At 36.7% G+C, this 72,089-nt stretch overlaps 3 protein-coding genes across 4 annotated transcripts; 1 reads left to right on the forward strand and 2 right to left on the reverse strand.

Moving 5' to 3' along the window:
* Window positions 1-11,486: 11,486 nt before the first annotated feature.
* On the reverse strand, window positions 11,487-18,829 carry LOC103420084 (protein DWD HYPERSENSITIVE TO UV-B 1-like). Of its 2 annotated transcripts, none has more exons than XR_011581326.1 (10): window positions 18,664-18,829; window positions 18,397-18,463; window positions 17,600-17,853; window positions 16,370-16,976; window positions 14,949-15,584; window positions 13,971-14,411; window positions 13,301-13,495; window positions 12,817-12,887; window positions 12,125-12,187; window positions 11,487-12,038 (listed from the first exon to the last, which is right to left on the reverse strand). XR_011581326.1 is itself a non-coding variant. In XM_070822339.1 (10 exons), exons 1-10 carry the CDS (start codon window positions 18,693-18,695, stop codon window positions 11,955-11,957), a joined length of 2,439 nt encoding a protein of 812 aa, XP_070678440.1. In that variant the 5' UTR covers window positions 18,696-18,829; the 3' UTR covers window positions 11,487-11,954. The 2 variants fall into 2 exon arrangements, 1 of the variants encoding a protein (XP_070678440.1); XM_070822339.1 differs by having other exon boundaries at window positions 12,817-12,876.
* A 9,162-nt stretch (window positions 18,830-27,991) lies between these two features.
* On the reverse strand, window positions 27,992-28,582 carry LOC139196113 (uncharacterized). The gene is made up of 2 exons (XM_070821775.1): window positions 28,483-28,582; window positions 27,992-28,332 (listed from the first exon to the last, which is right to left on the reverse strand). Exons 1-2 carry the CDS (start codon window positions 28,580-28,582, stop codon window positions 27,992-27,994), a joined length of 441 nt encoding a protein of 146 aa, XP_070677876.1.
* Window positions 28,583-53,470: 24,888 nt separating this feature from the next.
* LOC139196114 (uncharacterized) lies at window positions 53,471-53,956 on the forward strand. Its single transcript, XM_070821776.1, has one exon. The coding sequence runs from the start codon at window positions 53,471-53,473 to the stop codon at window positions 53,954-53,956; it is 486 nt and encodes a 161-aa protein (XP_070677877.1).
* Window positions 53,957-72,089: the final 18,133 nt, after the last annotated feature.

Raw genomic sequence — 72,089 nt, forward strand, 5'->3', positions numbered from 1 at the left:
CTATCAACACTATATCGTCTGCGAAAAGCATACACCAAGGAATATCATCTTGAATATGTCCTGTTAACTCATCCATTACCAACGCAAAAAGGTAAGGACTTAAGGATGAGCCTTGATGTAATCCTACAGTTATGGGAAAGCTTTCGGTTTGTCCTTCATGAGTTCTTACGGCAGTCTTTGCTCCTTCATACATATCCTTTATAGCTTGGATATATGCTACTCGTACTCCTTTCTTCTCTAAAATCCTCCAAAGAATGTCTCTTGGGACCCTATCATACGCTTTTTCCAAATCTATAAAGACCATGTGTAAATCCTTTTTCCCATCTCTATATCTTTCCATCAATCTTCGTAAGAGATAGATTGCCTCCATGGTTGAGCGCCCTGGCATGAACCCGAATTGGTTGTCCGAAACCCGTGTCTCTTGCCTCAATCTATGCTCAATGACTCTCTCCCAGAGCTTCATTGTATGACTCATTAGCTTAATACCCCTATAGTTCATGCAATTTTGTACGTCGCCCTTATTCTTGTAGATAGGCACCAAAGTGCTCGTTCGCCACTCATTTGGCATCTTCTTCGTTTTCAAAATCCTATTGAAAAGGTCAGTGAGCCATGTTATACCTGTCTCTCCCAAAACTTTCCACACTTCGATTGGTATATCGTCTAGGCCTATTGCTTTTCTATGCTTCATCTTCTTCAAAGCTACAACCACTTCTTCCTTCCGGATTCGACGATAAAATGAGTAGTTTCTACACTCTTCTGAGTTACTCAACTCCCCTAAAGAAGCACTCCTTTCATGTCCTTCATTGAAAAGATTATGAAAATAACCTCTCCATCTGTCTTTAACCGCGTTCTCTGTAGCAAGAACCTTTCCATCCTCATCCTTGATGCACCTCACTTGGTTTAGGTCCCTTGTCTTCTTTTCCCTTGCTCTAGCTAGTTTATAGATATCCAACTCTCCTTCTTTGGTATCTAGTCGTTTATACATATCGTCGTAAGCCGCTAACTTAGCTTCTCTGACAGCTTTCTTCGCCTCTTGCTTCGCTTTTCTATACCTTTCACCATTTTCATCGGTCCTCTCCTTGTATAAGGCTTTACAACATTCCTTCTTAGCCTTCACCTTTGTTTGTACCTCCTCATTCCACCACCAAGATTCCTTTTGGTGTGGGGCAAAGCCCTTGGACTCTCCTAATACCTCTTGTGCTACTTTTCGGATACAACTAGCCATGGAATCCCACATTTGGCTAGCTTCCCCCTCTCTATCCCACACACATTGGGTGATTACCTTCTCTTTGAAAATGGCTTGTTTTTCTTCTTTTAGATTCCACCATCTAGTTCTTGGGCACTTCCAAGTCTTGTTCTTTTGTCTTACTCTTTTGATATGTACATCCATCACCAACAAGCGATGTTGATTAGCCACGCTCTCTCCTGGTATAACTTTGCAATCCTTACAAGTTATACGATCCCCTTTCCTCATTAGAAGAAAATCTATTTGTGTTTTTGACGACCCACTCTTGTAGGTGATCACATGTTCTTCTCTCTTCTTAAAGAAGGTGTTGGCTAAGAAGAGATCATATGCCATTGCAAAATCCAAGATAGCTTCCCCATCCTCGTTTCTCTCCCCAAAACCATGGCCACCATGAAAACCTCCATAGTTGCCTGTCTCCCTGCCCACGTGTCCATTTAAATCTCCTCCTATAAATAACTTCTCCGTCTGAGCAATTCCTTGCACCAAGTCTCCAATAAAATTAATAAACTAAAAAACTCTTTTTTGGTCAAAAAATAAATTAAAATTTGTGTATTAATATATTTAAATATTTAATGGGAGACATTAAATAAAATGCACATTAATTATTTTGAATTAAGGACACAGTAAGGACTAAAATCAATATTTAATCTAACACCAGGTTTTTTTTTTAAATTTTAACTTCTTGAAGGATTAAAGTTCAAAAACCCCTTTTTGTTATACACAAGGTATAAAATATCTTGATATCGGAAATATCGGTAGTCCAAAAACGCAGAAATTTCGATGGAAATATCGGAATATTATCGATATCGATAAAAATTGAATAAAAACCATGGAAATTATAAGAAAAACTTGGAAATTTTTATTGAAACTTTGCAGGATGTTTATTTAGTGAATTATCTATTAGTTTATCACAAAAAATTGAAAGGAAATGCATTGCATGATAGATATAACTGATTTAAGTTGATTATATAGCGAGCTGGCAAACATTGTGAGTGTAAAAAATATGTAGTAATTAATGAAAAAAGTTTAAACACACCATAATCATTTATATATAATGAATTAGTACAATATTTTACACTTTACACATTGCATGGTAAGATACATGAGTGACTTAGTAAGGTCTAAAATATCGATGATATCAGATATATCGGTAGTCCAAAAACACGGAAACTTCGATGGAAATATCGGGATATTATGGATATTTTAGACCATGGTTATACAATATATTTCGATGTACTTTATCTTCTTCATTTAGTTATATTAAATTCATTATAATACATTTCGGTGCATACATTTAAGTACATACATTTCGGTACATGTATTTCGACACAAACATTTAGGTTCATTAATTCAATATAATACATTTTCAGTACTAACATTTCGGTGCATACATTTCGGTACACACATTTAGGTACATTAATTTAATATTAATACATTTCGGTGCATATATTTAGGTACATACATTTCGGTACTAACATTTAGGTACATTAATTGAGTCTTTCAAATTTGAAGAATCTTAAATAAAATTAATAGATTAAAACTCTTTTTTGGTCAAAAATAAATTAAAATTTGTGTATTAATAAATTTAAATATTTAATGGGAGACATTAAATAAAATGCACATTAATTATTTTGAATTAAGGACACATTAGGGACTAAAATCAATATTTAATCTAACACCAGGTTTTTATTTTAAATTTTAATCTTCTTGAAGGATTAAAGTTCAAAAACCCCTTTTTGTTAACTTATACAATATATTTCGATGTACTTTATCTTCTTCATTTAGTTATATTAAATTCATTATAATACATTTCGGTGCATACATTTAGGTACATATATTTCGGTACATACATTTCGACACAAACATTTAGGTACATTAATTCAATATAATACATTTTCGGTACTAACATTTCGGTGCATACATTTCGGTACACACATTTCGGTACACACATTTAGGTACATTAATTTAATATTAATACATTTCGGTGCATATATTTAGGTACATACATTTCGGTACTAACATTTAGGTACATTAATTGAGTCTTTCAAATATGAAGAATGTTAAATAAAATTAATAGATTAAAAAACTCTTTTTTGGTCAAAAAATAAATTAAAATTTGTGTATTAATAAATTTAAATATTTAATGGGAGACATTAAATAAAATGCACATTAATTATTTTGAATTAAGGACACATTAGGGACTAAAATCAATATTTAATCTAACACCAGGTTTTTTTTTTTTTAAATTTTAATCTTCTTGAATGATTAAAGTTCAAAAACCCCTTAATTATATATTAAAGGATGAGTTTGTTGTCCTCAAATCCTATAACATCCCAAAGTCCAAATCCAACGTTCAAGCCCAATTTGCTCCCAATGGTCAATCTTTCCAATTACTTTATATGTGAAATTTCCCAACTTGGCCAATGTGGGACAAATAAGATAGAAAAAAAATTTCACTCAAAAGCTCCAACACCTTCCTCCAACCACTCAATGAATTTCCAATTCTAAACTTCTTTGTGTCTACATACGTTGTGTGCTTTTGTTTCTCCAGCTCCCAACCTCCCTTCCCTCCCCCTTAGGCCTGGCCCATACGATGGGGCAAGTGTTAAAACACAATACCCAATTCCACCAACATTCTCAAATCACAAACCCAATTCCACCCTAACCAAACTTCGACCACTCCACTCTGTTGGCAAACTTTTTTTTGAAGATTTTAAGAAATTTTTGTGATTTTTACACGTAATTGACATATCAAAGATTTTTATTTTTTATTTTTTCTAAATTCGCTACTTATAATATTTTATCTTTAATTTTTGAAGTATGTCGTAAATCCAAATTTCATGAGTGAAATACGAAATTGTCAAAGTAAAAACTAAAAACAAACATTGCATGACAACTCTACCAATTCGAAATCGATCGCAATCCTTGACAATGTAAATTATGTAATTCACATTGTGACCTGCGAACTTTTGTTATCTCACCCGCTATATTTATTTCTTTTACTTGGTGCATACAAATATGATTCCTAAATAATCTTCAAGTTCAACTTCTTCAACATCATTTTGGTCTTTCACTTCTACACTTGTAGACTTGTAGTGGCTTCAACATCAACGGAAATAGGATTTGAAGTACTAGAGGCAACTTTCTCAAACCAAATGGGAGTTTTACAAAGTATTTGGCAATCTCATAACCTATAACCCCAATACACCTAGTAGCCCTCACACATTTTATGACGAGAGTGTAGTTGCGTCTTGCATGGAAGAACAACTTATATGACATATGTTTACCGTTACGTTAGCGTCACGATAATAAGTTACAACATAAGACTACGTGATAGAAAACTAATACATGTTATTGTATTATTAGAACAGAATTCCACGTGATATTAAATTTGTGTCATATAAATCTTTCTCTTTGTGTGAATGGTCCAATTAATTAATTTCCAACATCCAAAGGCTCATGTGATCTTTAACAGCATTGATTTTTCATTCTATTTTATTAAATTTGGTCAATAAACAACGTTAATTTAGTTTTAAGGTTTTTGAATTGCAACTTGCATATACGACGATTCCCAAAGCCAAAAGATTCTCCCTCCCACCGCCCAGTCAGTATAGCATTCACGTCCCCTGTCCAGATCTCACTAATACTAGTTGCTATGCACATGTTCTTGTCTCGTGTTTTCCTTCTCTCTTCGCTCCGTGTTTGTATTAATGTCAAAAATGTTAAAACAGTACTGAAAGTTAATGAACGAGAGTTTGAAATCGGAATGCAATTGGTTAAAAGAAAAATTAAATGAATTAATGATTTCGTGGTGATTTGAAAGTTAAAAGATAGTTTTAGTATAGTTTTAGTGGTAAAAAAAATAAAATATAAACCTCTGTGATAAAATCTGTTAAGATTTACACTTAAAATTAAAAATTTCGTCAATTCTCTGTTAATTATTAACACATAAGCTCACATGTGAGGCTAAAAGGATAAAGTTAGTCTCACATATGAGTCTTACAAGCTAACAATTGATGGAGAATACCGTTTTAGCCTCATATGTGTGGCTCACGTGCTAATAATTAACGGAGAGTTGATGAAATTTTCGATTTTGAGCATAAATACTAACAGAGTTCACCACATGAGCTTAAATCCTAATCTTTTTTACTACATGAGCTATCTTCTAGTTATTCTATCACCATGGAGACTAATAATCCAATTTTATCGGTAATGAAAATACCGTAATCATGAAAATAAAAACTGAAAAATTGAAATGATTATGAAAAAAATAAAAAAGAAGACAAATAATTTATTTATTTTATGAAAATCCAACTGCCATTGGACATAAACAACCAAGATCAAGATCACAACATAAAACTATATAACTGGACTCATACCAAACATAAAAGGGATCAACTACTAATTCTTGCTATTATTACTAAAGCAGACCAACTTTAACCCTAATTAACATTCTCCATAAAGATTAAACTAGACACAGAAAATTTGAGTAATTAAATTAGGGGCACTTGGGCTTGCCCTTGTCGTTCTTCTTGTCCCTGTAGCAAGGGCACTCGTGCTTGTTCCCATAAGTCCCAGACGGCACACACTTGCACGCTTCACAGCATATCCCACAATACTTCATGCATCGATCCTGAACTCCTGCTACTGCACACCTCGTCGAGCACTTGTCGCTGCAATATGCTGCAAGATTAATAAACCCACTTAACATCTTAACATACGGTGATCAAACTAATTAAACTTTTCAAAGCAGATGACATGCATGGTTCGACGAGTAAGTTCTGTTGTCGAACTTATATCATCAAAATGCCGATCTAAACTATATGGTTTATCACAAGTTTAGATAATTAATGATCGAGATTCACAGTTTAACAACCAGATAATATGGCAAAAGAGAACATCTCCATTTACTTGGGCAAAATCTAAACACTTACGTGAAGTAGCGAGGGCCATGGCTGGATCCATGAAAGAGGAGGTAAGAAGAAGGAAACAGAGGAGTGGAAAGTAGAGCTTCATCTTGCCTGGTGAACTCAAAGGACGAGTCGTAGTTGAGAAGTGTACTTGGGGCAGTATGGAGGATTGTGAGAGCTCAAGCTGGTATTTAATAGCGAGTGAGAGAGAACTTGAGTTGGCAACTTTGGATACCCTCCAAAAAAACCAAGTCAATATTATTTTTTTATTTATTAAACAAGTTATAGAATAGTGTAAATGATCTTAGATTTTTTAGTTGACATTAATAAAAAGAGGAGTATATAATGTTTATTTAAAATTCAATTTTTTTGGGTTATATTTTCTGAATTAACTTATCTATAATTTCATTAATTTGTAAACATGGAAACCAACTAGTACTATGTAGTGGTATTTCTCTGGTTCACGGTTTAAGTTTAATTATCATAAATGACAAGTTTATTGTTAAATTATTATGTTACATCTATTGTGTGGTTTAGTTCTAATTTCTTACCCTAGTGTGAATATATTTTAAGGATAATGTTAGAGAGACTAAATGTGTAGGCTAAATTTTGTAAATTAAATGGCATGAAAGTGATTAGATTATTACTTAAGCGTTGATTAATATGATTATTTCTTATTAGTGATATATCATTTAGTTTGCAAATTTGATCTATAAAACATTACTTATATTTTAATATTAGTAGTACAAATTACCCTATACTTCTGCACAGAAATTCTAAATTCAATTCTCATCTCACATCACCTGTTAAAAATGGAATAACTATGTGCAAATTATCTTTACAATGATTTTTTTTCTTACCCAAAGAAATTTATTTTTACTTGTTCTAATTTTATTTCAGTTTGGAAAATAATTTTTTTAGTAAAATTGAAATATATAGGACAAAAATAGTACGTGTGCAGTTGGGATGATGAACTAAGAATAAATGAGGACTGGGTCTCACTGCACAGCTGTAAGGGTGCAACTTTTGTAACATATTTATTGAGTCCGTGAGGTAAGAGTGCGATACAGAGAGGCGGTCCACGCGGTATTTTTGCACTGTGAACTAGATTCCTCGTTTTTAACCCTATGTTCAGATGCAACGAAATGAGTTTAACAATTCTGTACAAGTAATTGTTAGTCGTAAACCTGGCATTCGTGTCGTGTTTTTCGTGTTCGTGTCATTTTCATGTCATACTTGATATCTTAATAGGTCGTGTCGTGTAACACCCGTTAAAATACACGGGTAAAATGACCCGACCTGAAATCGACCTGATAATATTAACAGGTAATATGACCCGACTCATTACCCATTAAGGAAAATATATTTTAAACCAATAAATAATCAAATGAAAAACATAATACTAAATAATTATATACATACCATATTGTCACATCTAAAACATAAAAACGCATTTTTCTTTTAAGTATATTTCCACTTACCTAAAGTCTTTAATAGTTTTGTAATTAATGTAGAAGTTTAAAAAAATATATAGAAAAAATATATAAACGCTCGTAATGACAAGCTTTACAACTTTCATGAAGAGCTTAACTTCGAAATACGTCACTATAGTCATATAAATCATAGATCAAAATTTAACCGTTGATTGTTGTTTACATTTACGCTTCATTGTTCTAATCAAATTTTGTTTTTTCAGATTTTCTCTTTTGAAAACTTGATCGATTAAAGGATGCAAGAAGATGAAGGGTTTGGATCGTTAATATTATATTCAAAGTTTTACAGTTAGTCAAAATATTGCTTGATGTTTATAAAGTTTCTACAAATTATATGACATCAACTCATATTTCAGTTAACCGTAAATATCGAAACATGATATCAAATATCTGAACCGTTCATCTTCTTACATCTGCCAGATGATCATGTTTTCAAAAAAGAAAATTTTAAAAATGAAATTCAGTAAGAAGAATAAAGCGTAAATGGCAATTGACAGTTAAATATAAATTTAAGGTTTATGAATTATAGTGTTGGATTTCGAAGCTGACCCTTTCATGAAAGTTGTAAAGTTTGTCACTATGAGTGATTGTATATTATTATTTTTTTTACATTTTTTACACTTCTACATAATTATTATTAATTTTATTAATTTTACCCTCAAATAAAAAACATTATTCAAGAAGGTTTGGAGGATTTTAAAAATTTAAACGATAATGCAACGTGGAGGAATAATGATGAATCACGAGTGTTTATATATTCTTTCACATTTTTCATATGTGTATGTATGTCTTCTTAGTTCTTGCCTATACAAATACTGTATTGTTTATTTTAATTTTGGACAACAACATGTTAAGTAAAATTTATCCTAGTAATGATAATAAGAAACTCTCATAATAAAAATAAATAATGACAAAAACTTTTTTTTTAAAACTTATATAGAATAATAATACAAAACTATATATTTAATATAGAATATATTGTATATATTAATATGGCTATTGTATTTTATAATAAATCTTTTAGTAATTAAACTTTAAAATTATCAAAATAATTTTTTTCTCAACGGGTCGAAACGGGCTACCCACGTGTTACCCGCGTGTATACCCATTATTAACCGGTCACCCGATAATGACCTAATAAGTTATCGTGTTGACCCGAAAGCCGTTATTTTCATGTCGTTTTCGTGTTGTGTCAGAAACTGCCGGGTCTAGTTAGTCGTTGATTGTAAAGAGTTTTTATAAGATTTTTTTTATTAGCATCCTACAAAATGTTGAATACATTTCATATTAAAATTTAATATTAAATGATTTATCCGTATTATGTAATGACAATTTCGACCTTATTAGGTTTTTTTAAAAAAAAAACAAGAAATTTCTAAAAAACACCCTAAATCACTTTTAATGTATTAGTTACCTTCTTCAACTATCAAAACCCCTTACTCTCCATTGTTGAACAAAACCCTAACCAAGCTATGAGCATTGTTTAAGCTATCTGCGTTATTTTATTCCCTGATTTTGATTTCAAAGGAGATTAGTCCCAAATATATGCTTGTGATTTCCCAGAAACTATACTACCCAAGCCCTATAATAATAGGGCTTCTCTAATATTACGCCTAATATTTATTTTCAATTCCTAGAAAGCCATATTACCTAAATGCTTCCCTCTTAGGTCTCTTAGGAACTTCTCTAATAATATGCATTTTTTTCTTTTCTTGGTACCTCATTGTTTTCAATGGTGAATTACTGCAATATAACTCTGTTTGGGCCGAGCTTGGGATTATTCTCGGCCCATTGACATTGATCTAGAATTTTCTTGTGGACCGTCCAGTTAAGGCTAGCTGAATCCTATTGCAAAGGGAATTGGTTTAGATAAGAGTGAAGTAGTCGAAACCTAGTGCAACTTGGAGTCGTAAGGTTAAGGATACTGGGAATTAGGTGATGAATCTGGTTTGTTTAAAAGTTTGGTCTAGAGTCCTATTAGAGTCAGGATTGGCCGAGACCTAATTAGATTACATTGAGGAGTTCTAATCCGAATATGATTCTAGCTCAGCCATGAGGGGGTTGGCTACTATAAATAGAGAAGGGAGTGCATTATCTAAGCCCTCCAATTTAACACACAAATTGCCCTACGCAAAGCTTCTCAACAACCTTTGAGATTTTATCTTTCTCCCCTTTCTCCTGCCAACACATCTTCAATTTGGATAAACAACACTGTGAAGGCAACAAACAACTTCTTTAGTTTGGATAAACAACATTGGAGTCGTAGAATCAGCCGATCAAGGAGCACCTTCAGTTTGGATAAATAGCACTGCTTCGAGACCGACTGGTTATTTATCCAAGTCTCGGTCGACAAGGATTTTCGAGTTCTTGTTGGTAGAGGTCATCTTATTAGCCTTCTTAGTGAAGTGTGGTGTTACAGGTTACTAGGCTTGGCACGTTAAACGCCGAGTTGTTTTATGATTGGATATTCACAAGTATCTTTTAGAGTTTGGCATTCTGACGGTCAAACCACATTCACCATCAAGACATGCATCTCTTTTGAGTATTTGTGTCCATATAGTCTGGTATCAGTTTGGCATGCTTATATCCTCACGAATATAATCACCGTGACTGAACCCGGCGCCAACAATCCATGAACTTCACAAGACTAGCAGCCTTGTCTTCAAGCTCTAGAACCCAAAGGCTGAGATGTGTTCCTTCATTGGCCGCGATCGCAAGATTAAGAAGTCAGCAACGCGCTCATTACAACATCAACATTTTACTCCTTGGTCGAGCTTGGCTGTCGAGTTGTCACGCCTCGCACATAACCGAAGAACATAGTTAGCTCATTAGTTACTCGGCCTGCGCGCCACATATGCTTGGTAGTTTTTAAGGTCAACAAACTCATTCAATTTAAGGGTGAATTATTGCAATTACCCATTCCATTCAATTGGCACCTTTCAAGTGTCTGTTTTCTTCTCTCCACATACAGCACGCAAGATGTTAGGGTTTTTTCCTTCAAAAAAAGATTTGAAGAATGTGGGGTGTATAGAAAATGTACAGTGTATGTAGAAAATATAAGGTGTATGTTGAAAAGGTGGGATGTGAGGGTATTATGGAGAAGTATGAGGTTTATTAAGATAATTTTTAATTAAAAAAGCAAATGTGAGGTGTATTAAGTATGTGGAGTTTATTCAACAATGGGTGGTGTGTTAATATAATAAGCCTTTTTATAATTAATAAACGGTTAAACACCACTTATCGCGTGGACAGTTGTTCTTAGTATGAACACGCGGTTTAAGGCCACTTGCATTTGTGTCTATCAGAAGAGGTCCTTGTAAGACTCAAATTCAAGAAAAGAAATTTACCTACCACGTTTGTTTGTTTTGGCTTTGTGATTAATTCACTTCCCTATAATGTGGTGTCACATAGGGTATACCTACCACCATATTATAAAAGAAATTTACATAGTGCCATCGGATTAATTGCCACATATATTGTATTATAAATTTGTGGTAGGAGTCGTATGACTAACATATCATTCATGCGGACGAAGAGTTAGACTGCATAGGATATAACAACCACTATGTTATACTAGAAAATTATTGCACCCCTTCAATTCCCTCTTAATTGTGGCCCTTTATTCTCCTTTTATTTGTTCGATTCAACATTTGGAAAGAAAGAAGAGGAGCTGTTAAGGAGGTAAACGAGCGCGTGCAAAAATCATTTTCCTTAGGTTAGTAGTGGGAACAAATAAAGCCAGGGTAAAAAGAATGTCCACCTTTGAGTTTTGGGGGATCTTGCCGTCTAACTCAAGCTGTGGAAGCTCAAGTCAGGCATTTTGTGTGAAATTGTAAATTATAACCGAAACTCCGCCAGAGACCGATGCTCTCCGTAAAATTCTTATTCATACCAGCACTAACAAGTTTATTTTACAACCAGAAGCACCTATGACAGACACTCCGTAAGAGACTACTAACCACCTTCTAACCCATATAGCCAGCCGAGGCTGGCACTCATTACACGGCATATCACATGTACCTCTACAATAGCAAAACAAATGAACTGTATCTTTTACTCAAGTAAAGAATCAGCTCTACCAGCCACTGGATCTCATCCAACAGTTGCGACGCATGCAGGTTCAATTAGTACGTCCACAGTCCCGCACAGGAGAGCAAACGAAGATGGGATGGGCAAAATGTGATGTACCGGTAGACCAAACTGATGGTAGAGATGTTCGCGTTTTTGCACCTTTGCAGATGCTTTCCTAGGACATAAGAGTTGTTCACATGCATGCGTAGCTTACAAATAAGGTACATACATACATCAACCTCCCATATTATTGGTTGGGCAAGGCTGCTGACCATCAAGGTGTTCCTTGGCATAGTCACTGGATGCTAGCATGTTGACCTGCAATGTTGCATGCAGAAAACCTTAGTGTCTCACGTGATGACGTTTTTCAATAACATAAATATACAGAAGCATAAGTCCTATACCTTGACAATTTCGGACCTCGAGCTTGGACGCATATATGTTCCCAAGATGCTCATGTTGAATTCCTGGGTGCAAGATATTTTTGGGAAAAAAATATTTAGGTTAATAATGGAGGAACATTAATCCTTGGCATCACTTGGATATTTGAAAAAAAACTACGTTAAACATAATGTAGCCTGCACACTGCTAGAGGATTCTTTTGAGGTGAGCAAGACATAACAGTGTTGTTCTTTACAAGTTTACGACTTTATCATTGTGGCATGATTTGAAAAGGCAACCGAGACTACAGCACAAATTAAGCTGACCCGTATATAGAACTGTTGAAGTCTTCGATAATTTATTGCTAATCAGAATATTCGTTTCCGTCCAAAAAATAAAAAGGAAGATAGTTACAGCATGAGAATTCTGTAACCTGTTAAAGTGTAAAAGGGAAACGCTAAAATTCATGAAATCTCTATATGTTTACAAGAAAAATAAAGTTGTATGAAAAAAAATAACTATAAGTCTAAGTACTCTAGTAATCACTTATGAAGAGTGTCTCCTATTTCTTAACCTTTTCCCCCCTTTTAGGGGTTAAGTGGGAGGGGTTATTTTAAGAAATTAACCCACTATCTCATCTAACAATAGTATGAATGTTTACAACTCTACTCGATTGACCAAAAAAGTGGATACCAGTAGTAAGAATGAAACTCACTCTGAAAGGATCTCCCCTTAACGATTGCACAAACATAGAACTTCCAGATCCTCCTCGTCCCTGCATAAAAACTGAAATTTGTATCATTGTTTTCTTCAAAGTAACTAGTGTCTAGTGGAATTCACCATTAGTAGATGAAAATACTTCTTCAAATCCTTTTCCCCTACCCCTTTTGAATTTTATTCCCTTTTTCCTCCTTTCGATACTCTCAAGTTCAAGGCATTACCTTTCACTGTATTTTTGGTTTCTTTCATCTCCTATTTTCATATTCCTTATTATTGAGAACGAATCGTAACGCTTATTTTTGCCAATGATAATGATAACTTGCAACTTCAATCAAATACAAGGTGAAGCACTGCCAACAACAGTAGAGTTTGGCATCATACGTAGAAAGAACATTATCCTATTTCACTAGATGGTATTTGAACATGCATATCTGACAAAGAAACATTGTTTCCTGGTACTTTAAATTAGAAATCAGTACCTCCAAAGATATATCCCTCAGCCGCCTCCCAGTTTGAGCACAACATATGCGGACTACATGCTCATCACAACTCCCGCTGATGATATAATCCCTTCCATTCATGTAATAGGATCGGGTGTAATTCTGAGAGCTTCCTGTAGAGGCTATCTCAAAATTCAAGTGAAGTCTCCCATCAACTGCCAGAAGTTGTCGAACCTGAGATCATCAACAAGGTAATCAGTATGCTAATATGTCTGGAAGAACAAGTGAACCATAACAAAATAACAATGAACAAAATATACCAAAAAAGGAAAAATAGCTTAAGCTTTCAACAGTAACGCCTCCTACATATCCCACAATCTACAACTAACCTGACTGAGTGCACCAACTTGATGGTAACATCAATTTCCTAATAAGAGACCTTACTACAAAATTCGAGTGAAATAATAACAAAATAGAAAGAAAAAAATACATCTAAAAACTTTATAGGAAAAGAAAAAAAACATGCCATTTTAACAATTGAACATTTTACTTTCCACCATTTTTACCCTGGAAGCATCAAATCTTACCAATCGAACCAAGTTTGATTCTTAATCAGGTATCCAACATCACTTCTAGATCAACGCCAATGGTCAAAGAAAACACATTGACAGCCCAAATTTATATAGTAATGAACAAATCAAAAAGTTACCTTATTGTCAACAGCTGACACTAGAAGATAATGATCATCTGGAGAAAAGCAAACCATCACATTACCCCTAGGGCTTGAAGAAGTATAGCAAGGATGTATTGGCTTCTGTCTTAGATCCCACATCTTGACATCCTTATCAAATGAAGAAGTCGCAAAAAGAGATGGGGAATGGTTTGCAAACTTCAGTACATTAATATGCTCCCGATGCATATCAGTAAACACCTGTAAGCGTCTTCCACTACTTATGTCATACAAAGAAACATCTCTTGAGTATCCACTAGCAAGAAATAGTTCGTCCGTGGAGTTAACATGAACAGAAGTCAACTGGTCAAACTCGTCAAAAGTCACAGAACCAGCACTATGGTAGACGCCCCTTACCATTGATCGTGTATGATGGATATCATATAATTTCAATGAACCGTTATCTGACCCAGCTATTAGCTGACATTCAACGAGGAAAAATGTAAGGCAGAATTATTATTTGCCAAATCAGGAGATAGATAGACGTCTAATCTTTACAACATGATGCAGTAATTTTAAATTCAAATTAACAATCTAAAAGGACATAAAATTGAATGTAGACATAAAAATCAGGCTCACTATCAACTTTGGAGCAATCTTGTACCCATACTGTGGTTATATGCATGTCCGATTGTCCATCAAATACCATATCTTATATTTCTACCTACACCTACAACCTGGCCAAGTTCTTAAGTTAAAGAAATTCCTTTAGAACGTAGACCTATTATATGACAAATCAAATCCCACATACTCCATTCAGTTGTCATGAATGCTGTTACCAGCCATTGTGTTTTGAACACTTTTCAGGCCAATTAAACCGCATACAATGAGAAAAACAAAACAATCAAAGAATGATGCAGCATTCTGGGATTGATAGGTGCAACAATCTCCAAAGAAGGAAAAAGAACTTCAACTGTTAATTATATATTAAGAATAATAAATCATGACTTTGCACACCTTAGAGGGATACTTCTTGAGCCAACAGAGTCCCAGGACACTATTCATTGCTCCTGATGATGGGATATAACTGACAATTTTTTCATTCTCATGGTTGACTACAACTACTTCACCATCTAATGTTCCAAAGACCATTAGACTAGAGTCAGATGGATGATACTCAAACTGCCTAGGGCGAAAGCTCCTACTTTCACCTCCCAAGTTACTGCCTGAAACCGATAGCGGGTGCAAGAAAGGCCAGGCAGAAGATCCCATTTTAGCGGCACAAAGAGACCTTGTATAGAAGTGTTGAGATTTTCCATAGAGATTTGATGATTTCTGACCAGGACTTTGCACATGAGTTTGGCTTGCTCTTATTTCACGCTTCTGTAACATGTGGACAATATTCTCTTTATGCTTCCTCTGATAAGGTAGATTCTCAAAACACTCTGAAAATTTAATCCTCGCCCTTTCCTGATCAATCTTTCCAATAGGCAAGTTATCCAAACTTCTCAAATGAGGTAATGAGGCTATTATGTACTCTCTATAATGTTTCTCAAAACATATTGGTGAAGCATGATAAGAAATATATTTCAATTCAATGTCTCCAATATGCCTTGTGAAGGTACCTTGCAAGGACTCCTCTTCATTTTGGTTCTGTGAGTCATCAAAAGAAGCATGTCAAACAAAGTAGAAATTTGATTATCATGAATACAGAAGAAAGGGTTGGATGACAAAGATGACTACAAAATTACAACATTTTATAGTAGAACAATCATGCTTAGTAATTATCTTTATATGAAAGACAGCAATTGGACCTCAAAAGCTTAATTTGTTAGGCAACAGGCCAACAACGGATATCAAGCTAACTTGCACCCTCATGTGCAACCCCGTGTTGCAACTTAAAAAGGTCGTACCCAGTGCACAAGGCTCCCGCTTTACGCAGGGTCTGGGAGAGGTGAATGTCGGCTAGCCTTACCCCCATTTATGGAGAGGCTGCTCCCAAGTCTCGAACCCGAGACCTACCGCTCATGGGCGAAGGCACTTGCCATCGTGTTGCAACTTAGCATGAAGAAAAATAAATACATAAAGGTGCAGTTCCCCCATGCACCTTGAAAATTAATAAATAGAAGGGGAATGGGACTTGGAGGTTTCAAACACATGGAGATCTGATAATCTGATTCCACGTGAGGCAACCATTGACCCCAAAAGCTGAGGCTGTTAGAGAATGGGAATACAAAGCATATCAAGCTTACTATTACGGAGAATTGTAATAATACTATAATAATATACTAGGACGACAATTTCAATAGGATTTGGAAAGGTAGTTGCCTGCTCCATTATACTGTTGTTGTTGCTTGCTCCATAGTAAGATAATCTACTTAAAAATTCCCACTTAGAACACTCAACACATAATCAAATGCAAAGACCAATGTTATTACCTCATTTTGCGGATCGGCCTGTCTATTCCACCCTGAGAAAACATTTGATAATAGCCCTGCAGAACCATGTTCTTGCAGGGGATTCGGTGAGTCCAGTTCACTATCATCTGATGAATCTTCAACCATGTTTTGTTCATCATCATTTACACCCATATTACCCACTACAAACAAATTCCGTAGCACCTCTTCAATGCTTGAATTGTAATCGGTTGGTTCCCCAACACACATGGACGGTCGCCCACCATAATGAACACTATTTGGCAGATTGGAATCAGTTTTGTCATCAGGCTTCCCACTAGATGATGCAGAAAAAGGGCCAACATTATTGCAGCCCAACCAATTCTGAAATCGAAGTTCAACCAAAGAAGGGAGTTTAGAAAGTACGGCGATGGTTGTCCAGAGATTTGAAATTCTTGTCTCACACAGAGAAAGACACTTTAGGTTGGGCATGCAAGTAAAACAATCCTCCTGAAAACTAGTGAGCTTAGTACTAAAATCAAGGTTAAGGGTGTGTATCCGCATGAACTCCCCCATCATGTTGAGCTTCCGAAAATGCGACGACCTCAAGTTTAAAACTTGGCATGTTAGACCTCTCTGAGAAAGATCCCTAAGAATTAAACTTGAATTAGTGATAGCAAACAATTTACGTAGGAAAATCAATTTGATTTACAGATATACATTTCTCTATAAAATATATTTCTCTCAGAAAATAAATAATAAACATGACTCTACACTACTCAATACACATAAAGAAGGCAATGTGCCTACAATAACCTAAAATTCATTATAAAGGAATACTGAACAACTTAATAGAAAAAACCAGGTCTGAAACATATATTTTGACATTCCAAATTTAAGCAGATTCTTTATTGTAAAACTTTGATAATATAACTCAGTTTTGTCAATAAAATTCAATTCGCAAATTTCTGTGAAATTCCTAACCATTCCAATATTAGGATGCATAATGGCTACAAGATGGTATAGATAGCTAACAATCACCTACTAATTTGCCAATACGTTTGGTTGTGATCCACTCAGTATTATAGTCGTATGGAAACAAAGACACAATACACATGTACAACAAGTATCCCTCCTCATCATTGCCTCTCGCATAATAGTCCTCTTATTAAGCTACTACTATGACAGTGAGTGTTGTACCAGATAAGATGTCGGATAATTTAGAATAAAACAATCAACACAAAACCAATTAAAACCAGTTCCACTCTATACCTCGAGAAATTCTTTCCAAATGACAAATCATAGAGATCCACAACTCGAAGCTTTTGATTAATAGCGCGCATCAACAACAGAGCATATTTTCCATCCAGAACATACAATGATTTATTGCATATGTCAACTGCTTCAACCTCTGAATCATCAAGCTCCATGCATAAATCAAGAAGTGGCGGGAAATCAGTATCCTTAAGGTGGTCTAATGAAATCTCCAAGCTACATACTTCCTGGCAATATTTTTTAACCTTAGCCTGAATAGTAAACAGATCAGATTAAGAATAGTACTATAACTATTTCAGACCACCACTATTAACGATTTTGGTGTAAATAATATGCATTATAAATTTTAAATGCAAGTAATGTTGATCATTACTATTCAATTGAACAGCCCAATATAACGGATTAAGCTACAAAGGAGCAAGCTACGTGGATTTGAACTCAATATCTATTACTTTATACTCTTAAGAAATATCCCACTCCGCAAATTCGTGCTTGTTGTTTCCCTTTCGTGCCCATGGCATGGTTTACGGTCCTATTTTTTGACAAGCATAAGGCATGTCATGTCGTTTTTTGGTCATCTTAAACACGAATGCTGATGTCGCTTTGCCCATCTAAACTCTAACAAATACAATGAACACATTCATTTTAATGAATAAGAGAAATTCCTAGTTCTACAAAGCCACAACTACTTTCAACCAGAATTTCATTAACAAATGGATCAAGAGAATTAAACCTTAAAACTAATTAATAAATTCATCATTAAAATAAAAATTGGGAGACCATTCATCGCTGACCTTGAAGAGAATGGACAGAATTGCAGGATTTGGTAGGACACAGTGCCTCCTGCAAGAATTAATATACCTAAAGCACCAAAAAAAAAAATCAAATCAAATATTATCTAATTAAAATATTAACATTAAAAATAAAAATTACAGCAGAAACAAGTCCAGACATTGTAATTCATACAAGTTGAACTACTAAACCGCAAATAATCATCCAAAATTTCACACTATTTTGACAAAGAAAAAGTAGGAAGAAGAATCGATTGAAAGGAAGATGACCTTTCTTTCAAAACTTGGACGTCGATTGCCATGGCGACTGAGCTTTGCAATTACCGACTAACCATGGAGGGATTTTCTGATCGTTTCCTGCGCAGGTGAGGTGCGTTTCAGACACTGATGACGCGGGTGTTGGGAAGTTGGATAGCTTACGGGCTTTCTTTAGCTTTCGATGGATAAGGCCCATCTCCTTTGTAAAATATACCATGGGCCATGGGCCGTAAGTTTTGAAGCCCATTTAGGCCTAGTTGGATGATTTCAATTTGTTATTTAATGCAGCCTTGTCCGACTAAAACGTCGTCACCATTTTTGGTACTAGTAGTTTTTAAACAAGGATGTCATTGCTGAGGCTTACTGAATCAAAACTAGTACAGAATAACGTTTCAACTTGTACTTTTTGATACCAACTATATATTTGCATTCAACATTCTGTTTGTCCAGCCGAGACATTTTTATCTTTTTTTTATAAGCGATATCTAAAGGTTTGTTTAAAAAAAAAAAAAGTTACACTAAGGGGAGGATGGAAGAATGTTTAAACTCAAAATGCAGTGTAAAAAGAAAAACCGTAGCTATTTACTATGGCAATTCATCACCAATTTGTATGAGAAACACCTCCACAAATAATCACTTGATTTGATTCAAAGGAGCCTCTCATGAATGATAATTAATGTAATTGGCGAAATACTTTGCTATATTTCTGCATGCTACCATTTTTTGCAGCAAAGTTTATAAAAAAGATTAGTCTTGCCAAGCTTCGTGTTCGTTAAGCTATGTTTATTAAACAAGGAAGATTCAAACTTTAAGTTGAGTTTATAACTTGTTGGGTTCATGATGGCTTCAGTTATTTCGATCAAATGCAGACACATATTTATATGCCATGTCCTTTGAAAAAAATAATGTGAACCCAAGACACTTTTAGTAGTTCACTATTACGAAAAGAAGTACCACTAAACTAGAAACTAGTTAATTCTTAGAGTAAAGCAAGTCTTGCAATTAGTGGCATGTGTCCATGTTTTCAGCTTGGAAATGGGATACGTTGTGAGTTGGAGTTACATAAATAATCAATCTAGTGAGTACATTTGAATATATATATATATCCATCTTTGCTATTGTTATAAATTATGGATCAAATGCAATTGATTATCTTGTATCATATAAGCGACGACCATAATGATTTACGCACACTTTTATTTCTTATACACAATATATTTATTCTTATCTTTGATTTTTCTTTGATTTATTCAATCTAATAAGCATAAATAAATAAAGTATGCATGCGTAAAAATTTGTCCCTTGAATACAAATTAAACGGATTGTGATTGTCCTCTCATGTTTTCCCTTCATCCCACGTCTAATGTCAGATAAACTCATAAGCCGTCGATACTTTGTTATTGATGATTTCAAAAAAAAAAAAAAAATTATAGTGCAAATAATTTCTGTACCTTTCTGACCTAATCAATTCCTACTAGTGGACAGTGACATGCAATATATAGTCCCATATGCAAAAGAAAAGAAAAAAGTGTCAAAGAAAACGGCCTAAGCCCTCATATGTACACGCTGCCCACAATTGGCTAATTTTCTGAAACAAGAAAAAGAAAGAAAGCATATTTGACAGACCCAACTCAACAAAAAGATGCCCCTCCCCATATCTCTTGCATCTCAATTCCCACTACTTTTCAAGTGCATGTTGGCTGCTCTCCATCTTCTTCAAAGGAAAAAAAAGCATAAAAGTTGAGCTTGCCATCACAAACAATGACCATGCAATCACTATTTAAAACCGTCGCGGTGGCCTCATGTTCCAATCAAATAATGTCATACATAAATTTCTAGCTAAATGACATTGTATTAATAAATCGAAAAGACACATAATAACGAATTATTTTATAAGAGTTGATCTCTTCTTTCGTACACAACACACATTTCTTTTTTTGCTTAAATTAGGACTGCACGTGCCTTTGAAACGTAAGGAGGAAGGCTGTTGCCTGTTAGTGACATAAGAAGAAAAAGGAATCATGGTTTGGGACCCGAAGACGAAAGAAGAAGACCAGCATGCCTTTTAATCTTGTTATTTTCAATTTTTAACTATCATATGCTACTGCTAGGCTGATTAGTAACTAACACATGCAAAAGAACGTGGCTTCCTGTGCAGGTCTAAACGATGAAACAAGTGAAAACTTCATAAATCTAATCATAAACAATAAAAATAGCCATTATCATGAATGAACTAGAGAAGCTTATGAGTTTATTATAGTGGTTGAACGCAACTAATATGTGAGTAGCATTCAAATGCTAACCATTTAGTAGATTGAAACGGCCCTAACAACTCGATTAGACACACTTGTTTTGTTGGGATTATATATATTTCATCATTTAACCTAAAAAAATAAGCAATTTGAATCATGAGATAATCAGTGGCAAAACCATTAATCATACCTCAAAGTGTCCTATAGTATATAAGTTAAAATAATTTTTTTAGATGAAAGAAATGCTCGCGACGCGTACAACTTTTTTGAGTCCAGTCGATTTATGTTGAGTTTTTTCAATGAGATATTTCATTGAGCACTTGTTGACTTGTTGACACTATCAAATCATACTGTCATGGCATGTTGAGCTTCACCTACAAAGAATGTATCTAATCGAATACTTGGTGGGCACTAATGGGTCTTGTACCATAATGCAATAATACTTTCGGGAGACCTTCCAATCCATTTTTCCGTTTCCCGTAGGGTCCCAGAACCCAACTAGTCCCTGAATGAATCCGCCCACCGAGATAACACTATAAAGGGGACCTAAACAAGTGATTATCATTGTATTAATCTACTATATAGTTATATCCTATGTTGTATATTAATTAAGCAAACGTAGATTATGTTAGAATATTTTGTTTACATACTATATTTTGAAGCTGCAACTTTGGACGATAAGATCATATGTCGAATCGGGTATGGTGTGCATTAGAAATATATAAACCGGAAAAATGACTAAGAATAAAGTAGAGAATGATGAGAAAACTCTGTTCATTGCATTATTATTATATTCATGTGCAAAGAAGATGGCTGTGTTTACAAGGAACAACAATTTTGTCTGCTGCATGCAAATTGCAGCTCCCTTTTTACCACAAATAAATAGAATAAGCCCCAACTGAACCCATGATCTTTCAGTTCTCATTCCAATGGCCCGCAGTTTACTTGCATTAATTTCTTTATATATATATATATATATATATATATATATATATATATATTTTAGGGTTTGAGATATTTTTGTGGGATGGATGGATCATCAATCATGGGACTGGAACAGAGAAAAAGATTATTAGAGCAATTAGAGTCCAAAAGTATAAAATCTGAGGTATAAAATCAGCATCACACATGAGATGCCACCATATACCCAAACACAATCCGATAATGCAGATCTAGTGAGTGCTGAGTCTGTCTTGTCATTCTCGTCCATCTTTTCTCCATATCTTCAACAATTTTAGTCTCTCTAGCTATATCTATCCAAATCAAGCAAAAACATGATTGCTAAAACAATGTATGGATGGCAAATTCATGCATGTCACGTGGATTAACAAATGCCTTATAATTTAGTAAATAAGAACATTTTTTAAAGAATACTCTAAAATTGAGTTTTAATATATGAGTGGACTGACTCAATTACTAGAGTGATGTGGTTTCGCATGTTTCACCACTTCTCTGTTCATTTTCAATACTAATTGTGAAACACCATGAGCAGCAGGATGTTGAGGTCCAGAATTCGAAGTGAAAATTTTTATTCGCCCGTTATGGAGGTTCTCGCCAACACCTATGTTCCCCAAGGGGCACCAGTGTAGATTGATGAAATCCTACTAGAAGTTTCTTAGCTATACCGGCCTTTAATGGACGATGCTTTTCGGACAAGAGAACTTCATCTATGGTTAATCCAAGTCGGAAGTCCTCAACAGGCAATGGTACTCACCTCATCACTAAATATATATCATACGGTGAGCGAATCAAGTCATTTTAGAACGACTCTAGTACTCAAATACAAATGATATTGTAAGAGAAGTTAGTAAACTTTTGTTGGGGGACTTTTAGGTCGAGGTGGACTTGGGCTTTGAGAACGTCCTCTTGTCTCCCTTAGTGCGGATTCGTAACAAGTCTCGGGATATCTCGAAAGAGATAGCTCGTCTTAGGAAATACCCCAGTAACATCAATAGCTCGATGATAACATAAAAGATCAAGATAATGACTTGCTCAAGTGAAGCGTGGTGTGGAAGTTAGAAGATTATCAGTTTACATGAGAGAGAAGGTTGTCATGGCTGCATGGCATTCTTAGCTGCATGTTTTGGGCTTTCCTAGGGTGATAGCAAGGCTTCTAATGGTTGAGATGTTTGATAGAAGGCTGTGGACATTGCTAAGGTTGCATGAATGGTGATGCTTGAGGCTTGGAGTAAGCTTCTGAACTAAAATGGAACTCTCTAAGCTTCTTCCTAGGTGGTTCTATCTTATTGCGTTTTCTCTATTTCTCCCTCTGTGTTCATCCTCTCTATTGGCTTATCTCCCTCTTTATGTAGGTGAATGGTTTTTCTCTAGGCTTCAAAGTATTATCTCCTTGTGGCTTGGTCTTCCTCTTCTTTCTCCCTAGCTATCATATTATTCCCTTTTTGGTGTAAACTAGTTGCACTAGTGAGACTTGCATATTGCTTCTTCCCAAGGTGGCCTTTCGTAGGTGCTAAATTTGGTAGCGCGCTTCACGACTTTTATGCGTTGGCTGTCTGTGCAGGCTGGGATGGGAAAGTCAGCATTAAATGCCTAACTTGCTGTGCTTAACATGCATTTGATGCAAGAATCTAGTTTAATCCTAACTAAGGGGGTTGGCTTGCTAGGGCAAGGGACAAACTAGGCTAGTTCTCTCTTAATGATGCCTGTGTGGAATACAAAGGGTATGGACTTGGATCTTTGGTCTCTCAAGCAGCCCAAAGTCTTCCATGACCTCGATTACACGTAGGCCCGATAACTTTCTGTAACCATCCACACCACAATCCACTTGGTAAGTCCTGAATACGTGACTTGGGCTTAGCATGATTTGTGGCTAAAGAAGCATGACGTGATGCATAGGCATGAGCATGGCGTATCATGGCATGTTTGTGAATATATTCTTCGTCGATCTCGTGCCTAGGCGTGTGTTTGGGCTTGAATGTAGGCTTTGCATGACAATTGGGCCTTGAGATTTGGTTAGGTTGGTGTGTGACATTTTTAGGCCCTAACATTAGCCCTCTTGATTATTTGGGCTATGAGATATTTTGGGTGGGCTAAATAATCAACCCAGGCCCAAAGGATTTCTTTCCTTTTTTTTTTTTAGAACATGGGCTTCCTGATGTGACTCTTCATCTTTTCGAAGGGCAACTGATCACTCCCTGCTGTTATGTTCCCTTGCTTCCCGTGCATGTCCAATCATATAGAGAAACTCTAGGTATCCCTCTGCTTCCACTTGGTAACCATTACAAACTACTCTTCTCCCTAGGACAATTATTTAATTTGTTCTTGCTTTTCATTTCCTCATTCTTCAAATTTTTCATAACTGTTTTTCTCTCCAAATTCTTCTATACTTTTTGAGCTGGGTTGTGTCCTCCCGTTCATACTACTTCAAGTTCTGTAACAAGGCTTTGTTCAGGTAAGTAAATTCTTCCCTTGACCTATTTTCAAATTTTTCTTCTCATTTTTGTCTTCTGTGTTTGCCATGGTAATGAAATTAGGCATGCATCTTTCCTCTTTGATTATGCATTTCAAAGATTTTGGGGTTTTATCATTGACGCATAAAGGGTGTGGATATTTTCTTCGAGAAATTCAACTCCACTCATTGGGTAGCCTTGCTGCTTCAAAACCATGTGTGTTTTCCTTATGTGATTTCTCTCTTGCTTTCCATGTATGTTGTGCACTTATCATTTAGCTTTGCCTTTTTGCATGTTGGTGCACGCTTGAGCAGGATTGATTGATCAATTGCATTGATCTGCTTGGCATGATTAGCTTGACTGCATATAACCTGTATTTTGCTTGGGTACACATATGACACACTTTCATTGGCTAGATCTTTTAGGACTTTGATAGCATGGCATGTGTATGAAAATATGCATGTGTTTTGCGTGAGAGCATGTAAGGAAAATAGTCTTATGTTAAAGTCATGGATTTTGCATAAAAAGCTTAGACTTTTATGAATGTACCCTTTTGCTTTCCCGAAGCGCATTTGTTTGCTTTTTCGGGGTAGATTCTTTATCGTGTTTCGCCTTGTATACTTGCACATTTCTTCCTGCATGCTGCACTGGCTTGTGATATCTATGGTTTGATGCTTGCTTTCCATAGGTGCATTATGGTTATGAAGTCACCAAAGTGCCTAACTACGATTGATGGGTTCTTCATTAGTGGGGACTGACTTCGACGAGGCAAGCTGCCGCCTTCTCTTGGTTTTCAAAGCAAGGTTTTCAAGGGGAAAGAACCCTCCTTAGATTCGGTCCCTCATATTGATGCTAGACGTATTTCTTGATGCTACATTGAGAATGGGTTGTTTCTCGCCGTGCTGATCCACTTCGAGTTCTCCTGTGGTGAGGCCACTGGCTGGGCAAATGGGGTGGATACTGAGCTTAGCTTTGCTAACCAGTGTGTGACTTTGACAAGGGCCAAAGTTTTGGACGCTGTTTTCATAACCAAGAAGTAGGTTGTTCGTCTCGAGCCCGAATTTCTTTGCCATGTGGTTAGGCGGTGGAGTACAGAGACCTATACTTTTGTTTGTGCTTGGGGATAATTTACCCCCACTTTAGAAGATGTTGCCAACATTATGCATCTGCTAACTGTGGGTAATGTGGATCCCTTCTGTTACGTCATTCCTTCTGCACACACTAATATTTTTTATGTTCTGAAGAAAGATGCTCATACCTCTCTGAGAAAGGCTTTTCACTTCAATGAATGGATCAAATATTTTTGGCAGAATAAACAAGAGTCGAACTATAGGTTCAAGGCCATGTTGTGTTTGTGGCTAGGCCACTTCATTTTCTATGATAGTAAGGATACTTTCAGTTGCCAAGTGATTTCTTGGGCCATGGCAATCGCACGTGGCCAAGTGGTTCCGCTGTTCCTCGGGCTCTTCTACCACGAATTAGACCAGCTTCACACCCTGGAGGAGCAGGTCGTAGGTAGTGCTCCGTTGAAAAGTTTTGTTTGTGCTAGCTTTCTTCAAATTTTCTTGTGGGAGCGTATCAAGGGTTTGAAGATAAATCCCTACCCCTCAGGCTTAGCAAAGAGTCGTTATGTTATTAACTCCACCTCTTATTTACTTGAGAAGCTCCCACTGGCTTGTCGTTGGTTTGGGAAGATTCCAGTGAAGAAGCAAGGACTTCCTAGAGCTTCTAGATGATGTGAACATTTTTATTTTTCGTCCATACGTGTCAGTCCCCAAAGGTTTTGCCTCCGTGATGTTCTTTATTGATGTTGCTTTTGATAATGATCCAAATGTGACGTCAATTCATCTTTCCGAGAATTTGGATTTTCCTTTGCTTACCGAAAAATCGTTGGCTTTGCTGGCTCCCTCGGTCCCTTTTAAGGGGGAAGATAGTGAGGAAATGAGTGCAGTTTACTCTCCTTTATGAGTACGATGGCTACTGGGTTTTGTTCAAGGTGTGCCAATATCTTTCCCTACCGAAGCTGAAACCTCTTTTAGCATTATGTTTTGGAGTTTTATGTATAAGCCTACGACATGTTTTCGCCCTTTCCAGTACATTACCTATCAAACTCTAATAGGTGGCATCTCTAAAAGCTATGCTGCTTACTGGTTGAAGTGTTTCTCTGCCATTGCCAAGTTTCATGATGACAAACAGCCGCGGTTATCTCCTAGTGTTGCCAGTCATCCGCGATTGGTGCTAAAGCCCTCAACGGTCGTTTTTGGTTCGAAGCGCCAGTGCCTTACCACAACTGAGCAAAATAATGTTTTCGATGATTCTTCCTAGAGCACAAAGAAGAGTAGGGTGTCTGGTTTTGACAAAGGGAAGTGTACAAGTCAAGGGAAGAGGTGGTTTCGGGTATATTTTCTTTAGCTTGACTTCCTTTGTTAACATTCCTCTTGCATGCTTTTCCTAAGTGCTTTACATGTTGTGCCTGATATGATGCAGTGAAACACTTGAGGCCTTGCATGGTAAAAGATGGCTTTCCTAGTAGTAAGCCTGATGATTCCCTTACTCCAACGAAATCGAAGAGCGAAAGTTCCTTGAGGAAGCCAAAGCTTGGTAAAGAGTCCTATTCCCTTTTTTCTTACTTTCATTGCTTTGTGGTTGTGTGCTGATTATAATTTTTTTGTTATTGCCAAAACTCATGCCAAGGAAGTAGCTTCCGCTGGCCATGCACGTAGAACCTGGAATGCCTGAACGTCTACCTCTTCCGGTACTCCCAAGCCTCCTGAGTTCCTTGATATTATTGAGGCAAGTGAAGAAAAGCTGAGCGCTGGGGAAACTAAAGGCAATGAGGTAGCTAGAGAGGGTTTGGCCGCTGAGGAAAGTAGCAATAGAAGTGCCAAGTTCGACCCTGGAAGTGGGGAACATCCTCAGGCTTCCCTAGGGAAGGATGAAAACAGCGGCATACCAAGCAGGAAAGATGGTAGCAAGGCAGTAGAGGATGTTGATCTTGATGAAGTCGACGAGTTTTTGAACGATGACGTTTTGGTGGAAGAGGAAAATATAGAGGTATGTCTCCCTATTCTTCTTTGATGCTTGCCCTCGCGTGAATTTGCTACTGTCAACCTTTTCCTTAAGTTTTTGAATTTTGCTTAGGCCTTTTATGAGCCATGCTACTTTGTATCTCTGCTTGTTGATATGTTTCCTTGACATGGCTCAGGACCAAATTTGAATCCCTTATGACTCGTACCTTCCTTGCGCCCATTTCCCTAGCTGTGGAAAGGCCTATAATGAAAGCTTCGTACTCGGCTACGTTGTTTGTGCATGGAAAGTTTAACTTGAAGGATAGGGCAGTAGCTTGGCCCTTTGGATTGATAAGTACAAAGCCAACTCCTCCTCTTGTGGTTGTAAAAGAACCATCGAAATGCATGACCCACATCTCCTCTTTCACAGCAGCGACAACTATCTTTGGCAGTGCACCAAGGAATTCCTAAGAGTTGATGGCCTCTTCTTCTTCGAGGAATAATGCTAGCATGTCTCTCATAGCTTGGCTTTTGATAGAGTTAGGCGTCACACATATAATATCAAATTCGAAAAGTTGGAGCAACTAGTGAGCTAAATTACCAGATAGTATAGATTTAGTGAGTAAGTACCTTAACGGGTCAAACTTTACCATAAGGTGCAGCTTGTGGGCTAGGAAATAGTGCGCAGCCACTGTGATCCGTAGAAAAGAGCTAAGCAAAGGCGTTCCGTTTTCTCATAGTGGGTTTTGGCTCCTCTTAACTGTCGGCTGACATAGTAAATTGGTGATTCTTCCCAGGCTGGATTGTCTTGGGCAAGCAGGGCTCCTACGACATTGCTTATTATGGCTAGGTAAAGCTTGAGCAGAATGCCTAGAACTGGTGCCTTCATGGTAGGAAGGTTGGTGACGAGCTGCTGGACCCGTTGATAGGCTTCACCGTATTCCTTGATCCACACAAATTTCTTCCCTTTCCTAAATAGTGGGGCGAAGGCTTCTGTTGCTACTGCTAATCCTGGGATGAAGCGCCGAATGTAAGACAATTTTTTCATCAAGCTTTTTAGTTCATTAGTATTTGTAGGTGGCATGAAGGCTCATATGGTCTGCACCTTGTTTGGATTTACATCAATGTCGCGCTAATGCACTAAGAAGCCCAGGAACTTGCCTGAAGAAACACCAAAGACGCATTTCTTAAGGTTCATCTTCAACCCATATGCTCGACATCTCCTCAGCACTTTCTTTAGCATTTCCCAATGCCATTCCATGGTCTTGGATTTCATGTAAAGTCATCCACATAGTCTTCCACTTCATTCCCCATCATGTCGTGCAAGACTGTTGTCATTGCTCGCTGATAGGTAGCACCGGCATTTTTGAGTCCAAAAGGCATGACCATGTAGTAAAAGTTTCCAAATGGCATGCGGAAAACCGTCTTCTCAGCATCTTTGGCAGACATCTTGATTTGGTTGTATCCATTGAAGCCATCCATGAACGACATCATGCCTTGCTCTGAGGTTGAATCGATCATGATGTCCATGTTAGGCAGTGGAAACTCGTCTTATAGGCATGCTACATTTAAATCTCGGTAATCAATATAAACCCGGATTTGAACAATGTTCTTCTTCTTTACTGGGACGATGTTGGTTAACCAAAGAGGGTGCTTGATAGGCTTGATGAATCTGGCTGAAAGAGCTTTTATACTTCAACTTTGATTTTAGCTTCTATTACTGGGTGGAAATTCCTCATTTGATGCACGATAGGCTTGATCCCAGGCTGTGTATTTAGCATGTGGCACACTAAATTCGGGTCAAGGCCTGGCATCTCTTCATAACTTGATAAGTACAAATTGTACTACTTATTCTATCCCTAAAAATGACATTTTGAACTGATATCTTTACTTTTAGTTGAGCTAGATTAATATGACAGAGAATTATATTATAAGTCATTGATTTCTATGGCTAGTCAAATAGGTTTGGGAATTGTTTCAAATATCATCGACCTATATTTGTGTATGTCATTGGGCTTCAATAGTTTACATTGGTATTATTTAACTTTTGTGAAGGGTGAAGGAAAAGGCATGTGACCGCTTCCACAACAAGGTTGCATTTATCTTTTCATTTGCATGAAAAAAAGAGAAGAAAGCTCTGATTTCTCTTTTGATATTCATACCACCCAGACAACTTGGTTCAGGAATGAGAATGGTTCAGAAAGATGGGCACCCAAATTTCCATTTAAAATTTCAGTTCGTGGGTTCTTAGTAGGAGCATGGGTTCTACTGATTTGGGGATTTAGCCATTTTCATATTTATTGGAAGTCGAGTTGGGAGATTAAAATTTCTTTTAATTTTTTATGAATTCAATAATATTTCCTGTTATGTTTCGGAACTAATTTCTTTTAGCTAGGGCTACGATGTAGCCATGACTATGAATGCTTAAATTCTGAATTGAATTATTTTCAAGTTTTCAATTTTGATTGAGTAGTTTGTTGTGCTTATATGCTTGGTTTTAGTCTTGGTGATTAGCAACCATCTTGACTTTTACTTAGTAAATTTGATGCAAGTTGTGCAGATGCCATGTTTTCAACTTGAGTGATAGCTTCTTGCAAATAGATACCATAAATTACCTAGTAGTAGATGCCATACTCTAGGATTTATGTAGTCTTTATATAAATTTCTACTGATCGTAATGAGTTGCATTATGTTAAACTAATCTAGATGCCATGGATGGTTGCATAGTGGAATATACGTAATAGTCTAGATGCCATAGATATTACATGAATTAGGGAAATTTGACTATCAATGAGATTGATTACTTGTTAATAATTCGTTGCAGGAAATAAGTAGGATTGGTTATGGTGAGTCAGACACTCTAGCATTTTACTCGATTGAATTACAACTTGTTTTCTTGGCTGTAACTTTTCGTATTGTGCTCAGAAGTTCTTGTTTTCATATGTTTTATTTTACTTTTAGTATCAACTCTCAAAACCATCATTACACACACACACACACACACACACACACACACACACACACACACACACACATATATGTTAAATTTCACTATGTTGCAATTGGATTTAAGTTAGTTGTTTAAAATTGGATTAATTTATGTGGGATGATATTAAGTGCTTGGTTTCTATACTATCGAACGATTTGTATGCTTGCGACCATAAAATTTGGAACTAAGTTGGACTAATTTTGGTTAGTTTAAATTTCGCAACATAACTTTAGGCAAAGACGTCTTTGAACTCTTTCAACATGCTGACTAGTTCTTTCTTTTCCTTAACAGTTAAGTAAACACTAATAGAAATCATTTTTTGTACAGAGGGATCATCGCTTAGGTTTACCTCTTCAAGATTTTCTGCCACTGCAATGGATCCACCTTGCATGTATTTCGACACAGGCATGATTTTCTGCAGGGATTCATCTTCAGTAGCATTTGCTTAGCGTGCAACACCTTCATACTTGGGGCTTTCCCACACAATGTGGTCAGGCCCCCCAACCCATCATAAGCGGTAGACAATGCGATCGTCGGGAAGCACGACCCTGGAACATTAAGGTGGAGTGTAGGCAAGGACATTAGCCTCTGGTTGTATGCATTTTCCTTTTTCCATAGTGGCTAAGAATTCTTGGTCACTAAGATATCGAACTTCTTCCCAAGGGGGTAAAGGTATCCCTGAGGCATGTGATATCCCACTTTCGGTACTTGAGAAATCATTATAGAACTCAGCATCAAAATAGTGAACTTCATCCAGGTTGAATGACATATGGTTTCCTAGGATGCGAAAAGGCCTCAGACCAATCATTCCCTTGACACACTGGTGGTAGGTGGAAGCCACGAGTTTGTGCTTAATTATCCATGGCCTTCTAAGCAGAGCGTGGTAAGCCACATTGATGTCTATCACATAAAACTTAGTAAAGGACCTGATAGAGCCAATCTTCAAGTCGATCTCGATATATCCTATAGTTTCCTCATTGATATTCCTACCCATTAATAGAGATTTGAGACCTTACCACCTTTGTCCTTGGGACGCCTATTAGATTTAGTACTGGCAAGGGCAGAATGTTGAGCGAGGATCCAATGTCCACCAAAGCTCGTCTGATGAAGACGTCGTTGATTTGTCCTTCCAAGTACAGTGGCCTTCGGTGTTCAGGGAAAGCCACTTCCATGTCGATCAGTGAAGATGATAACATTGTTGTTTTCAAAGAAACCTTCTGCGGTTGGGCAGCATAGCATTGAGGGCCATAATATTCGAAAACATGCATGAGAGCTTTAGCAGTAGTAGTTCTTGCTTCCGAGCTGTATTCAAGATGGTTGAACATGGATTTGAACTTCGGGTTTTCCTAGAAGACCTGTGCTATAGTGGGCCTTTGCCTTAGGGAAAGTTGACGATCAACCATGTTGGGTTCCATGTCAGGAAGGTTGTACAAAGTCATAGCCATCATTTCATGGTTAAACAACTGCTCTTCCGAGGCTCTCTCGTTGTATTCTTTAGGCATATCAATGGTAAAGACCTCGTCACCTAGGCTTGGGGCGAAATCCATAAGATTTGCATCCTCATATCCCTACCCCTCAGCTTGAGGCCATGGCGTATAATAGCTCTGCGGCTTGGAGTATTTGCACCAGTAAGCCTTTTCCATGTTCCCGGACAGTTCCCAAATGGCTTCCGGTGGCTTAGGATCATGGATTCATGGATGGTAATCATCGTAATCTCCAGAGCATGTTATGACAGCTGCCATCTCCTTCCCTCAACATTTGAACAGAGGGTCATTATGTATGGCTTACATTTTGCATGTCAACTCTAGCGTTCCTTCACAATTTTTTTGCATGGAGATTTTTTCGCAAAGTTTAGTATATAATAAAGGGATGTCCCATATACTAATGGTAGCGGCACTACCTGGGATCCTTTCTGTCTTCCTTGGAAGGGGGTTTGTACGGCCAGGGCAACTTAATAGTCCCATCTGTGAGCATGGTATCAAAGAAGGCTTGGAACTCTTTGTCGCTGCATGCTAGCGGATGATAGGTTTCCATATCGCTCTCAATTTCCTTCATTTTCTATAGGTTGTAGTCAGATCTGTCATCCACGGCTAGGGCATGATGAGCTTCATTTTTGTCAGTTTTCCAGGATCTCCCCATGGAAGGTTTGACCGACAAGCTAGTCTTCCTCACTACCTCCAAGAGCCTGGAGAACTGGTTGATATCGATGTTCTCCAAATACACCCTGTAGTCAGCTACAATGTTGCTGATGCAGATCTCAACAAGAGCTTCCTCATCCTTCTCGTCATAGCAGTCAATGGCGAGGTCTCGGAAACGTTTGACAAAAGTCATTGGATCTTACCTGTGTTTTTGGCATGTATTATAGAGCTGAGTTGTTGTGACATTTTCCTCATGTTGGAAATATTTTTTACAAAACTTTCTTTCCAGCTCTTCCTAGGTCTAGATGGAACCTGGTGCGAGGTTGGTGTACCAAGTATAGGCATGGTCAGTTAGGCTTTTTGAGAACTCCCTGAGATGGAGGCTGCAGTCCCCGACATAAGGACCCAAAATGTCAATGAAACGGCTTATACCTTAGGGCTGCCCTTCCTCTCGTAAAAAAAAAAAAAAACAAGGTTAGGAGTCTTGTATCCTTTAGAATATGGTATGTGGAGAACGTTGATTGGATATGGTGGCTCATGAATATATTTCCAGTCCCCCGAGCTCATGTGTAGCTCTTTTTTTAGCATGACTATGACGTCTTCCTGAGTGACAAATGATGATGCTTTCTCAGGACCCTTGCCAGTAGCAGCAGCTGACTCCTCCTGAAAAGCCTTTTCTCTGTCTGCAATCATTGTCACTAGCTTTCTTATTTGGCTTCAGGATTGAGTTTTTCAACTCTTTCACGAATGCAACAATTTCCTTTTGGGCTTTACCTAAGGCATAAATGGCTACGATGATGTCTGGCATGTCATATTCATCCAGGTTTTCTTGGCTTTCCTGGCGTTGGTCTTCGTGTTAAGACTCGTCGAGTTGGGAAGCAGCCTTACCTGTGTCTGAGGCATTGCCGCTCATGGCAGTGTTTCTTTTGGATTTGGGAGCCATTAAATGAAGATTGCGACCTGTCCCCAGCAGAGTCGCCAATTTATGTTGGAAGACTTTTAGGTCGAGGTGGACTTGGACTTTGAGAATGTTCTTTTGTCTCTCTTGGTACAGATTCGTAACAAGTCCTGGGATATCTTAAAAGAGAAAGCTTGTCTTAGGAAATACCCCAGTAACATTAACGACTCAATGATAGCATGAAAGATCAAGATAATGACCTGCTCAAGTGAAACGGGTGTGGAAGCTAGAAGATTATTAGTTTACATGAGAGAGAAGGTTGGCATGGTTGCATGGCATTCTTAGCTGCATGTTTTGGGCTTTCCTAGGGTGATAACAAGGCTTTTAATGGTTGAGATGTTTGATAGAAGGTTGTGGAAATTGCTAAGGTTGCATGAATGGTGATGCTTGAGGCTTGGAGTAACCTTCTCGACTAAAATGGAGCTATTTGGGTTTCTTCCTGGGTGGTTCTATCTTACTGATTTTTTTCTATGTTCCTCCTCTCTAATGGTTTCTCTCCCTCTTTATGTAAATGAAGGGTTCTTCTTTAGGCTTAAAAGGAATATCCTTTTGTGGCTTGGTCTTCCCCTTCTTTCTTCCTAGCTATCATATTATTCCCCTTTTGGTGTAAACTAGTTGCACTGTTGAGACCTGTAGATTGCTTATTCCCGAGGCATGTCTTTCCCAGGGCGGCCTTCCATAAGCGCTAAATTTGGTAGCGTGCTTCACGGCTTATGTGCGTGGTTATCTATGCAGGCTAGGAAGGGAAAGTCAGCATTAAATGCCTGACTTGCTAGGCCTTAACATGCATTTAATGCAAGAATCTAGTTTAATCCTAAATAAGGGGGTTGGCTTGCTAGATAAAGGGATAAGCTAGGCTAGTTCTCTCTCAATGATGCTTGCGTGGAATACAAAGGGTATGGGATTTAAATCTTTGGGCTCCCAAGCTGCCCAAAGTCTTCCATGACCTCGATTCCACGTAGGCCCGATAACCTTCCATAACCATCCACACCACAATCTACTTGGCAAGCCCTAAATACGTGACTTGGGCTTAGCATGATTTATGGCTAAGGAAGCATGGCGTGATGAATAGGTATGAGCATGGCGTGGAATGGCATGTCTATGAATATATTCTTCTTCGATCCTATGCCTTGGCATGTGTTTGGACTTGAATGTAGGCTTTGCATGACAATTGGGCCTTGAGACTTGGTTGGATTGGTGTGTGACATTTTTAAGCCCCAACAACTTTATATCTCGAATGGAGTGCAGGAGTAAATAGTCATATGTGTTGAAACTTATAAGCAATGTTATGGAACTAAGCTATGGGAAAAGCATTTATCTCACATACATGATAAAATTTTGGCTCTCGATCAGTATCCTTTATTTAAAGAGAAGAAGAAATAAAGAGTACTTAAAGAAAATTGTAACACAAACAGTACCTAACGAAAACTAGCCGCATGATGTACGATGAACAGATACGATTGATTGATCCTCCAGATCCTCACAAAGAGGATCGGTATCCTTCATTTTTTCAAAATAATTTCGTACAAAGTAGCATCGCTTCTAGCTTTTCGATTCATACTAGCACATTGATCAAAACAGATATAGGGGAGAAAATAAATTAGAAGTTCACACAATTAATTTTTAGCATAAGGCTGGTACATTCCATAAATATTTGACAATTTACGTCCTCAAAACATAGTTGCTAAAATCAACTATTGCTATTTTCTCGTTATATTTTAAGCTTGAATCTTCACTCCCTATCGATAAAATTGAAACTTATGTTAACTTATGGTTATTCCTACATGGTAATGGTAAATAGCCGCAGTGGAAAAATCTTTCTCGTGCCCTAGGCCCCTAGCTGTGTGTATATGCACTATACAAAGAAAATCATAAAGTTGAAAGTTGAAACGCGTTTTTTCTTGGGTCCCCAAACGCGGGAACTTTTATACCATTTTCAGTTTTCACGAGTCTAATTGTCCCATTATTCCACATAACCTTTTCTAAGTGATGGAATTACCGTTTAATTAGTAGCTCTTTGGGATTTCATGGAGACATAAATTTGATTATTTGATAAGAGGATGAAATTTGTGGTGAAATTATAAATCCTACATCGAGGAAGGAAGCCTTGCATGGTAATTTAAATAATCATAAAAGCATCTCCAAATAAGATGTCAAATATAGTATGTCAAAATTTTATTTGATGGTTGATGTGGCCAATTGAATACAAGTGCTAAATTCTTTTCTTTTCCAATAGATGTGTCAAATATTTATTTTATTATTTTATTGGGCATAGAGTTACATTAACTATTAAAAAATAATCAAAATTAGTTTTAGTTTTTATTCTATTGATTGTTAATGGGACCCATGCATTAAAAATAAATTAAATATATTTGACTCATTCTTTGTGTGCTATCAAAAAAGACAACTAGAACGCAAGGAGTCAAATGACTCACATGCCACATTGATGGGGATTTTACCACCCACCAAAGTAGGGATAAAAATACTTAAAAATACTTGCAAGAGTACAAGGTTATTGTAGTATAGCAGCTCAAGTAAGGTCGTTCTCCACCAAGGTTCTAAAAATCGCTAGGCGCTAGTCGGGCGCCGAGCGGGGGCCTAGCGCCTAGGCGGCCTTGGCGGATTTATGTAAATTTATTATATATCATGTAAATAAGTGCCTATTTACACCTAAAAAAAACTATACTTGTATGGATAATAAAAGAATGATAAAATGTAAAAATAGAAGTAGAAGAATACACAAATTATAGACATCTAAAAAGTTCAATATTTAAAAAACAATAAGCATATAATCATAATGATGAGGATTTGGATGATAGACTAAATTCTTCTTGTTCATGAATCATGATCTTTGTATTGGATTAGACATAGACTAAATTATTTAACCTTGTCGTATCTAGTTTTTTTTTTTTCTTTGTATGTATCCCCTCAAAAGTGCTCCAATTGGATCAACTTGTAGTAAATCCATCATTTGCAAATTAGGTACACCATTTCCATAAGTATACTACCATGAAATCAAAAAAGAAAAAAGCACACAATTGATAAAAAATATAAAAAAATATAATAAAAACCTCCTAGGGCCGCCTAGCTTCCAGCCGACTTTTCCAAACCCCTTGCCCAAAATTGGGGCAAGGCTCCACCGCCCAGCGCCTAGGCCGATTTTTAGAACAGTGTTCTCCATAGGGATTGAATCAATAATTTATGTAAATACCAAATCTTAATTAATTATTTGAAAACAAAGCTTGGAAAAAGGTAATTTAATGACCTAAAATATTAAAAACGAATTTAATTAAAAATAATTGAATAAATTGGCATAGTAAATAAAACAAAAGAAAATAGTTTTGAAAATAAATTTGACCACTAGTGTCACATCCTGGCTCAGGTCCCACCATATCCCGGACTTGACTTCGCCGTAGCATGATATTGTCCGCTTTGGGCCCCGACCACACCCTCACGGTTTTGTTTCTGGGAACTCACACGAGAACTTCCCAGTGGGTCACCCATCATGGGATTGCTCTCGCGCGAACTCACTTAAATTCGGAGTTCCGATGGAACCCGAAGCTAGTGAGCTCCCAAAATGCATCATGCTAGGTAGAGATGGGAATATACATATAAGGCTTACATGATCCACTCCCCTGGACGATGTGGGATGTAACAATTAGGGTTCAACCATCACCTTAACAATCCTACGTAGTTCTTCCAATTACTTATGAATTACCCATGCATATTTTGAAGGTTGGGTTTTCCTGAAGTATGCCCTACATGGATCCTCCAACATAAAACATATATCTAACATGCAACTCGTGCATTCAGATCGAATGTGAACATGCAAGACTCGTTAAGTTTTGTGAAAACCTTTTGAAAAACCATATAACTCTTAAGACATGTCGTCCATCCTAAGAAGTTACACATATTAATCATAGTGCCAATTCCAAGGACAGCCCTTTGCCAAAATTGCATCAAATTACTTTTCTCAATACCCTAATGGTGGCCAATCATCAAGACAATTAAATTAGATAGTTTAAACGGGTTAATCAAAACCTACATGCATAATATCATAAGCAAATTGAAAAGAAACTACATATTGTTGCTAAGGCTCATAACCTCGCCCTAGCAAAGGAAACTAGTTACTAACAATCATAAAACAAAATATTATTAAAAACAAGGAAAGAAAACACCTTGAAAATAAACTTCAAAGTTGCGTTTCCTCCTCTCTTCTTTACCCTAATTGCTAAAAAGCCTTATTTATACTACTACAAAATAAAATCCTTGCTAGAAAAGGTCTTCTAAAAACTAGGAAACAAAATAGAATAAGATAACTAGGAAATAAAATGATTCCTATTTAAACCAAAATTCGGACTTCTCAGAAAATCACACTTTTGACCAACCAATTCAATTCCGATTTGGTCCCAAAATATCACTTTTGAAAGTTGAAGACATCCCCTACAAATCCTCAAAAGGAATCTTCCTCAAAATATGTCATCTTGACTTTCAAAATACCCAAAACGTCCAAAAACGTCAATTTGGGAAAGCTGCGCGCTGGGTCTTTATTTCATTGCCACGGTCAAACAACTTGGTAGAAAAATCTGAAATTTTGATACAATAATCTTGAAAGACTCAGGAATATCCTACAATTGGAATCACTCCAAAATTCATCCGTTTGGTCACTTTTTGCTCCAGAGGACGTCGAATGTCCTACATTGAAAATATAATCCAAAGTATCAAAATCTCACAAAGTAACCAATAAATTAATACTAAGATTAGGGTAAAATATATAGTATAATATGACTCATCACACATAATATTTGACATCTCTTTTGAATATGGTCTAAGTCTCTCCCTCTTATTGTTGGTTAATTTTAAAATAGATGTTCACATTTTAATATAAGGTTAGTTAGCTAAAGGTCAATAAAATCTTTACTAATTAGTCATAAATCAATACTCAATTTTCATTTAGGACATAAACAATCAAATATTTATAATAATTATTTATAGGTCAATGAAGCATGTCACATGAATTTAAGCTAGTTAGAAAATAACTATTATACCCTTATACCTTTCTCTTGACTTTATTTTTTTTTCTCCTCTCTCTAATTCTTATCTACTCCCTATCAAAACGCATTCACCAGCTCCAAATCCTATCAGCCCTTCAAGGTAGAACATGATAAGGGTTTGTAACTACGAAAAGTAAAGCTGATCCCAGGGAAATTTTTTCATATTAATTAGAACCATACATATGGCCAGTAGAGATATATATGTTGACTTGTATTGGGATTCATGCGATTGTGGGATTCCTATTATCATGGGTTTCCTAGTTTGGGATGTATTCCTTGTAATCAATTGTAATTATTCTTTCCTTATTATGATAGGATTGTATATATACCTCTGAATGAGAAGAATACACATAACATTGAAAAGCATTCTTTCTTCTTGGCACCAAAGTTGAGTTAGAAAAAAATCGAGCCCCAATTGGGTTGGTATTGTCGTGCTCAACACACTTTTCGTTGTGCCTCTATTCTGATGTAAACAGTGAGCGACTTAACGTCGTTGTTGTTCGAGTTCGTTATCCCGTTTTTTGATTGATTGCAGCAAGCGACTCAACGTTGTTGTTACCCACGTTCTTTCAGTTTTCCTGTCTTCATGTTCCAGGTTTCCATCACCACACTATAGACTTTAATTTGCACCGATAGCAAGGCAAATGGCTGAAGAAAAGGCGACTGGTTATGTGCATATTCTTGCTGCTGCTCCAATTATGGTGCAGTCGAATAATTCCAGTTTTAACATTGGTATGGTATTGGATGTGAAGAACTATGATTTATGGGCTCCTCTTATTCAAATCCATATCGCTGGAAGGACGAAAATGGGGTATCTTTGTGGGTCTATCAAGGCACCTAACAAAGACGATCCTAAATATGATGATTGGTTATCTAAAGATCAGAGAATTAAGAGTTGGCTATTGCCTTCAATGAAGCCGGAGATTATGAAGTGGTACATTCGGTTATCTACTTTGAAGGAGATTTAGGACACTCTTAAGGCAGCCTACTATGATGAGAATAATGAGGCTAGAATTTATTCTTTGAATAAGAAGGCATCACGTCTTCGTCAAAATGGTCGACCTTTGGCTACATATTTCGGAGAATTAATTGAGATTTTTTAGGAATTGGATCACTTTAATAAAGTGTCCATGGAGTGTGAAAACGACATTAAAACATTTCACAAATCCACTGAGAGACAGAGTCTAGTGTTTCTTGGTGGCCTCGATGATGTTTTTTATTAGGTTCGTGGAGAAGTGCTGGGAAAGGATCCCTCGCTTAGGTAAATGCCGACAAGGTAAGTGCCCACACTATGGCATGACAGGACACTCCAAGAGTTACTGCTTTGAGATGATTGGATATCCAGAGAATTAGGATAAGACTTGTGATCCCCGCTGCAACAAATCATGAGCCTCCGTTGTAGAAACAAAGAATGATTCAGATCAAATAGCAAACAAGGCATCCACCATGATTGCTGCGGCAGGTAGTAGTGATGGTAAGGCACTAAATATTTCCACTTCTGTTACGAAAATACATGGATAATTGGTTCCGGAGCTACTGAACATATGACTTGTGATTCTAGACAGGTTCCATCCCTAAAAACCTCCTCACAAACCTTGGTCAATATTGCTAATAGGGATGCCGCCCCAGTTGTCGGGGAAGGCATGGTTGTCCTTTATGATATCATGAAACTTGACACTGTTGTTGTGGTTCCCTCCTTAAATTATAATTTGTAATCTGTTGCCCAAATAACTCTTGTCTTACACTGTTTGGTTATTTTTTGGCCCTATTTTTATGTTTTTAAGGACATCCGGACGCGAAAGACGATTGGTTATGGTATTAGATGTGGGAAGCTTTATTACTTGGAGTTGACTACTAGTAGTTTTGGCTTGCTGACTCAAGCTCTTTCCATAGACGATTCTCAAGGGGATACTAATAAAGTGTCAAACATCTGGATGTGGCACCAACGCCTTGGGCATGCTTCTTTTGGTTATCTGCATAAATTATTTCCTAGTTTGTTTGTTAAGAATGATGCTTCTTAGTTTAAGTGTGATGTTTGTGATTTGGCTAAAAGCCATCGAACTTCTTTTCCTCCAAGTTTAAATAAAAGTTTGGTTCTTTTTATGATTGTGCATTCTAATGTGTTCCCTCGAAAATAGTCACGCTTGGCGGTGCTCATTGGTTTGTTACTTTTATTGACGATTGTACAAGAATGACTTGGGTTAGTTTTTTAAAGTCGAAAAATGAAGTTAAGTCGGCCTTTTAAAAGTTCCATAAAATGGTTGTTGTGCAGTACAACATGAATATCCAGGTTCTTCGAAGTGACAATGGCGGAGAGTATATATGTTAATACAAAACTTCGTTCATTTCTTGATATGCATGGTATTGTTCATCAGACCACATGCCCGTATACTCATCAACATAATGGGGTTGCTGAACGCAAAAATAGACACTTGTTAGAGGTGGTTCGTACCTCGCTTGTTGAGGCACATCTTCCTTTACATTATTGGTTATTTTGTGAGATTTTAATATTTTGGATCATATTTCCAATGTAGGATATTTGATTTCCTCTTGAGCAAAAAATGATTAAATGGATGGATTTTGGAGTGATTCTAATTGGAGGATGCTCGTGAGTCTTTCAAGATGATTGTGTCAAAGTTTCAGATTTTTCTACCAAGCCGTTTGACCATGGCGAAGAAAAGAATGCCCAGCGCACAGCTTTTTCAGATTAACGTTTCTGGACGTTTTGGGCATTTTGGAGGTCAAGATGGCATATTTTGAGGAAGACTCCTTCTGAGGATTTGATAGGGATATCTCAAGCTTTTAAAAAAAAAAAACTTTTAGGACCAAATCGAGGTTGATATGGTCAGTCAAAAGTCTAATTTTTGTAGAAGTCCGAATTTCAGTTCAAATAGGAAATCTTTTATTTCCTAGTTATCTTATTCTATTATGTTTCGTAGTTTTTAGAAAACCTTTTCTAGGTAGGATTTTATTTTGTAGTATTAGAAATAAGGCTTTTTAGCCATTAGAGAAGAAAACAAACACATTACTTCAGAAGAGGGCACTACTTTGGAGAATGCAGTTTAGAGAGCTTTTGACGATTCAAGTTTATTTTCAATGTGTTTTCTATCCATATTCTTAATAATATTTTGTTTAATGATTTTTCGTTACTAATTTTGTTTGCTAAGGCGAGGCTACGAGCCTTAGCAAGAATATATAGTTTCTTTTCAATTTACTTATGATATTATACATGCAGGTTTTGAATTATTAATCATCGTTTTTTAAACTATCTAATTGTCTTGATGATTGGCCACCATTAGGGTATTTAGAAAAGTAATTTGATGCAATTTTGGCGAGGGGTTATCCCTGAAATTGGCGCTGGCTTTTTATGGTTAATATGTGTAACTTCTTAGGATGGATGACACGTTTTAAAGGTTATATGGTTTTTCAAAAGGTTTTCACAAAATTTAATGAGTCTTGCATGTTCACATTCAATCTGGACACTACAGACGGGTTGCATGTTAGATATACGTTCTATGTTGGAGGTTCCAAGTAGGGCATACTTTAGGAAAACTTAACCTTCAAAATATGCATGTGTAATTCATAAGTAATTGGAAGAACTACGTAGAATTGTTAAGTTGATGTCAGAACCCTAGTGCTTAAATAGATTTTCAAACTATTTTCTTTTGTTTTTTTTACTTTCCCAATTTATTTAATTATTGTTAATTAAATTCGTTTTAAATATTTTAGAGGCTTATTATATTAACACCCCACAAATTGTTGAATAAACATCACATACTTAATACACCCCACATTTATTTTTTCAATTAAAAAATATCTTTATACACCCCACATACCTCTCCATAATACCCTCACACCCCACATTCTCAAAACACACATAATATTTCTATATACACCCCAATTTCTTCAAATTTTATAATACTCATTTGTAATGTTGATGGATTGAATCTAGATACCCTGCTGTTCCCAGGCTAATTAGTTATGTGATTGACTTGTTTTTCGTTTCCAGCTTGATAGCATATTATCATTAACCACTTTGGAGACTAACACTTATCTTAAATTTTTTTTTATCTTTGTGTAGATTGGAAAATCTTGTCACTTCCAAACTCAAGAATTATCCAAACTCAAGATCTTATGTAACTTTTCTATAACAAAAAAAAAATTAAAAAAAAAAAGAATTATTGAAAGTTTCAAGCCGTTGGTATTGCAATTCACAGAGTTGGTTTAAAGGCATAAGTTCTGAAGTTTTTCGACATAATAAATGTCGGGATGTGATATAATGTGTGGTTAGAGAGAAAATAATTTCTTACAATCACAGTGACTTTTAGCATTGGCATATTCATAGACATTTTGTTAGGGTTTTCTCAATCAATGTGTTGGTAGTTTCATTAGTTGGGATTTTGTTCAATAATGGAGGGTGGGAGGGTTTTGATAATTGAAAAAGATAAATAATACGTTAAAAGTGACGTGTGGTGTATTTGAAAAATTCTTATTTTTTTATAACTTAATAAGGTCGAATTTGTCATTGCATAGTAGAATACATAAGTAATTTCATATTGAATTTTTTGTGGGGTGCATTCAACAATATGTAGAGTGTTAATAGAAAAAACCTATTTTAGTTCATAAAATCACCCTTTTTCAAACTTTGTTTTCAAATAATTAATTAAGATTTTGGTTTTGCATAAATTATTCATTCAATCCTAGTGGAAAACGACCTTACTTGAGTTGATATACCATGATAACCTTGTACTCTTGCAAGTTTTTTTAAGTTTTTTTTTTCTCTACTTTTGCAGGTGGTAAAAATCATATCAAAGCATTCACGTCTGCGGCCTATCTTATTAATCATCTTCCTTCTCGCACTCTCGACTTCCAAACACCGTTTCAGGCCCTCATGGCTCAGACTAACTGTCCACCGGTTCCAAATCTTTCCCCGGGGGTTCTGGGGTGCATTGCTTTTGTTCACCTCCATCCTCCTTAACGAAATAGTAAACTTGAGCCTCGAGCTTTCCATTGCGTGTTTGTGGGTACTACCCAAAAGGGATATCACTTCAACTAAGAAGATGCTTATCACTTCAGATGTGATTTTTCATGAGAATGAAATGTTTTTCAGTTCCTTCAAGTCGTTACGTCAGGGGGAGTATCGGGATAAGGAAGTTCGGTTTTTTTGACTATTTTTCTGCGGCTGGAAATGAGTTGCATGAAGAGAAGCTATCCCAATTGGAGCCCACGGCATCTGATGATCAGCAGGCCACTGAACAGCAGCCCATTGACCAGCGGCTGACTGAACAGCAGTCCACTGACCAGCGGCCCACTGAACAGCAGCCAACTAATCAGGACACGGCCCTTCGGCCTCGGGAGAAAAATCAACCCACGGTTTTTGGGCTTGAAAGAGAGCTGCAGCCCATGTTCTTAAATGAAACCGAGCAGCAACGGCTAGCACGGGATCCTTCTCCAGATGTTATTACAGATCAGAATATGGACTCGTCTTCTGTTAGTACACATAGCCAATCGGCTTCTCCACCGGATGCACCTCCCCTTCATCGCCTTCCAAAGCGTATTAACCGAGGTATTCCTAAACCCACTTACGAGGCAGATCCTAAGTGTAAACATAAGTACTCCATGAGTGAAACAAATTCAGATTCAAGAGTGAGATATCCATTAAATAATTATGTGTCTACCCGTCACCTGTCTGAATCAAATGTGATCCTTCACGGAGATCTAACCGAGGAGATTTACATGGACCTTCCGCCAAGGTGTAATGATCCGGACATACGGAAACAAAAGGTATGTAGGCTCAGGAAGTCATTGTATGGGTTGAAGCAATCTCCAAGAGCCTGGTTTGGTAGATTCACCAAGTCCATGAAAGCATTTGGCTACAAACAGAGTAATTGGGATCACACATTATTCCTAAAATGCAAGAACGGAAAGATTACAACTCTCATTGTATATGTGGATGATATGGTGGTTGTCGTTAATGATCCAATTGAGCAAGTAGCCTTGCAGAAATATTGTCCACAAAATTTGAAATGAAAGATCTCAGTTCTTTAAAATATTTCCTTGGGATTGAAGTGTCGAGGTGTAAGTCCAGATATTTCTGTCACAAAGGAAGTACATTCTTAACTTATTGGAAGAAACCAGTTTGTCAGCGTGCAAGTTGGTGGCTACTCCGTTGGCAGAAGGAATAAAGCTAGGTATCAATTAGAACCAGGTACCGGTTGATAGATGGAGGTACCAAAGGTTAGTAGGAAGATTAATGTATTTGGCCTATACTTGGCAGGATCTTGCTCATGCATTAAGTGTAGTTAGTCAATATATGCATAATCCAAGAGAACAACACATATGTGCCTTTATGAGATATTGAGTTACTTGACAGGGACCCCGGTTAAAGGAATTTTGTTTCGAAAGAATGGGCATTTCAAAATTGAAGGTTATACATATGCTGACTGGGTAGGATTGACGGATGATAGGCTTTCAACATCCGGGTATTTCACCTTTATTGGAGGAAATCTAGTAACATGGAGAAGCAAGAAGCAAAATGTAGTAGCAAGGTCAAGCGCAGAAGCTGAATATAGAGGTATGGCACTTGGTATTTGTGAAATCTTGTGGCTTAAGTTTCTATTACAAGATTTGGGGGTCAAACATGCTCGGTCAATGAAGTTATTATGTGACAATAAAGCAGCTCGTGATATTGCACATAATTCGGTGCAACATGATAGGACTAAGTATGTGGAGGTTGACAGGTTCTTTATTAAGGAGAAGTTGGACAGTAAAGTAATCGAGGTTCCTCCCATAGGAACTGAAGATCAAGTAGCGGACATTCTCACCAAGGCGGTTTCTAGTGACAAGTTCTAAAGGTTTATAGACAAGTTGGGCATGTGCAACATATATGCACCAACTTGAGGGGGGGTGTTGACTTGTATTGGGATTCCTACGATTGTGGGATTCCTTTTATAATAGGTTTCCTAGTTTGGGATGTATTCCTTGTAATCAATTGTAATTATTCTTTCCTTATTATGATAGGAATGCATATGATTGTATATATACCTCTGAATGAGAAGAATACACATAACATTGAAAAACATTCTTTCTTCTATATATGGCTTAGAAAATATAGATCATAAAACAGCCTAACTAGAACCAAATTTTCCATGAGAGGCTACATAAAACTAACAACACTTTCCATTGTGCAAATCAGTAATATCCTCCCAAGTGCAAATCAATAGTATCCATCATTTTCTCTTTAGCAGCGGTGACGGTGATGAGCGGTGTAAATGGAAAATCCAAATGCAAATCAAGGTGGAATTTGTTTGATGTCTAAAGACTTGTCAGCCACCTTCCTTCTCTCTTTTCTCCAGTGTGATTGGTATTTTTACTTTACAAGTTGAGTAAAACTTACAGGCCGTCATAGGGCAAATGTGGCCAAACATTTCCCTTGTTTACGTTTATACAAACCATCCTAATTTGCTCAGCAATAAATAAATAAATAAACAAAGAGCAAGCAGAAGGATGTAACAAATTCCAATTACAAATGTTTTGGTCGTGGAGATTCTTTTCTAGGGTAGTGTCCATCAAAACCCTCTTGAATTGTAGGTGCGTTTGCGAGAGTTTTACGGTCATCAATTCAAAATTAGGAAAATGACAATGCGTTGTAGTGTCTGAAGTCAAATGTAACCATCACGCAAGGTGTGAAGCATAGGAAGCGTGTGAATGATAAAAAAAAAATAGAACCACAAAAAGGACACTGTGTTGCAGTGCCTGATTCAAAAGTAAAAACAGAACTAGAAAACAGAAAACACAATGCAATGTCTGAATCAAAATGTAAAAAAAGAAAGAAAAACAAAAAAACAAAACCAAGAAACAATAATGCAGTGTCTGAATCCAAATGTCAAAGTAACGTAAAAAACATAACTAGGAACTAGGCACTGCCATGCAGTGTCTGAATCAAAATGTTAAAAAACAGACCCCGGAAACGGACATTACGCTGCAGTGTCTGAATCCAAATGTCAAAGTAACGTAAAAAGCATAACCAGGAACTGGTTACTACAATGCAGTATCTGAATCAAAATGTTAAAAAAAAAAAGGAGAAGAAGAAGAAGAAGAAAACATAATTAGGAAGGAGACACTACAACGTCTAATTTCGTATTGACCAATTCCAAAATACAAATAATAGGAGAAGGAGGGTGTCAGTTGAAGTGAGTGGTATTGCTTAATTTTTTTTTAAAAGTAGCTTTATGAAAAAGTTGAGACATAAATTGTGCTTGGTAAATGAGTTTTTTTTTTCTTTTCTTTTTCAAGAGGCGCGAAATTAATGGAACTCTAATAAGGGCAATATTACACCCTCCCCTTCTAGTAACCCAATGCGTCTTCTTTTGCAATTAATGAAACTCTAATAAGGGCATGATTTATGCACACTTTTATTTCTTCTACACAATATGTTTATTCTTGATTCTCTTTTGATTCGTTCAATCCATTGAGCATAATTAAATAAAGTATGCTCTCATGTTTTCCCTTCATCCCACGTCTAATGTCACAATACGTTTACGATTTGATTAAAAAAATTATAGTGCAAATAGCTTTGGTACCTTTATGACCTAATCAATTCCTCCTAGTGGAAATGACATGCAATATATAATCTCAAATGCAAAAGTAGGAAAAAAGTGTCAAAGAAAACGGCCTAAGGCCTCATACGTACACACTGCCCACACATTGGCTAATTTCTGAAGCAAGAAAAAGAAACAAAGCATATTCTAATTCTTTGGAACTACCACAGGGTGGCTTAGTAGTTGAGAACGAATTTCAAGTCTATATTCCACATAGCACATCCTTTGTTCGATTACTGGTGTTGGTGAATCAAATGATGGTGGCCAAGGGACGCTGAAATGTCTATGTGAGTATTCTCGGCCCCTAGAATGATGGATTGCCGTGACGAAGCTATCAGCTTGTCTCCTTTTTTTGAAGAAAAAAAAATCGAATTCTTTGGCGATCGAATTTTAAACCCTAATTATCTGGCTCTCTTTGGTCAATTGTCATCCCAGATTTGATAGACCCAACTCAATAAAAAGATGCCCCCCCTCCCCATATCTCTTGCATCTTCAATTCCCACTACTCCTTTTCAAGTGCATGTTGGCTGCACTCCATCTTCTTCAAAGAAAAAAAAGGCATAAAAGTTGAGTTCACTGTCACAAACAATGACCATGCAATCCAAAGCTTTTGCCTCAAGCTTTCTCTAAAGCAGTCACGGTAACTCATGTTCCAATCAAATAATATCATATGTAAATTTTTAATTATATGACATTGTATTAATAAATAAACAAAACACATAACAATGAATCCATTTACAAGAGTTGCTCTCTTTCTTACACATCACACATTTCTTTTTTTGCTTAAATTAGGACTGCACGTGCCTTTGAAGCGTAAGGAGGAAGGCTGTTGTCTGTTAGTGACGTAAGAGGAAAAAGGAATCATGGTTTGGGACCCCAAGACGAGAAGAAGACCAGCATGCCTTTTTATCTTGTTATTTTCAATTTTTAACTATCATATGCTACTGCTAGGCTAGATTAGTAACTAACACATGCATAAGAACGTGGCTTTCTGTGCAAGTCCAAACGATGAAACAAGTGAAAACTTCATAAATCTAATCATAAACAATAAAAATAGCCATTATCATGAATGAACTAGAGAAGGTTATGACTTTATTATAGCGTTTGAACGCTACTAATGTGTGAGTAGCATTAAAATGCTAACCACTTGATTAGACTCACTTGTTTTGTTAGGATTATATATATTTCATCATTTAACCTAAAAACATAAACAATTTGAATCACAACATAATAAGTGGTGGAACCATTAATCGTATCCCAAAGGGTCCTATAGTATACAAGTTAAATAATTTTTTTAGACAAAAGAAATGCTTGCAATGCGTACAATTTTTTTTTGAGTTCAGTCAACTTATGCTAAGTTTTGTCACTGAGGTATTTCGCTGAGCACTTGTGCGCTGTTGACACTGTCAAACCATATTGTCCCAGCATTTGAGCTTCACCTACGAAGAAGGTATCTAATTGAATACTTGGTGGGCACTACTGAGTTATGTACCAGAAAGCCATAATACTTTTGGGAGACCTTCCAATCCATTTTTTTTCGTTTCCGGTAGGGTCCCGGAACCCAGGTAGTCCCTAAATGAATCCGTCCACAGAGAGGTAGACCTAGCAAAACAAGTGATTATCTTTGTATTAATCTACTATACTGTTGCATCTTAAGTTCTATATTAATTAATCAGACGTAGATTACGTAAGAATATTTTATTTACAAACTATATTTTGAAGCTGCAACTTTGGACGATAAGATCATATGTCGAATCGAGTATGGTGTGCATTAGAAATATATAAACCGAAAAAATGACTAAGAATAAAGTAGAGAATGATGAGAAAACCCTTTCCATTACATTATTATTATATTCATGTGCAATGAAGATGGCTTTGTTTACAAGGAACAACAATTTTGTCTGCTGCATGCAGATTGCAGATGCCTTTTTACCATAAATATATAAATTAAGCCCCAATTGAACCCATGATCTTTCAGTTCTCATTCCAATGGCCCGCAGTTTAATTGGATTAATTTCTTTTTTTATTATTTTTTTAGGGTTGTAGATATTTTCTGGGATGGATGGATCATCAATCATGGGACTGAAACAGAGAAAAAGATTATTAGAGCAATAAGAGTCCGAAAATATATCTGAGGTATAAAATCAGTATCACACATGAGATGCCACCATATACCCAAACACAATCCGATAATGCAGATCTGGTGAATGGTGAGTCTGTGCTGTCATTCTCGTCCATCTTTTCTCCAGCTTCAACAATTTTAATCTCTTTTGCTATATCTATCCAAATCAAGCATAAACATGATTGCTAAAACAATGTATGGATGGCAAATTCATGCATGTCACGTCGACTAACAAATGCCCTATAACTAGCAACTAATAATTTTTTTATTTCTAAAGGAAACTCCGAAAATTCTCACAATGCTACGTTCCATTCAACATTGTAACAAGCTGCTACCAATGTGGTGATTTTTGGTTTTTTTTTTTTTTTTTTTTTTTTTTTTTTTTGTTTTGTTTCTTACCGGTGCTCATGATGTGGTATAGAATCTCCACTGTGTCAGGGGACCAAGCAGGGCATAGGAATCGACTAGCCTTCAACAGCTTCGTGCGAAATTAGAGTGATTCAACATGTGGTTCTGCCTGTTCCACCACGTCTCTGTTAATTTCCATTACCAATCGTGAAACTCCATGAGCAGCAGGATGTTGAGGTCCGGAATTCAAAGTGAAATTTTTCATTTGCATGTTACGGAGGTTTCCGCCAACACCCGTGTTCCCAAAGGGCCACCAGTGCAGGTTGATGAAATCCCGCCAAAAGTTCCTCAACTATACCATTGTTTAATGCACGATGCTTTTCGAACAAGAGAACTTCATCTAATGTTAATCCAAGTCAAAAGTCCTCAACACGCAATGATCCTCACCTCATCACTAAATATATATTTTACGGTGAGTGAATTAAGTCATTTTAGAACGATTCTGATACTCATATACAAACGATTTTGTAAGAGAAGTTAATAAACTTAATATCTCAAATGGAGTGCAGGAGTGAATGGTCATTTGTGTTGTAACTTACAAGCAATGTCATGGAACTAGGAAAGGGATCCTCTCCGGATCCCTTCCACCAAATTCACCAAATCAATCAATCCGAGCCTTTAAAATTTGATCAAACGGCTACAAACAGGGGGCCCCTTTAAAAGTTATAATAATTTTAGCCATTTGATCAAATTTCAAAAGTCCGAATTAGGTGATTGGGTGGATTTGGTGGAAGAGATCCGAAGAGGATCCCTTTCCTTGGATTAAGCTCTATGAAAAGCATTTATCTCATATACATGATGAAAATTTGAAGATCCACCAATATATAAAGAACTTGCATTTGAAGATCCACCAATATATAGTGACGCATAGAACTTTGAAGATTAACCACACCAAGGGGGATGAGGTGAGCTTAGCCTTACAATAGGCTAACAATAATGTGATTCAAATTTGCTTGTGACGATAATCAAACTTAAGACATCTCATTTACAATTGAATAGGAATATCACTATACCGTAGTACTAAATGACAAATTGTATGTCTTCTTAATGTTTGTAATTAAAATCGGTCGCCTCAAAAAATATAAAAATAACTAATTAAGAGTAGATTATAAAGGCCAAATTTATTATTATAAAATAAAATTTTAATAAATGTTGTAGCCTATTTTATCTGACAAGGTTAAGGGCTGGTTTGGTATTGCTGTGCTTTGAAAAAAAGCTGCTGTGAGAATAAGCGGCTGTGCTGTGAGAATAAGCGGCTGTGAAATAAATCAGCAGAGTGTTTGGTAAACTTTTTGTAAAAGTGCTTTTGGAAGAAAAAAAGCAGTCTAATAATGGGTCTTTTCATTAACGAAGCACTGTAGCTCCGTGTGCTTTGAAAAAAAACCAGTTTTCCAAAGCTGCAAATAGCAGCTTCAGCTTTTTCCTTTGATTTCAGCTTATTCTCACAGCAGCTTCCAAAATAAGCCTTTTTTTTTCAGTTTACCAAACACCTAAAACCCTCACAGCTTTTTTTCATGGGTGCTTTTTTTTTAAGCACCTCACTCCCAAACTAGGTCTAAGGGGGGCCGGTGGCAAGGGTAGAGAGATTTAGAGAGATGTGTTTGTAGAATTGTAGGGGAATGTGTGTGTTAGCCCTCCAACATAGTACCTTTATTTATAGTAGTAAAGGGAGAGAAGATATTCCTTCATCCCCAAGGAATAGAAGTTGTAATAGGAAAGGATAACTAGAATCAAATCTAATTTAGGATTTACACAATCACACTTAAATTAGGAAAGTTTGCAACACTCCCCATTGAGTGTGTAAATACTCAAGGTAGATTTAGCATCATGCAAAAGTTGAGGAAGTCGACTCGTCGGCACTGATTCTAAGGAACAACGCTTATTTTCAATAAGGTAGGAACTTGCATAAGTATGTCTCATTAAAAAACTCTAAGGCTATGGCAAAAACCTGAGAATGGACAAAATCCATATTCTAAGGAAACATGTGTGAGAAATGCAAAGTCAAAAGAAACGTGTACGGGACATCATCAGGGATATGACCAGCCTAATGTGGGTGCCTCGTTAAAACCTAGTTAGGTAGCAAAAACCCAGTGGGAAAAATGCTCCTAATCGTAGGGAAAAAGAGTACATTAAGATCAAACAAGTATTCTTCATGATACTCCCCCTAAGTTTTACAAAATTTCGAAGAGAAATAGCAATGTTACAAGTTAGAAAGTTTACGCATACCAATTACATGAACAAGCTTTTGAAACATATTCTTCGGTAGTGATTTGGTGAAGAGGTCGGCCAGATTGTCTTGTGAACCGATTTGAGTGACTTCAATCTTCTGATGCTCTTGTTGTTGATGTGAAAAAGAAAAACTTCGACGCAATGTGCTTGCGTGACTTCAATCTTCTGATGCTCTTGTCTTATGAACGGATTTGCGTGACTTCAACAAGCTATTCGATGCATGTTGAGTTGTCTTCAAAGATCGTTGTAGGGACATCTACGGCGAGGTAGAGATCGAATGAGCTTCAAATATGGCCTACTACTGCTTTCAACAAAAGCATTCCCGAGTTGCTTCATGTAAGGCGAGAATTTCAACATGTTTAGATAAAGTGGAAACTAAGGTCTGTTTAGTTGACCTCCAAGAGATTGCAGTGCCTCCAACGGTAAAGACATAACCCATTTGAGAACGCGCCTTGTGCAGTTCAGACAAGTATCCTGTGTTGGAATAACCAACAAGGCAAGAATCGACTCGAGAAGCAAAATATGCGGCATCACTTGAGGATCCGTAGGGATATAACAAGCCCAAATCCATAGTACCCTTAAGGTAATAAAAGATGTCTTTCACGTCAGTCCAATGTCTGCATGTAGGTGCATTACTGTATCTTGCCAAAAGATTAATAGCGAAGGAGATGTCGGGTCTAGTGCATTGAGCTAAGTACAATAAAGCGCCTATCACACTTAGATAAGGAACTTCAGGCTCCAAAATCTCTTCATCATCCTCCTTTGGATGAAAATGATCTCGTTTTGCATCTAGCGATCGAACGACCATATGAGTACTTAAAGGCTTCGCTTTATCCTCATTAAAGTGGCACAACACCTTCTGGGTGTAGTTCAATTGATGTACTAGGATTCCATTCGAACAATGCTCTATCTCGAGACTGAGATAGTATCAAGTCTTACCTAGATCTTTCATCTCAAATTCTGACTTCAGGTGCGCGGCAGTTCTTGCGAGCTCTTAAGGAGTTCCGATGAGATTCATGCCATCGACATATACTGTAACAATCGTAAATCCAGAACGTGACTTCTTAATGAACACACAAGGGCATAGTTTGTTGTTCACATATCCCTGAATAGTCAAATACTTACTTTAACGGTTATACCACATTCTTTCGGATCGCTTCAAATCGTAAAGTGAATGCCTCAGCCAAATTGAGAGCGTGTTCCAAGGTTTGGAAATATTTGAACCAGTCAACGTAAGTCCTTCAGGAAATATTTGGCTTGGTATTGGCGGCTTGCACGGTGCAAGGTCAGGGGTTCGAAGTGTAAACGTGAGTCATTAAAAATAAGTATGTAAATATATTGTAAATATTAAGAGTCCTTTATTAGGAAGGATTAATTGTTGTGTCCCTTAGTGATTATTATTTCCATATAGAACAAGGATTGTATTTGTATATATTCAAGGAAGTAATACAATGAAAATTATCTCGTAGAATTCTATTTGGCATCAAAGCCAAGGCAGCCGTAACCTTAGTTTTTCTGTTGTGCTCAGTCCGCAAGTTTTTTTCTACAATTCTTCTCGCAGAAATCAGTGTCGCTGTGTGTGCAGCAGTGTGGTGGGTCGAGCGGTGTGGTGCGTGTGTAACAGTCGTTTTTTTTTTATTGTTGAAGCAGAATGACATCGGAGGAAGGCTGTGGCGTATTGAAGTTGGAGGGCAGTGTTTGTAACCCAACCAATAATCCAGTATTGAATCTTGTCGTTATTCAGAGTGATGCATCTGCCGTACCAAACACCATGAAACTAAATGGATCAAATTATCCTCTTTGGTCCAAGGTTTTAGAGATGCACATCGCTGGACGCGGTAGGAATGGCTTTGTGATTAGGAGTACCAAGGAGCCTGCTGAGGATAGTGCCGAGTATGAGACGTGGGAGATAGAGAATGCAATAGTAAAAGGGTGGTTAATTAATTCCATGGAACCTGCTATTATAGGATTTTTTATTCACCTGCATACTGCTAAAGAAGTTTGGGAAGAGGTGGTTTGGACCTATTATGATGGTTTGGATATTTCTCAAATTTATGAATTGAAGGTTAAATCTTTCAGACTCCGTCAAGATGGCCAGCCAGTTGATGTGTATTATGCTGATCTCAAGTCCGTTTAGCAAGAGTTAGATCAAAGAAAGCTAATCAAGATGGGGTGTGTTGTGGATCTCAAGACCATTCGAGAAGAAATTCAAATTGATCATGTGTATGCCTTTTTGGCGGGTTTGGATGATATCTTTGATAAAGTACGAAGTGATATTCTACGTGCTCAACCCTTACCATCTGTTGAGGAGGTGTTCTCTGTTGTTTGGTGTAAAGCACAACGACATGCCACTATGATGGATGGAAGTAACAATCAAAGAGGGCTGCTGTCCATGGCCATGATTTCTAGGCTAACTGGTGCTCATCGTCCTAATAATCCTTCTAATCAATCTTTAAATTCTCATCCCTTCAACCGAGAAAATAAATATGATTTGAAGTGTACTTTCTGTGGACAAACTCGTCATATTGAGGATACGTGCTTTTCTAAGCATGGGGTGCCTAATTGGTTTCTAGAATTGAAGAAAAAAACTACGTGCAAATGAGCGTGGAAGTGCGAGCAATAATGGAGGCTGTGCCTCCCTAGCTACTGCTCCACTGAAGGCTAAGGAGGCCAAGCCTACTTCTCATGACCCGAGTCAAACCTTGTTGACTCGTCCTCCACCACAGGTACTGTAGGGCATGGTCTTTTAGCCTCCAATACTGAGCATCATACAGGTTGGATTCTAGACTCTAGTGCAACTGATCATATGACATATGATAAGAATATGTTTCAATGTATGACAACATCTCACAGGGAATATATTGCCACCGCCTGAAGGAAGATTTGTGAAAAACATGTTCATTTAAGCAACATCTATTAGCATGCAATTAACAATTAAAGGCGGAATCATGCTTGCATGCACTTAAAAACAAAACATTAACCATGAAATTCAAAGCCTAGTAGATTGGTGAACCAAGACTCAACTCAAATCAAAGTGAGTTGAGAAATTTATACCTTTGTAGATTCCTCTTTGCATAAGCAAAGGCTAATCACCCAAAGAGAGGGCCTTCATTCCTTGCATCTTAAATCTATGGATTTGGATGGATGAAAAGGTTTCTCCAAGTTCTCAAAATAGAGAACCTCTAAGTCTCCACACCAAGGTTAGATTGGAGAAGAAATGAGTGACCTTGGAGGAGTGGGATTGCTAACTAATCCCTCCAAGGGGGCCGGCCTCTTTAGAGAGAAAGGAGAGCTTTGTGTTCTCTCCAATTTCCTAAAAAAAAACCCTTAAATGAATTTTGGCTATAAAGTCATATTTATACCTTAATTCATTGGAGTGACAAACTTGTAAATAAGTCCAAAACCCACTCCATCTCTAAATGGCCGGCCATAGGGATTCATTGGACTATTTGGGCTTTTGTGAATCATTATTCATTAAGTTGTCATACAACTTAAGTCAATGGACTTGACGTTCGAAGCCCATTGGGCCTTAAGGTCCAAATCTATCCCGAGGTCTTTAACGAACTTATTCGTTTGATTAATTAACATATTAATTAATCCTTGCCATAAATAATTAAACCATTTAATTATTCTTACTCATCTCTGTTGTTTCTTCAATCTCTACCTTACACGGTGTACGATCCATTAGGTTCCTTTTAGCGAGGCAGTGGGCGATTAAAACTCTTTCAAATCGATTGTGAATTGAAACTTACTTTCAATTCTCCTTTTAGTGTTTATACACGTTTAGGGCTTCCACAAACCAAGAGTGACACCTAGCAGCATATCATGGTTACCCAAGCTAATCAAAAGAGGTGGAGAACCTATTCAGTTTAGGATTACAAATGCAATACGGTCTTTCTCTAATACAATACTCTTGACCACATTGTTTGGTTTGATAGTTTATTCATGTCTACTATCCAATGTGATTCGTGTGCTTATATGATTACCTTGAATGTGATTTGGAACGACTTCCTAAATCTCATTCATACTCTGATCAGAGATTCTTAATCATATCATAGAGTATTCTCCCTCAAACAGTTTGAAGGTTAGAGATCCCTTGTTGCGCATTCACTTGCCTCCATGGCTAAGTGGCTTAACCCCAACTATGTCGTGGACACCCTCCTGATGGAGTGACTTTGACATAATCAAAGATCAAGGACTTAACCACAAGACAACTATGATGCCTCAGGTCAAAGGACTACTTTGCATTATCCCAACCATGAGTTCTCATGTGACATGAATATGAGAACTCTTCGTTGATCGTGTTCAGTGAACTCATTCTCTATTGAGCATCTACGTACTTGTCTTGATGTCACACACACCAATGACTCGAGACTAGTCACTCTCCCTAAGAGAAGACACAACACGTACTGATCTTAACGGACTGTCAATGCCCAATTGGCAATCCTATGATCAGGAATGTTTAGGATGTGTCTACGAAAGAATGGTCTCATGAATCTAACTTCTTTAGATTGCATTCTCCCAATCACATATTCCTTGGACTTATCGTTTAAGCATATAACATTTATATGAGACGGCTCAAACAATAATCTTTGCCCTTTATATTTAAACTACATTAGTTTAACTTTGTGAAATGTCCGTAAAGTATCATCATATGATTGGTTTTAGGGCACATTTCCAACAATCTCCCATTTGCACTAGAGCCAATCAGCTTGGTTATCAGTGATGATACATCTTCTGTAGTCATTTCATAAATGGCTGAGTAGTAGGCCTAGACAATGGATATCTATATGTTATCCATAGAAGCAACCTTGAGAATAACGACGTCACCATTATACATGATTCTTAATCATGTGGTTCAGTCTCTCATTTGAGTTCGGATCTTGATGAGACCTTGATTCCCTGGCTTGAGCTATCGCCCCATTAGTGTCGTAGTGTCGGTACACTAGAGACACTTTCTGGTTGGAACCGAATAGAGAGTTCATAAATGAACTTTCCCATCCAAACAACAATGTTGTAAGCTTCTATATGGCAATATATTTTGCATTCATAATGGAACACACTAAAGTCATTACTTTAACGTTTCCATCCAAATATCTCTTTAGTCATAATAAAGAGATATCTGTTTATCTCTTCATTCATAATGAAGAAACATCCAATGATGGATTAGATTCATAATCTAATACATTTACGCTTCCATTACGTTACTCTAATTCTTCCTCAATTATTGAGGAATCTATCCTTTAGTATTTCTTAAATACTTAAGGACTCACTTGACAGTTGCCATGGTTCTGATCCTGGGCTTGTACTGATATCGTCTTGTACCTTTCTAGGTACAACTCATATCAATGTTTTTCATACAATATGAAATACATAAATCACCTTTCTGCTTACACATAAAGGATTCTATTTACGCATTATTTCTTTGGGAGTCAAAGAGTACGTTCTCTTTGAGAAGAGCAACTTCTTAGTCTCACTAGAGTTGTCCTTCTAATTGAAGTTTATCATCATATGAGAAACTTCCTAGCATCTATCGTCTATTATTAGGGATTGATATAATCCAATTATATCATGAAATATATCATTATAGATTTCCATCCCATGTATATAGACTATATCTCCCATATACATTCTATCTTCATATAATGTTTTAAAGTCATAACTTTAACGAAGAAGAATTCTTTTCATTTCCAAAATTAATATATCAAATATATATTTAAATTTTAGGAACATGATTAACTCCCACTAATCTTTTGTAAACCTAGTAAACAAAAGATTCATTTACATCTTTATGAGAAATCAAACGATTTGATCCTTTTCTCATAAGATGCTCATAGCTCCCACTAGCTTGCTTAGATTCATGATGGATGGATCTCTACAACTTACATGTCTTGTGATTCATAGTTTTAGACATATATTATTAAGACTATCTTAATAATGGTTTCGGAAACCCATATTATGTCCAAACATTGAATCACCATTTAGTTGTAGCTAGCTATCTTCGAATTAATTGAAACCAAGACTACGTCAAAAATGGTTTCTTCAAAGTCAACCATTCCTTTTTATTGTAGTTACCTTAAGCTACCAATTAGCTTATGAAGGTTTCATTATTTCGGGTCAAATGGTACTTTACCATTTTCTTGAGTATATGTCGTGTATACACTCAATGTAGTCATAAGGATTCTCATTCTTATTTCTTTCGAATTAAGAGGTGTAACTCTATGACATAGTCATAAAGTTCAAACCATTCAACTGAGACAGTTTATAAATCATTCTTGACTACCTTGGAGCTTGTGGTATAGGAACTAGGTTGTTATATTTGTTGATCACTATCTTGTCTCTCAAAGAACCCATTCTTTGAGTTCTATCCCTCGTTCATTTGCTTTATCTTAAGCAAATCCTAGTGTAGGATTACAATGAACTACCCAACAAACAACATTTGTTAGTTGGTTTATAGAAGTAATATCCAAATATTAATTTAAGGATACCCACAAGATAATTCTTAAACAAATATTGCTTATTAGCACACAACTCCAAATCTTAACACTATTAAGACTTGTCTTTCTTTCCAACTACATCCTATGGAGTCATGGAAATTTTGGAAGGTCTTCTAATTGACAATCATATTGTTTTTAGAAGTATATATATCATATATACGGGTAACTGATAATATCCAACGAACTAAATCTTATTCAAGTTTGTTTTTCTCCTTATGGAGAAATCCATTATCTTATGATGCTTCTTTCCTTGATATCTTTCAAGGAAACTGTTCTAAAGTGTTACCTTTCCTTGGATCAAATCTAAGGAGGCAAATACTTTAGACGTCTTACTCATCAACTTACATTTCTTGAATTCTTTGAAACCTTTTGCAAAGTATTCGGACTTGTGTTTATTCAAAATAAACTATAGTCCAACCGAGAGTGATCTTCGGTGAATGTCATACAACATGAGTAGTATTATGTTGTGGACAAGTGCCACTAACATCTAAGTGAATTAACCTCAACAACTTTGTGATTCTTTCTTCTTTCCAAAAGAATAAAGATTCGAACATTTCGCCTCTATACAATTTTAATAAGAAGGTATTGGATCCGGATCTAACGATCCAAAGCATCCATCTATGACCAACTCGTAATTTATGTTTTTAGAGGTATCACAACTCAATTGGGATTAGTCACTATCTTGCAACCTTTTGGGTTTTAAGCATCATTATATTCTAAACAGTTAACACTACCATATCATCTCTACTATAGAGACAATCAATTAGATTACAATAATCCAATCATTAATTAATAAAGAACAATGTTTTGTCAAACAAAACATTCATCCATCTCTACTATAGTGACGGAAATAAGTTCCTTAAAATTGGAATGTAAAGACAATCTTTGTTTTTCCATTTTCTTTGGTAGTTCATATGAGGAAGTAAATACTATCTGCTTTCGCAGAGATCTACATTTAATTCACGTTTCGAATGTGAAGTACTTTCTCTTCTCTCATTAATCTTCTACTTCTTATTAGCCATACTTTTACAACAATTGTAAAACATAGTTACTAATACGGAATCAAGCATTCAAGTAGAAGAACCAACTGTTTTGAACTTTTCAAGAACATTTAACAACACCTTTGAAAAGTGTGTTCTTGACACTTGCAAGACATTTCTTGCAAATACCCCTTCCAATGTCCATCATTTCATAAAGAAAGTTTGTTCCCTTGGAGTTTATTTCGCTTTCTTCATTTGACTTCTCCTTTGACTACAATAGTCATGGTCCCTAAACTCCCACTATCTCTCTTGAAACTTATTTCAATTGTGTTATACACATTAAACATTTTGGAGAGCATGTGTTTATTGTTCACTACATAGTTTACAATAAACTTAGTGAATCATTAGGATAGGGACATAAAGGTGAAGTCCTTGCCTAGTTTCCGTTTCTAGAAATGGTTTAACACTTCAACACTCAATGATTCAAAATCATCATAAGTCCATGTTAATGGACTATTTTTGCCAACCAACCATTATGTTCTAAACATAATTACAAACTTTCAAGAGTTGTACAAGGCAACTCTCATTTCTTCATACAACAATTTGTAAGTGAAGAATCATGGCACATAAAGTGTCCATGCCCTTGTGCTTTCTTCTCAAGTTCTTTGTTCATTTAACAAAGAAACAAGCACTAGTGTTTGCATTAGCTAAGGGTTGTTCAAAGCAACTCTTATTTCTTCATACAATGATTTGTAAGTGAAGAACTATGATATTAAAAGTGTTGTCCTCTTTATGATAGACTTATCTAACATGTTCTTCCAATGATACATTACCAATAGGAAGATTGTGAGGATTAGACTACTTAGGTACATATACAATCCATTTAAGACAATCTTTGGGATTGTGGTACCAAGTCTGGAAACTAAAGCATTCGGCTTTTCTTAGTCAAGTTTTGGATAGCGTTTGCAAATATATTGGTAAACAAATACATAACGAATATAAATTGATTGATTTTAAGCCATTTGATCCGGGTCTTTAAATCAAATAGCACCACCCACTATTTTTGGCAAATTCCATATCCCTCATTGGAATTCGAGAGTTTTGGAGGAAACTCTTAGTAGGGTATGGGAGACTCACTACTACCAAGCCCACCTCACAATGATATGATGTTGGCTAGCATTAATAATAATGAGAGAGTACGCTTACTCATTTGCATCTCTTGCAAGTACCCATCTTATTTGGCCTCTAGAGAATGTTACCTCACAATGATATGATGTTGGCTCCATTGCACTTAGTTAAGTCATTCCCACCATGCAAGTTCGGGTAGGGGTTCAAGAACAACCTCACAATGATATGATGTTGATCATTCTCGTTGCCTACGTCTCACATCATCAAGTATGCATATAGACTCCTCCTGAGTATAAGCATGCACTTTGCACTCCCCCATGATAGGGTGAAGGCGGTGTACAAGTCATAAACGATTGGAGCCTACCACGGTGGAAGGCCACGAAAGAGTGTTCAAAGCACTCTCACGCTTATCAACTTAATAATGGTTTGGTTTGAGGGTTTTAGGTCTCATCATATATAAACATACATTTTAATCTTATTAAAACAATTTTGGTCCTATTACAACTATTGGTCCATATGATTGTTTTAGTTGTATATAATACTCCCACTATGCTTATAAAACGGTTTTTAAAGCAAGAGTATATGATACTACTAACATAAACTTTTGCATTCATTTGATGGACTATATAGTTGCCTTAGGGCCTTAGGATGACTATGAACCTTTGTTTAGATTCAACACGAGCCTAGTGTTGAATCTCGGTCTAGGGATGGTGATTGATTTTAGTTACGCGTTTTAATCACATTAAGGCGTGTTGTCTTAGGGACGTTGGACCCAACTACTTCAATTTCATGCATATCAAATAAAACAAGAAAATGAGTACTTTAAAGTAAAGAAGAGCTTATGCTCTTTTACAACAATTGATCAAAATAAATTACTTTAAAGTAAAGAAGAGCTTATGCTCTTTTTACAACATTTGATCAAATCAAATTACAACCAAAATCTAATCTACACATTCCCATGGTTCAAACAAATTTGAAACAGCCTTTCACATAGCTCAATTATCGTAGGCTTAGGTTCATAATCACCCTTTAATTAATTAACACTTTAACTAATTAAATTGAATGCAACATTTTCATTTGGTTTTTGTATCCATAAAATTGATTTAAATGGAGCTAAATGAAATGAAAATCCAATTCTCATTTAAAGAGACAAAACAATTTTGTTCTCAACTTAATTTGAGCCAAAATGCAATAACCTCAACTTTTGGGCTATATTGCAAAAACACAAACTTTTGGGGTCACTTTGTAAAAACACAAAAGTCCACTACTTCATGTAATTACAACTAGAACCCAAAAATTTCAATAAATTAAAAACTTCATTAAAGGAGCAAAACAATTTGTCCTTTAGCGTTTTTAGGCCTTAACGTCAAAACGTAAACTTTCGGGTCAAAATACAAATACACAAAAGTATGAAAACTTTATGTAATTGCATAAAAGCCCCAAAAATACCCTATTTTAATAGGGTGGCCGGTTTTAGGGAGAAAAAAGGAGTGGAGATAAGTCCACAAAAATTTGGAAATTTTTCAACTAAGTCATAAAGCCATGCAAGTGGAAATAGGTTGATGTGAATAAAGCCATGCAAGTGGTGTGTGTGTGTAAGAGAAGTCCTTCTTACACACCCATCACCATTTCTATCACCTTTCAAAAATAATAAATGTTTTGATGATAGATAAGTCACACCCACCAACACAAAACAAAGACTTTATGAAATAAATCAAAACTTTGAATCAAAACATCAAACCTTTTTGTCCTTTAGCGTTTTTAGGCCTTAACGTCAAAACGTAAACTTTTGGGTCAAAATACAAATACACAAAAGTATCAAAACTTTATGTAATTGCATAAAAGCCCCAAAAATACCCTATTTTAATAGGGTGGCCGGTTTTAGGGAGAAAAAAGAAGTGGAGATAAGTCCACAAAAATTTGGAAATTTTTCAACTAAGTCATAAAGCCATGCAAGTGGAAATAGGTTGATGTGAATAAAGCCATGCAAGTGGTGTGTGTGTGTGTAAGAGAAGTCCTTCTTACACACCCATCACCATTTCTATCACCTTTCAAAAATAATAAATGTTTTGATGATAGATAAGTCACACCCACCAACACAAAACAAAGACTTTATGAAATAAATCAAAACTTTGAATCAAAACATCAAACCTTTTTGTTCTTGGCAAGAACATCAAGAACAATGAAGAACATCCATGAAAACCCATAAGAGCTCCATGAATGTTTTCAAGCAATAAAACTCAAATTTTCACCATTCAAAATGGGGCTAACATCCTAGGGTACTTAGGGGTTCCAAAAGTCACTTTAAAACACTTTTAACAAGTCAAACAAGAACCCAAAAAATCACTCTTTGGATTTGGCCGAAAATCCCCAAAAACTTGGCACCAAATTTTAGCTCTAATATTCATGCTCATATGAAATACATCTACAACATTTGAGATGGCAAATTTTCTAACAAAATTTACATTCAAAGAAACAAGAATAAAGCTTGTAACATATTACAACTTTTAAATCAAAACTATGAAATACAAAACCCAAAAGGATTCACCAACTACTAGACCTAGGCTCTGATACCACTTGAAGGAAGATTTGTGAAAAACATGTTCATTTAAGCAACATCTATTAGCATGCAATTAACAATTAAAGGCGGAATCATGCTTGCATGCACTTAAAAACAAAACATTAACCATGAAATTCAAAGCCTAGTAGATTGGTGAACCAAGACTCAACTCAAATCAAAGTGAGTTGAGAAATTTATACATTTGTAGATTCCTCTTTGCATAAGCAAAGGCTAATCACCCAAAGAGAGGACCTTCATTCCTTGCATCTTAAATCTATGGATTTGGATGGATGAAAAGGTTTCTCCAAGTTATCAAAATAGAGAACCTCTAAGTCTCCACACCAAGGTTAGATTGGAGAAGAAATGAGTGACCTTGGAGGAGTGGGATTGCTAGCTAATCCCTCCAAGGGGGCCGGCCTCTTTAGAGAGAAAGGAGAGCTTTGTGTTCTCTCCAATTTCCTAAAAAAAAAACCCTTAAATGAATTTTGGCTATAAAGTCATATTTATACCTTAATTCATTGGAGTGGCAAACTTGTAAATAAGTCCAAAACCCACTCCATCTCTAAATGGCCGGACATAGGGATTCATTGGACTATTTGGGCCTTTGTGAATCATTATTCATTAAGTTGTCATACAACTTAAGTCAATGGACTTGACGTTTAAAGCCCATTGGGCCTTAAGGTCCAAATCTATCCCGAGGTCTTTAACGAACTTATTCGTTTGATTAATTAACATATTAATTAATCCTTGCCATAAATAATTAAACCATTTAATTATTCTTACTCATCTCCATTGTTTCTTCAATCTCTACCTTACACGGTGTACGATCCATTAGGTTCCTTTTAGCGAGGCAGTGGGCGATTAAAACTCTTTCAAATCGATTGTGAATTAGAACTTACTTTCAATTCTCCCTTTAGTGTTTATACACGTTTAGGGCTTCCACAAACCAAGAGTGACACCTAGCAGCATATCATGGTTACCCAAGCTAATCAAAAGAGGTGGAGAACCTATTCAGTTTAGGATTACAAATGCAATACGGTCTTTCTCTAATACAATACTCTTGACCACATTGTTTGGTTTGATAGTTTATTCATGTCTACTATCCAATGTGATTCGTGTGCTTATATGATTACCTTGAATGTGATTTGGAACGACTTCCTAAATCTCATTCATACTCTGATCAGAGATTCTTAATCATATCATAGAGTATTCTCCCTCAAACAGTTTGAAGGTTAGAGATCCCTTGTTGCGCATTCACTTACCTCCATGGCTAAGTGGCTTAACCCCAACTATGCCGTGGACACCCTCCTGATGGAGTGACTTTGACATAATCAAAGATCAAGGACTTAACCACAAGACAACTATGATGCCTCAGGTCAAAGGACTACTTTGCATTATCCCAACCATGAGTTCTCATGTGACATGAATATGAGAACTCTTCGTTGATCGTGTTCAGTGAACTCATTCTCTATTGAGCATTTACGTACTTGTCTTGATGTCACACACACCAATGACTCGAGACTAGTCACTCTCCCTGAGAGAAGACACAACACGTACTGATCTTAACGGACTGTCAATGCCCAATTGGCAATCCTATGATCAGGAACGTTTAGGATGTGTCTACGAAAGAATGGTCTCATGAATCTAACTTCTTTAGATTGCATTCTCCCAATCACATATTCCTTGGACTTATCGTTTAAGCATATAACATTTATATGAGACGGCTCAAACAATAATCTTTGCCCTTTATATTTAAACTACATTAGTTTAACTTTGTGAAATGTCTGTAAAGTATCATCATATGATTGGTTTTAGGGCACATTTCCAACACCGCCAATGGTATCCGTGCCCCTGTTGTTGGTGCTGGCACTATGTATCTTATGGCATCTCTCCCTTTACACTGATGTTTACTTGTTCCATCTTTATCACATCATTTACTTTCCATACCACATGTTACTGAACAATTGGATTATGTTGTTCTAATATATTTGTCTTTTGGTTTTTAGGATATTCAGACCAAGAAGATAATTGGGCGTGGCACTACGAGAGAGGGGTTGTACTATGTGGATGATGTCGTTCCTGGCAGAGCTCATGCAGTACGAGTGTTCCGTGATAATAATCTACAAGAAGTATGGTTATTGCATCGTCGATTAAGGCATGCATCCTTTAGATATTTAAGGCATATGTTGCCTAGTTTATTTAGTGGAATAAAAGAATCAGACTTACATTGTGAAGTATGTATTCTTGCTAAGAGACATCGTGCTTTGTTTCCTCCTAGTATGAATAAAAGACCTTTTTCGTTTGATCTTGTGCATTCAGATGTTTGGGGGCCTTTTCCAGTTACTACTTCTTTAGGAATTCGGTGGTTTGTTACATTTGTTGATGATTGCACTCATATGACATGGCTTTATTATGTGTTGAAAAATAAAAGTGATGTTAGTGCCATGTTTCGGTCCTTTGCTCAGATGATTCAGACACAATATTATTCCGTTATCAAGGTTCTTCGTTCTGATAATGGATGAGAATACATCAATTTTGAGTTGTCAGAGTTTCTACGTGATCAAGGGATTCTCCATGAAACCACGTGTCCGCATACTCCACAACAAAATGGGGTTGCCAAGCATAAAAATCACCACATTTTGGAAACAACTCGTGCCTTGCTCCTTGGGGCCTCGATTCCTCAACGTTTTTTGCCTGAAGCAGTTACCTATTATCACATCCTGGCTCGAGTCCACCACATCCCGGGCCCGTTCCACCACCGTAGCACGATATTATCCTCTTTGGGCTTACCATTCCCTCACGGTTTTTTTTTTGGGAACTCACGAGCAACTTCCCAATGGGTCACCCATCCTGGCAGTGCTCTGGCCTCCTTCTCGCTTAACTTCAAAGTTCCTACGGATCTTGAAGCTAGTGAGCTTCCAAAATGCCTCATGCTAGGTAGGGATGGGAATATACATTTAAGGATCACTCGCTTGGGCGATGTGGGATGTCATAATCCACCTCCCTTAGGGGCCCGACGTCTCGTCAGCACACTTCCGACTAGGGATTGGCTCTGATACCATTTGTCACATCCTGGCCCGAGTCCACCACATCTCGGGTCCGTTCTACCACTGTAGCACGATATTGTCCGCTTTGGGCTTACCATTCCCTTACAGTTTTGTTTTTGGGAACTCACGAGCAACTTCCCAGTGGGTCACCCATCTTGGGAGTGCTCTGGCCTCCTTCTCGCTTAACTTTGGAGTTCCTACGGAACCCGAAGCTAGTGAGCTCCCAAAAGGCCTCATGTTAGGTAAAGATGTGAATATACATTTAAGGATCACTCCCTTGGGCGATGTGGGATGTCACACCTATGCAATGTATGTTATTAATCGTATGCCCTCTTAGGTGGTTAGTTTTCAAACACCTCTTCAAGTCTTCACACAACACGCTCCAGTGGTGTCAAGTAATACTCTTCCGCCTCGAGTCTTTGGTTGTGTGGCTTATCTTCATATTCAGAAAATACATCGTAGTAAATTGGATCCATATGCACTACGGTGTGTCTTTCTGGGTTTCTCTTCTCACCAAAAGGAGTATAAGTGTTACCATCCTGAAACCCAGCATATGTATGTAACCATAGATGTGACCTTCTCTGAAATAGAATATTTCTATACTTTCGTACCTTCCACTTCAGATCACTAGAGAGAGAACACTGTTAGTAATATGAGTTGGTTAGATCTAGGGGGAGATGTGATCATTGAACAGTGTGTAGAACCTGGAATTGTTGGTGCCGAATGTATAGTGGGTACCGAATGTATTGTCAACTCGGATGATATTGGTGATTTAAGGTTGAATCTGACCGAACCTATAAGAGAGTCTTGGCTAACTACTGCCGAGGAATGTCTTGTTGTTCAGCAGTCTTGTCACATCCCGGCCTAGGCCCCCACCACATTCTGGGTTTGACTCCGCCGTAACACGATATTGTTCGCTTTGGGCCCCGACCACGACTTCACGGTTTTGTTTCTGGGAACTTACACGAGAACTTCTCAGTGGGTCACCCATCATGGGATTGCTCTCGCGCGAACTCACTTAACTTCGGAGTTCCTACAGAACCCGAAGCTAGTGAACTCCCAAAAGGCCTCGTGCTAAGTAGGGATGAGAATATACATATAAGGCTTACAGGATCCTCACCCCTGGGTGATGTGGGATCTTACAGGTCCATTGTCAAGCCCAGTACACCTACCCTTACCGAGCCCAATGCACCCTTTCTCTTTAGTTCCGACGTGCCACCCAATACATCTTCTCTGAATATGCTTGAGGTAAGTATCGTAAATGATTATGTAACTAATCCGAGTAATAATGTGAGTACTTATAAATTGCCACCAAGACAAAATCGAAGTGTGCCTCATGATAGGTTTTCTCTTAAAGGGAAGATGAAGTATCTGATAGCCAATTATGTATCATGTAACAAGCTTGCACCAGAATGTCAAACCTTGGTGAGTAATATGGAGTCTATTCAAGTACCACCTTGAGTGGAAGAAGCTAAAAAAGATCTAAAATGGGCAAAAGAAATGGATGAGGAGATGTTGGCATTATAGAAAAATAATACTTGAGAGGTGATGATGATACCCGCAGGAAAGAATACAGTGGGATGCTGATAGGTATTTACAGTTAAATATAAGGTTGATGGAACGGTAGACAGATACAAAGCAAGGTTGGTGGCTAAAGGGTATACTCAAACATATGGGGTGGATTATCAAGAGACTTTCTCCCCGGTTGCCAAGATGAATACGGTACGTGTTCTTATCTCTTTAGCTGCAAATATGGACTAGCCATTAAAACAATTTGATGTGAAGAATGTGTTTCTCCATGGGAATTTGGAGGAAGAAGTATATATGGATTTTCCTCCTGGTAATAGCAATGGTGGGAATACCGAAGTATGTCAGTTGCGTAAGCCACTTTATGGGCTTAAGCAATCGCCTCGTGCATAGTTTGATAGATTTACTCAAGTGATGAAAATGTCGTCATGGTTTGTAACAGCCTTGATTATTTATGTAGATGACATGATTATAACAGGAGATGACGTTGATGAGATGTCAAAGTTGCAAAGAAACCTTGCGGCCGAATTCGAAATGAAGGATTTAGGAGATTTGAAATATTTTCTGGGAGTTGAAATTGCTCGCTCCTCTAAAGGTATCTTCTTGTCTCAACGTAAGTATGTATTGGATTTATTAAAAGAGACTGGTATGTTGGGATGTAAGCCGGTAGAGACTCCTATTGTTGAGAAGCATCATTTGTGTTTTAATCCAAGTCAGAAATCGGTTGACAAAGGTAGATATCAAAGGCTTGTAGAGAGACTGATTTATTTGGCTCATACTCGTCCTGATATTGCCTATGCTGTGAGTGTTGTAAGTCAATTCATGCATTCACCGAATGTGGATCATATGGCTGCTGTTATGCGTATCTTGGCATACTTGAAGTCGGCACCTGGAAAAGAAGTATTGTATTGGAAACACGGGCATTTGAGAATTGAAGGGTTTACTGATACAAATTGGGCAGGTGATGTAAATGATAGAAGGTTTACTTCTGGGTACTTTACCTTTGTTGGAGGGAATTTGGTGACATGGCGAAGTAAGAAACAGAAGATGGTGTCACGGTCTTCAGCTGATGCCGAATATAAAGGAATGGCTCAAGGAATTTGTGAAATCCTTTGGCTATAAAAACTTCTTTTGGGACTTGGGTTTAAACCGAAGGAGACCATGAAGTTGTATTGTGACAACAAGTCAGCAAGAGATATAGCTGATAATCCAATGTAGCATGATAGAACAAAGCATGTGGACGTGCATTGGCATTTTATTAAAGAGAAGCTTGAAAAGAAGATTGTATCAATACCGTTTGTGAATTCAGATGAGCAACTTGCGAATGTTCTTACTCATGCAGTGTGCGGTCGAAAGTTTGGTGACTCACTTGTCAAGTTGGGCATGTGTGATATCTATGTACCAACTTGAGGGGGAGTGTAAACGTGAGTCATTAAAAATAAGTATGTAAATATATTGTAATTATTAAGAGTCCCTTATGAGGAAGGACTAATTGTTGTGTCCTTTATTGATTATTGTTTTCATATAGACCAAGGATTGTATTTATATATATTTCAAGGAAGTAATACAATGAAAATTATCCGGTAAAATTCTATTCGAAGAACCCCATTGTTTCCCAATTTCAATTTTTTTTTTCAATTCAATTCATATATAATTCAATTTGGTGCAAATGCAATTCAATAATTTTAATGCATGTACATATATTTGATGCAATTCATGGGAAATATCAAATTCACATAATTCAACAATTATGAATATAATGCATACACAATTTATGTAGAATCTAAAATTTAAAAAACGTAAAGCCGAGTCATGCATTATGGTGAATGTTCATGCTATCAGAGTTGTAAAAATATCGGGATAAAAACCATTGTTTTGAAAGAACCTGATTGCGTGATGATATAGATGAACTGGTTTAATGCAAAAAATTTCCTTGTCAAATTCCTGAGCGCAGTGGTAAGAGCGTACTGATAACGTGTTGTAGCCTATTTTATCTAACAAGGTTAAGGGGGGGCGGCAAGGGTAGAGAGATTGAGAGAGATGTGTTTGTAGAATTGTAGGGGAATATGTGTGTTATCCCTCCCACATAATGCCTTTATTTATAATAGTAAAAGGAGAGAAGAAATTTCTTCATCCCCAAAGAATACAAGTTGTAATAGAAAAGAATAACTAAAATCAAATATAATTTAGGATTTACATAATCACACTTAAGCTAAGAAAGTTTACAACTATAAATACGAAATAATCACCAATAATTGCACTCGTGGAAGATGTAGAATGTCGGGTGACCCTCCCCAACAAACTAAGGGCATGTCTAGACCACACAGAATGGACATTTGCATCATCTCCAACCTGATTGGGAATTAAACTATATATTTTGCATCATTTTTTTTCAAAATAATTTCGTAGAAAGTTAGAAGCGTGTCTTCTTGCTTTTCGACTCATATTACCACATTGATCAGAAAAGATGTAGAGGAGAAAATAAATTATAATTTCACACAATTAATTTTGGCATAAGGCTGGTACGTACTGAAAATATTAGATAATTTACAGTTATACGACCTCAAAACATACATGTTAAAAATCAACTAGCTATTTTTTTTGTTGTATTTTCTTTTCAGCGTTGGATACATTCCAAGCTCTGTATATGCACTGTACAAAGAAAATCATAAAGTTGAAACGCGTTTTTTCTTGGGCCCCCAAACGCGGGAACTTTTATACCCTGTTCGGTTTTCACATGGCTAACTGTCCCATTATTCCACAAAACCTTTGTGATTTAAATGGACACGTATAAATATGATTATTTGATAAGAAAATGAAATTCGTGGTGAAAGTATTAACCCTACGTCGACAAGGAAAGTCTTGCATAATAATCTAAATAATCATAGTCTCTCTCTTATTGTTAGTTAATTTTGAAATAGATGCTCACATTCTAATATGTTGGCTAAACTATTAATTAAATTGCGTGTTTGTCAGTATTTATTTGACTGTATAATCCAAATTGAGAGTTCAACAGCATAATAATTGACATAAGAAGTGATATTATTGAAGAAAACTTAGGTTCATTATAAAACCAATTGGCAACATGGGGAATAGTTCAATTATTTATAAACATATGCAAAGTCACTCCTCTTATCAATATGGGATTCATTCTTGACACGTCTCCTTGAGTGTGGTGATTTGTAAGCCTAATATATGGACAACACAAATCGGGTTATGTGAAGCACATGTAGTTGTTAGGCTTCACACGTTAGATAATTTGCTCTGATACTATGAAATTTTTTTTTGAGGTTTCATCATAAAACTAACTGAAAACATAGAGAGAGTAGACCAATTACTTATAAGCACATACAAGATTCCTCTTCCCATCAATATAGAATTCATTTTCAACAAATATTAAGATGATGTGCCACATATTTAGTATAGTTTTCATAAAAAGAAATTTTCTTCTCGTAAGCAATGCTTATCTTTATATATTGTCCAGTAATTGTTTGAAAAATCCCAACTTTAAATTCTTGTAACTATAAAAGAAAAGAAAATATACCGAAATTAGTACTAGTTGGTCATGCATACTTAACTTTTAGTTATAACTCTTACGTGAGGATGGGAAAACAATATATATATATATATATATATATATATATATATATATATATATATATATTCATATTCCAACTCCTAATAAGAACATGTTCAGGAGCATGACCATCTAGGGGCCATCTTCTATGTCACCACAACTATTGACACTTTAGCATCCTCTCATTTGGTCAAAGCATGGATGATACTGTCAACAACCGTCAAAGGTTGCCTCTTTTATGTACTATAAACTCATTCTATGCCCGGCGGCTGTAGCCATAACCTACCAAACCTTAACACCCAAATCGTTTTACTTTATTGATGTTAGGGGCTACTTGTTCACTGATCGTGTTAATTAGTTTGATATAACACAGTATAATTAAGGGATCTAATTCTTAGATCTGTGTTCGAAATCTTCAATCTTTGTTGTCTTTTAGAATAATGTTGCACTTGTTCTATATGTATTCGCATCTCTTCACACGTCACGTGTTGTTAAGCAAGAGGCAGAGCTTAAAGAAATGGAGGATAAGCTTAAGAGAAAAGATGGAGATCGAAGAAGAAGAAGGAGAAGGAAGCTCAAAGGTTTCTGTAACTTTCTATTTATTTTCTTACTGATAAGTCATTACAACAACATAACTATATATAGAGAAATCACAACACTTAGCTTTCTCAAAACTAACTCTATAATTCATTGACAAATAGCACAATTCACAACCATCCAATATACTCTAACATGCCTCCTCAAACTCATGTTGGATGAGCCAAACATGAGGTTGGAACAATGAATTCTAAACAAAGGAGCACTAAGTTTCTTAGTAAGGATGTCTGCAAACTACTCTCGAGAAGAAACATATTGAACCCCAAGTTTCTTCTTTGAAATTCTTTCTTTGACAAAGTGAACATTCACCTCAATATGCTTTGTTTTTTGGATGCTACATAGGGTTAAAAAGCTGAC

The sequence above is a fragment of the Malus domestica genome, chromosome 05 (assembly GCF_042453785.1).
Source record: "Malus domestica chromosome 05, GDT2T_hap1".
NCBI classification, from domain to species: Eukaryota; Viridiplantae; Streptophyta; class Magnoliopsida; order Rosales; family Rosaceae; genus Malus; species Malus domestica.

Bases quoted from the DNA above. Each gene is read 5' to 3' on its own strand.
- LOC103420084 (XM_070822339.1), bottom strand. From the start codon at position 18,695: ATGGCAATCGACGTCCAAGTTTTGAAAGAAAG. The intron at 18,464-18,663 runs GTCATCTTCCTT...TTGGTGCTTTAG, and splicing joins GTCCAAGTTTTGAAAGAAAG to GTATATTAATTCTTGCAGGA. The intron at 12,039-12,124 runs GTATAGGACTTA...GCAACATTGCAG, and splicing joins CGAGGTCCGAAATTGTCAAG to GTCAACATGCTAGCATCCAG.
- LOC139196113 (XM_070821775.1), bottom strand. From the start codon at position 28,582: ATGGAATGGCATTGGGAAATGCTAAAGAAAGTGCTGAGGAGATGTCGA. The intron at 28,333-28,482 runs GCAAGTTCCTGG...GCTTCATCCCAG, and splicing joins CGTCTTTGGTGTTTCTTCAG to GATTAGCAGTAGCAACAGAA.
- LOC139196114 (XM_070821776.1), top strand. From the start codon at position 53,471: ATGACATCGGAGGAAGGCTGTGGCGTATTGAAGTTGGAGGGCAGTGTT.